Source organism: Macrobrachium nipponense, chromosome 24 (assembly GCF_015104395.2).
Source record: "Macrobrachium nipponense isolate FS-2020 chromosome 24, ASM1510439v2, whole genome shotgun sequence".
Lineage (NCBI taxonomy): Eukaryota > Metazoa > Arthropoda > Malacostraca > Decapoda > Palaemonidae > Macrobrachium > Macrobrachium nipponense.
In genome coordinates, this window is record NC_061091.1 from 4,532,136 (window position 1) to 4,595,190 (window position 63,055).

Genomic DNA, 63,055 nt, shown 5'->3' on the forward strand with positions numbered 1-63,055 from the left:
CATCTCTCAAGTTGTCCTTGAACTGGTAGGTTAATCACAAAATGAAAGGGTAAATGTAACAATAACCTCACCAGTATTAAATAGTATACAGGCAGTCCCTGGGTTACGATGGGGGTTCCGTTCTTGAGACGCGTTGTAAGCCGAAAATTGTCGTAAGCCACATCACAAATAATCCTAAGAAAACCTTACTTTTAATGCTTTGGGTGCATTAAAAACTATGTAAACTGCATTCTTATTGCATTTTTCATCCAAAGAACCTTCAAATATTGATTATTTTGCAATTTTGGTGTCATATTTCTTCTGCCAGATGAGCGTTGTAACCCTGGAAATAATTTCTGATAAATATAATTGAAAAGCGTTGTAACCTTGGAACATCGAAGCCAAACCCGTCATAAGCCGGGGAATGCCTGTATATTGTAATAACTATACTTCACTTTGCAGTTATTATTGATTCCAAGGTTCCTCTGTGTGTTGTCATCTTGGGTAGCTGTTCAAGAATGTTTAATCCCAAGTCATGCATAGGTGAAACCATCACGTGCTTCTAGATGTTCTTGCCTTGAAAGCGGCAAAGTTGTTATAAGCAAAGTGAGAAAAGCTTGTTAAATGTCTCTAAAGTTTAGGTATTACTGTTAATTGTATGTTAGTATAGTAATAGTAGTAGTAAGTTAACTGAATCATACGAGTATAATGTGCTAAAATATGCACTTTATGTAGAAAAACAGATCTGTTAGTTTCATAGTCAGCAAAAAGTGTAACAATTCCTGATATTTGTTGCTGTATACATAGATTTAGTACTTACAACTTTCTTCACATTGTGAGGAAGTTAATGCTTTCAACATGTGTAGTACTGTATACACCTTGTAAATGAACTGTGTAATAATGAAATGGTCAAGCTTTGCTAGATATATTTTGCTGTATAAATATATATTTTTCATTGTGGGACTTTTCATGCCAAATCTGGTTTATATTTTGGAGATAACTTCAAACCTAACATAATATCAAAAGTGATTCTAGTATGATACAGAACAGTATACATTTGACATTTGTCAGATAAATCTACTAATATATTTCTTAGTATCAGTGGTCCAATATTAATCTTTCAGGGATATTTTTCATGCTTATTTTCTTATGTTAATGTTTACACTAGGCTTTATGCAAATGTAAATTATATTTTCTGCAAAATAAATGGCTTTATTTTATATTTCTTTCATTAACTCACATTATGTTCATGGAATCACTGGTGAAAGAATGTTATGCCTTTCTTTTGAAAATCGAGACTCAGAGGTCTGGAAAAACTAACCCCTATTATTAATAATCTTTTGAAAATCATATCTTTATGCCTAGGTACCTACTAGAAGGGACGCTTTTCTGTCCAATTGGAGCTCATTTGACTACACATCCCTAGGTCCTAAGAAGGTATCCAAGGATTTGTGAGTAACATTTCTAAGGTAAACTGAGCTAAAGGGGGTCTACACCAAATTCCTGCCCTCATTAACTGTTGTACCAAGGAGTTCTGGAAAGCTGGGAAAGGGTCTATGCCTATGATTTCGTGTGCTCTCAAGCAGGAATCGAGACCAATCTCTCCTAAAAATGGTTCATAATCTTGTTTAATAACCTCAAGAAGCCAAAAGGTGAGGTATTCTTGAAAACCTTCTCATGCCTACCTGAATTAGCAAAATATTTCCTACATTCTAGCCTGAAAGAGTGGATCCTTTTCAGACAGTAATTTATGGTATGAAGTGGACAAGAAGTATCTCCAGAACTTGTAAAAACATCTCAAAGGCAGGGAACTAAGAAACTCAAATATCTTATCTGAAACCAACAGGCTCTTAATTTTTCATTAAAACCTTAAAAACAAAAGAAAATGAGAGGTCCCGACCCTCTTGAGTGATTGACAAGATATGACAATGTAATTCCCAACCATCTGCTGAGCCAAAGCCATGAGGAATACAGTCTTAAGAGTTAGGTCTCTGTCTGACACACCAAGCAGAGGCTTACAGGGAGCCTTGTGAGGCTTCCCAGGAATAATGAAATGTCCCAACCTAGGGACCGAAGCTTTTGAAGAGGGCAAGACTTTGAAACCTCTCAGTATCATAGATAACTCTGCCAAAGTGTTGAGGTCTTTCCCTTCATTTTGAAAACGTGGACAAGGCTGAACAATAATCTTTTACAGCAGAAACTGAGAGAAGCTAGTCACTGGCAAAGAGAGATAAGGAAATCTGATCTGCTGAACACACTGACCAGAGAGGTGCCCTACTATGACACCAATCAGAAGATAGACCACTTTCCTGCAACACATTTGTAGAGAATCAGTGGAGTATACTGACATCTCCCGCACGCCCAGCGCGAGAAAAGTCTCTTGCTGGATAATCTTCATGCATGAAGACAATTGTCTGGCAATACCTGTGAACGTGCATTGAGCAAAGGAGCATGGGCTACAATCACCTTCACCAAGGATGTATGCAGATCTGCATACCATCTTGCCCAGAATACACTTGGTTGATAGCTTGAAGGCATGAAGATCCACCCACCTGTGTTTGAAATGCCAACCATTGTATAGGCTGAAACAATTTCCCAGTTTGTTGACCTCTGCCATGAGAGTGATGTCCACACCACTGAGTGCTATTCTATTGCTCTTGGAATGACTTTAGCATCAGCCACAGAGCTAACATTAGAACACTAAAATGCAGAGAAAGTGCATCCTGCAGTCACACACCTAAGACAAACTACTCTCAGGTGGGTCCCACTCCTGGTTGTAGGCAGAACAGCACCATCCACTTTGGGACTGGAAATCATATTTCACACCCAGGAATATTTGTCTTCCCTTTTTTGGCCTAGTCAAACAGGAAGTAGCAAAGCCAAGTACTACCTCTAATCATACGTCATGCTGAGCACAAAATTATGGTGATAATAGTACTGGTTTGAGGACATCCTTTACCCTTTAATCAGCCATTCCAGGAGTTTGCTAGGAGACTTGTAAAATAGGCATACTGCCTCAAGTCCCAATTTGATTTGGACTATATAAAGCCATCAATTGCATACAGGTTGTGCCCACCTCCCATATAGTTATGTCAGTGTGTCATATCCATTCTGCCTAAAACATTGCAGAGGATAGTTCATTACCTACCAACTGGTCCAGGGCACATTCACAAATCCTTTTACCATCTGGACTCACTACTTCTTTCTACAAGACCCAAGAAGGTAATGGATCTGAGGAATTCAGTGAACAGCATCACAAACAGACACAGGAGCAGTTAAATGCCGAGGACTCAGATCTGTATATAAATGCACAAGGCTAACGCTGCTTTATTTATGTTAAAGAAACAACTGAAGTAACGAACATTTAAAGCCAGGAAATGAGGGCTAATTATAATTATTGGACTTCTGGTGAAAGGGATTGATATTATTATTATTATTATTAATAGGTGTTAGTTTTTCCAGACCACTGAGTCTCAAGTAGACTCTTCTCGGGCTGGTTCTCAGGGATCAATCCTAAAAAAAAAAAAAAAAAAAAAAAAAAAAAAATTAGACTTTATTTGAGAAACCCGTCTTATTTAAAAAATTTATGATTTTATTAATTGAAAAATCCCTGCTTTCCGCAAGAATATTTTTCATTTCTGAACTCCGCAGATAAATAGATCTTTGCTGGGTCCAATTTGGGCACTCAACAAGCAAATGCTGTACTGTCATGGGGTGTTTGACATCTGTTTACTTTCACTGGGTCAGCATGTGGTGTTGACATCAAGTGACCATGTGAGAATGTGTGTCCTATACGTAGCCTTGCTAGGATCACCTCTTTTGCTCTTTCCTCCTGTGAGGATGTCCTCCATGCATAGACTTCAGTTTTTATATTTTTAAGTTTGTTTGTTGGTTGGCACCGAGGCCCATTCTTCTTTCCAATCCTGGTAAATTAATGTTTTAACTGATTTTACCCAGTCTGACACTGGGGCATATGAAATTGTTGGAGGGATAGTGCAGGCTAATTTGGCAGCAGAGTCTGCATATTCATTTCCTTTTATTCCCACGTGTGCTGGGATCCAACATATTTCCATTGATATTCCTGATTGGAGGAGTTGATGAATTTTTATTTGAATTTCCTGTACTATTTGGTTTCCTGATTATACTGTCCTATTGCATCTATAGCGCTACGTGAGTCACTGAAAATTACAGAGACACTTGCTTTTGCCTCAGATATCATATCTAGACCATCTGTATGGCTGTGACTTCAGCAGTAAATATTGATGATATTGAACTGTAGGCTTTTTTTACTTAACATATTTTTCGAATATGCAGATGCTCCTACTCCAACATTATTTTTGGAGCCGTCTGTATATATCATAAATTTGTCGCCTTTTCCTTCTAATGTGCTCCAAAGCATGTTGGCGGTACATTTCCGTACTTGTCATTTGTTTTTTTGAGTAGGTAAGACAGGGAGGTACATATCTTTACTCTATTTAAAATCCATGGTGGTGGCAATTCCATTGGTGGGTGAAAAATTGGATTCATATTATGTATGTTCATTATGTATCTAGCTCTTTTTGGGAAAGAGCTGTACTATTAACTGCTGTTACTTGATTACAGTTTGGAAGCAGTAAGTTGCAGGAGACGATCCCACTTGCATGAAAGACCTCTTTGTATTGTTATTAAATTACGGTGATGTTTTAAGGGCAAAATACCTGCCTCCACCAAAAAGTGAGTTTGTTGGGGACGATCGGAAAGCTCCTGTGCACAATCGCACGCCTTCATGGTGCACTGCATCGAGAGATTTTAATGCAGATTCTGAGGCGGATGAATATATTGGACAGCAGTAATCTATTATGGATAAGACTGTTGCCTTATATATCATTAATAAAATGTCTCGCTTTGCTCCCCAATTAGTGTGTGATAACTTTTTTGTTTTTAATATGGCAAGGGCTTTGATGCCCTTGGCTTTAATGTATTTGATGTGCTCTTTCCAATTTAAATGTTGATCAAATATTACTCCTAGATACTTGATTTTTGTACAAAATTGTATTTCAGTGCTATAAAGATGCAGTTTGATTGTTGGTTCTTCATCCACCTTTTGTCTTTGTAGAAGACGATTGCTTTTGTTTTGTTATCAGTTGAAAATTTAAATCCAACTGAATTTGCCCAACTACATATATTTGAAATGGCAGTACTGAGAAACTCTCTGAGCATGTCTCAGATTACTACTCGTATAGTAAATGACAAAGTCATCAACATATAAACTGTTTTTTACACCACTTGGTAAATTTATAGTAATGTCATTGATTGCTAAAGCAAACAATGTACAGCTCAAGACACTACCTTGAGGGATTCCTTCTTCCAGTTTATAGGTTACTGAGTAGGAATTTTCTACTCTTACTTGAAAAGTTCTGTTTGTTAAGAAGTTCTTAATAAATATTGGTAAGTGGCCTCTTAGTCCCTTGGAGTGGAGTTTTTGCATGATGTTATGTTTCCATGTTGTATCGTATGCTTTTTCTATATCAAAAAATATAGCTACTGTTAATTTCTTTTGTTCAAAGCCTTTTTTGATATGATCTTCTAAATGTGTTGAGGGATCTAGGGTTGATCTGCCAGCTATTGAACCAGATTGTGTTGGTGTTAAAATGGATTCTTTGGTTATTACATACGTTAATCGTGCATTAACCATTTTTTCTAAGATTTTGCATAGGCAACTTGTTAGAGTATCGGTCTATAATTGGATGGATTACTTGCATCCTTTCCTGGTTTGTTTTTTATTGGAATAATTATGGCATGTTTCCATTTATCAGGAAAGACACGTTTTAGCCAGATACTATTGTAAAATTTTAATAAAATATGATTTAGCTATAGGAGCTAATTTTTCTATCATTTCAAATGATATTTTATCATATCCTGGTGCAGAGGGATGACAAGAGTTTGATGGCATTATCTAGTTCATCCATGTTAAAAATATAGTTATATTCCAGGTCTTCAAGAGTTTCAAAATTGAGTATTATATTTTCTTTTGTTTTGTTTTTGATACTTTGAAAATGTGTATCTAGGCTGGAGTAAGCACTGATGTTTCAAATGTTTCCCAATTATGTTTGATATTTCATAAGTATCATGGTTATATTTTTCCATTTAAATGTATTGCACTTCTTGGAGGTCTTATAATGTTTCCATTGATTTTCCTTATCTTTTGCCAGACATCCTTGTGGATGTGTTTGAAGATATGTTTGAGACATATTCCTTCCATGATGCGATTTTTTCAGCTTATTACCGTTTTTCTAAATTTGGCTGTATATTTGTTATATAGTGGTTTAATGTGGTTAATTGTTATGTTTGTTATAAACTATTTTTGTTTAATATGTTTATACTATAGGGCATTTTGTTGAGTGATTTAAGGCGAGTTTTGAGTCTGTTTAGATTGCGACTCAATATATGTTTTTTTTTATTTTACTTAATGTTGTTAATGTTTGGATTCCCCACCATGGGACAGGGGATTTTGTGGAATGTGTTTTGGTTTTTTGGAATACTTTTATCTGCAGCATTTATTATGAAGTTTGAGAAGGATTCACATGTAGTATTGTGATCTTCATTATGTGGGAATGGTGGTATGTTTCGTGTGTATAGGAAATATTTATCCCAGTTAGCTTTTTGGATATTATATCTTGTAGGTGGCAATATTTTGACATTACTTAAGTAGTTCAGAATGATGGGAAAAATGGTCACTTGTGTATGAATCGTCTAGGACGTTTTCCATTCAAATTTCTCCGCTACATCATTTGAACATAATGAAATGTCAATTGAAGAAAAGGTTAGGTGTGTATTTGAAAATATGTTGGAACTTCACTTTCATTGAGACAATACAGATTGTGTTTCATTATAGTATTCTCTATGTTGATTCCGGATGTGTCAGTGGGGTTATTAATATCCCATAATGGATTATGTGCATTAAAATCTCCTACTATAAGTAGTGGTTCCTGTATACTTTTGCTAATAAGTTCAGAAAAAATCACTGAAATTTGCATTGAAATTTGGTTGGTTATATAAATTACAAATAGTAACTTTTACTTTTATCAGGCATATACAGTTTAATTGATGTTATTTGATATGGCATAGATGGTATGTCAACAGGTTCATATGTAATGCTATTATGAACGTATATGGCTGTGCCTAATTTTCCACCGTCAGTTGGTGAATAACAGGCAATTTTATAGTGTTGGATATTTGTAGGGTTACTTCCTATATTTTGTAGACATATGCACATTGGGTTGTGGTCTCGTATGATTCTTTGTAATTCACCCAGACGTAGTCGGGTTAAGAGACCATTTATATTCCATTGAATGATTTTATATTCCATTATTGGGGAGGAATTGGTGTTAAATTCTGTAAATTGATTGCCTGATTTACTTTATCTCGTAGTTTATATGCATTTGGAATTTATTTGTGGTTTTTTAAATTAGTTCTGTATTTTGTATGTTGGTTATTAGAATTCCTAGCAAGTTGTTTGTTTTTCATAGTTGAATATTAATAAGTCTATTTTTGATTTTATAATTTCCTTTTTGTATTTTAAGGATTCAGAACATAATTCGTTCTCATGTTGGTGTGTTAAAGGGCACCTCCTTAATTTGGTAAAATTGTCAATACCAATTTCGTACTGTGTCCTTCTGTCTTGGTAGTTAGTTTGGTATATGTACTTACAAAGCAATTCATTACAACCACAAGGTGAAGCAAGTTTGGTAATGTTAATTATTGGTTCAGAAGTTTTTGGTCTAGCTTTAGAAATTTCTGGTTTTGTAATTCTATTGTTCCTTTTCTGTAGTGATAAGGACTGTTGGTTTGAGGGTTATTTGTTTTGTTGTTGTTAATGGGACTATTTCGGTCTTGTGGATGGTTGGGGGGGGGGGGTGATAGTTATATTTTGGTTTGGTTTAATGGTATGATTTTCATTAGTATTATTTGATGGGAAACTTGTAAAGAGTGATCTTTTACTGTCCAGATGTTGGCTGTTTGATTGAGATTGAGGGTAATTGTGTATTTCCACTTGTGATGAGGTTAGTTTAATATCTTTTTTAAAATGTTCTCCTGTGTAGTTGGAGTCTCTCTGGATTGATTGTAATTTTCAATATTTACCTTTTTTCCCTTAGGTGGGGTTCTTTCTAGAATTCTTTTCTTTTTGCCAGTTCGATTATCATCATTATTTAATTCTTCTTCTATTGGAAGTTCTTTTCCATGGATAACTGAATCATCTATGTTAGTGGTGGTATTGGTTGTTGTAATATCACTTTTATTTTGTGTTTCAGTATTATTGGTATGAAATCCAGTTTTCCCTGTTTATACTATCTTGTTTGTCATTGTGCTGTTTGATGTCTTGAGTTTTAGTCACATTTGAAAAGGTGGGGGTTTTGGCATGGATTGTAACGCCTCTTACTTTTAGCTCAAGTCTGGCTTCCATGACTGACATTCCTGTCCTATTTATTAACAACTGAAGTTCTGTGTTATATTGGTAAAATGAACACTCCTTAGGATTTTTGGCGTGATGGGCTAGTCCACAATTAATACATTTTGATTGATTACAGTTCCAATTAGTGGTATGGTCATCTGATGCACAGACTGCACATATAGCTTTATTTTGGCAATGTTGTTATTTTTACTTTTATCTTTCCTACTTGAAATAGAGTATATTTCTAAATCGTGGATATTGTTATATCTCAATTTTAGGGAGTCTAGCAATAGTGTTTTGAAGGAAGCTCCTGCTCGCTATTGGGTAGGATGACTGATACCCTGTACATAATTCAATGTTTCGTGGCTTGTAATTATTACCTTTATATTATTTATTTCTGTTATACTTAAAAAGGCAGTAGACTGCTTTTTATTGGTTACTTGGATAAGCCATTCATTGTCCTTGATGTGTCTGCATTCCATGTCTTGTGTTGGATATATGTTAAGTAATTTGTTTTCTAGCATCGCTGCTGAGATTTTGTTGTCAGCTTTGAGGACTAGAAATCTTGACCAATTATCTGGTCCAAAGAGGTCATCAAAATGTACCAATGTGGGATTAAGTCGGTAATTTTTGTTTCTTTTTGGTCCTTGTTTTATGTATGTTGCTTGTCTATTATGATTTTTATATTTTTCTGTATTGCTGGGAGGATTATTTGTCTCTAATTCAGAATTATTGTTCATCATATATGGTTCCATTGTTACGATATTGGAGTTTACCAATTTATTTTTGTTTCTTTCTTTTTTATTTATGCACTCTATTTGGTTTTCTGGCTTTGATATTACAAGTTACCATCAAACCATAAGGTACTTTCCTGAAGCTGCTGGAATTTAAAAACTCTCTCCAGAAAGAGAGCATAGACTACTGAAAATTAAGTATAAGCACCCAAGAAGAGGAGCATTGAGGACTGGAAATTAAGTATAAATGGTGTAAACCATTTATTTCCGGCCACTGCCATAAGCACAATAAATAAATAATGCAGATAGTCTTATAACCCTCAAATAGAATATCAGACCATTCAATCATGCTTTTCTTTCTGATCTCAAATCCAAAGTACTTTCAATCCTCCTAGAGAAAGATAAGAGTAATTAAGAAATTGTAGTAGGTAATGATTCGTTTCATGTTAACACATCTATTTTTAGAAAGTCCATACCTTAGGATTGTGCATTTGATCAAAACACTTTGATTTTGGTCTATCTACAGTATTTTCCTCTGGTATTTAAATCACATCCACCTCTAAATGGACTGACATAATTCCAAGATGATGTTATTAACTTTAGTATCTGTGTGGGCTGATGTTCTTCCCCTCACTCGCAATGTTCCTGCAATGGATCCAACCAAGATAAAAAGTGTACTAAATGGTAATCAGATATTTTTGAGGAAGAAAAAAATTATAATGGCATTCCAGCATCAAGGCTTGTCACAACTATTTTTTCCCCTCATTCAATTTCATGTCATGTATCAATTCAGACAAAGGGAAGGGTTTATCCAGTCACAGATCACATTATTCCTGTTAACAAATACCCGACAGATATTTCTTATGTATGTACTATGAAAATTTTCTAAAAAAAGGTCATATAATTTAAAACTATTCAAGTTGATCTGATTCAAATGCTTACCTGTGCTTACATGGGAGGGACAAAAATAAATAAATACGGTAAATGAATAAATATAAAATAGGAGCATTGATAATAAAGTAACCATAGTATGCATTTAACAGGTGATAACTAGAAAGCCAAAATCTGTGAAAATCTTCAACTGACACATGGTTATGTGGACCATACATTTTACCTGTTAATTCATATGGACTGCATGAAGTTTGGATTTAATTGAAATTGGTGAGGTCTAACCGCACGACTCACTTTGGTTTACCTAATTTGTCTGCAAAACTTTCATCATAAACAGGATGAACAAGCAAAACCAATATTTGACATATTTATTTACATTTTAATGTCAACAAAAGAAAGCCCTGCAAGTCTTAATTTATTAACCAGGGTTAAGAGGTAAACACTGCCTTTGTAAATCTAGCTTAAGAAAGGAATAACTGGTATGGTGAGTAATAACTATTGCTCTTTCCACCTTATAGACAAGATATTTACATAAACCAGTTTACAGTTAATACTACCTAACAGATAATTCTAAACTTGCATGATTTCGTCTTTGTTTACAGCTTAAATCATGGAATAATAGCTCAGACAAGGAACAAAATTGTCATTGGTGCTAAAAATTTAAGCAAGACAAATGCACCAGGCAGACCTACTCTTTTTCTTTTCTGGAACAAACTGCTGCTTTCTTTTTCCCAAAATCTGACAACTCTTATACCATCAACACATTTCCATAAAGAATCCCTTGAAAAAAATTGAGTATTTGTATTTGAATTTAGGCTCAGGAGTGAAACTTTTTATCTTATTAATGGAGCTGTGAGAACTAGAGTAAATTATGAAATGTTGTGCAAGTGACAAGATGAACAGTATGATTCTAGGCCCTACAAAATACTAAACAAGAATTTAATTATTTTTTATTCTACATTTCACAATTCACTTAGTTTTACCTTACTTTTACAATTTATGTCTTATAGGTAGAGAACTTCTAGAAATACATGAAAAATTATGAGCTCATAAAGTAATTCTTTCATACTGTGTTTCAAATCATTTTAAACCCTATGTGAATGAGAAAAAAAAAAAATAGAAGGTATCTTAATACCTGAACCAGACATCTGAAATGTTAATGGTCATTTTACCAAGATTACGTACTTGTAAAACCTGGATAGAATCTTTTGGACTCACCTATAGATGCTAAACTATCAAAATGTGTATCTCCCATACACAAACTATATATAAAGCTGCATTAACCTATGAACTGGACACTTTCTTCAGCTGATAAGATTTTTATAACTGTCTTGACTCCAAATAACATATCATTATGAATGGTCATAATATACCGAACTGAATGATGCAGGAATTCAAAACTGGCAGTCGGAACACTGTCACCCAGAAACCTAAACATGAATATAAATGATCTAGTGACCTATTCACAATATAATATATATATACAATTAGTAAAGAATGTTACAGTGCCTAAAATTATAGTGAGATAGTACTTCTAGAAATTAAATAATTTTGTTGTATTGCCACACTATAAAAGAATGGCTTTTCAGTGATTTAGTGCAGATGAAAAAGAACTTGCTATGCACAGTAAATAACGATATCTACAGACAAAAAATACAATCTATGAGGAAACATCAACAATGTATTTTTACTGCAGTAGAGTACTATCTTAAAACAAAGTGTACTTAAATACCTATAGTTATAGAATCTGTACCTTATTCTACATAATATAATTTACCATGTTTCTATTGTAATAAATGAACAAAACCAATCCTACATACTAATTTATACCAGGTACAGGCTGACTTTAAAATAATCCTAAGTAAACTATATCAGAGGACAAAATAGCATTTCTCACTACATGATAAATACATTGGCCAAACTTACCTTAAAGGTATAAATCTGAAGGAAAGCCTTCTATATACCCGCAATGACTTGAGACACAGCCAACCAAATGAAAACAGTCCACTAACTGCAAGGTTTTGTGAACACTAGTACAAGAAAACTGAAGTAGTAGTACTGTAAACCAATACACTGACTTAATGAACAGAACTATGGTGAATTTCAAAATTCTTCATAATTAACTTCAAGGGGTATTTGCAAATCTTATTTAATAAAAAATGATTCCCTTTCATCAACCTTAGCTTGCAAGTTATAAAGCTAATACTAACAATACAGGGGCCTTTTACTTCTATCTTGTTACAACAGCATTATGTGAAGACATCAAAATAAAATAACATCAGAGATTTAACAAACAAAAAAATTAACTCCTGACATATAATATATATAAAAATATATGTAAATAACAGTTACTGGACAATCACATTAGAAGCTGGACGGAGTGAAAATTTTACATTAAGATCAGTCTCTCTTCCCCCTAGGGCAGTGTCAGTGACAACTACTACAGTACTGTTTTTTTTACACAGAATTTACAAATTGAACTTTTTTCTTAAATGATGACACAAGATAAATCTGAAACATTGTAGCAAAAATATTCTTTAGTAAGAAGTACTACCACTCACAAATCAGAAAATGGGCAACGATGAAATTAAAGCTAAAAATGATGTACATCTTGTCCATAATCAAGAACCTGAGTCTCCAGGGTTAAGATGTATTGGCATAATATTGTGCTAATCCTCTGCTGACCAGCTCCTCTGCTACATCAATATCCTGAAATGGCAAAATAAACTTATGTCAACATTCTAAATATATACAATTAATCAATTATACTAATGACTATTCTGCAGAAATTACAGCTGACAAAGGGTACTTACAGATGGTTAAAATGACCTTACAATATATTTCCACTTCCTAAAATATGGCAACATGATTTAACAAAAAAACTTCATAAGTTTATATAATCATGGTAGATTCTATGCCTTGGCATATCAAGCTTACACATAAATAATTTGGTATTCTTGGCAATAATAATAATAACAACAACAATAATGGTGCCATGGCAGAGTGGTTTAGGTCATCAATGGACTGGTTCAACAACATTGGTGCTGGTCAGTCATTGGATGGGTAACCTCTCTCTTCGGCATTGATTCCCTGGGAAAGGATCTTATCTTAACCACAATTTCCTCAGTCTCCTCAGCTGTAAATGAGTACCTATCCCTGATGGGGTAGGGTCCAGCTATGGGTTAAATAGCAAAACTCAGCAATGGTGAAAAGAAATGAAAGATTAAACAACAATAATATAAATGGAAAATCTGGCAACAGAGAAGGTTTGTCCGGCAGCTACGTATACAGCCCAATTGAAGGGGAAGACGGTCAGGTACTTGGAGGTCATCATCCAGCAACTGACCACCACAACGACATTAACCAGCAACCAGAGACTGGGGCTACAGAGGCAAACCAGAAGAAGAAATGGATAAGAGAAGAAAATAAGGAAATAAGGAGATGCTACATCAGAAGCAACCCGACGGAAAGAGGATACAATACACAAAAAGATTGTCAAAATCTGGGGACATGATCCAACAGGTATCCATAATAGGAGGTCTCTCTTGAATGAAGTTTCTGTGATGAAAATACACAATACACAAGGATCAAGAAAACCCTCATAAACTTGGGACCACTTCTGTTGTTGGAAGAAGTTTACCTGTCGTTAATCCAGTATGTTAGTGAGATAGATTCAGCAAAGTAAAACTGAAGATTTAGAAATTCTAAAGTATCTTGAGCACTCTGTTGGTTTTTATTCATTGTACAATCCTTATTCATATAAATACATAAAAATTAAAAGAATATAGGGGCATTATAGACACTGATCCCAAAAGCTGACTGTCTTGGTTATTGAAAGCCCAAAGATATAACTAATGCTACTAATAAATCAAAAGTTTCATATCTCTAAATTTGCTAATAGTTCTCACTCTGACATAAGGAGGTCACACTTGTATTTAACAAGATCAAGCAGACAAGTAATACTGAAAGTCAATGAAAGAAATAACGATCAAAATGAAGACAAAGATGCCTTGAACATGTCTGTTGTACCAACCCAAGGAAAATAATGCCTGTTTGCTGGGCTCCTGTGGGTACCAGAAGAGGTGGAGGACCCAGGCCTACTTGAATGAGAATTTCAATGGTAAGCTAGAGATGAGTGAAACTGTGTGGATCAGACGAATTGGAGAATTTCGAAGAGGACCTTTGCACTGCATAAGGTGTAAGAAAAGAAAAATTCTAAAAAATTCTCCCTACCTTCCACGATAAGTTGAAAGGGACTATTTGCAACCCATTGTAGGACCTCTTTTACAAGAGAATCGTAAATTTTACCAAGTTAAACAGGTTTTTTCTTATAATTTTATATTATTTTGTAAAATCATAATTACAGCTCACACATCATAATATATAAGAACTAAATCAGTAACAAATTCTGAGTACGCATAATTGTTGTAAAATATTTACATAAATTTACGAAGATCGAAGAAGCAGTCATTTTTTTTAATTAAAAATGTTTTTTCTAAAATTTCTTTGCAAAATCATCACTGCTTCTCTAGTGGAGATACCAGAAAACACTACTTCCTTGACATAACGACCAAGAGACAATGTCAGCCTTGCCTTTTGAACCTTCTGAAAAAATGTTGAAATTTACTGTGCTAACACAGTGGGTTAATGTGTATTTAAGAAGACTCGTTGTTTGACTAAGCCCAGGTACAAGATAAGAGAATTCTGGGAAATGACTGATAAACCATACACTGCAGCATTCATCATTGTATTAGAAAACTTTTCCAGAGATATTTTGGTGAAATAAACAAAATTTTTGGTCCTTATTTGCTACGTAACAATTTTTGTCTTCGGTGACTTTCGAAATGTGTTTGTACTCGTGTTTGAAATATGGGTCTTAGGATTAAACTCAAATAAGTAACTACGCTTTTCGTTACTTCGGTTTCAAATCATTAGTTAATTTTACACGTGTTGTGTTGTTCTTTTTGCTGTGGCTTATACTTTTCGTAAAACGTGGTGTTTTTCCTTCCCGGGTGGCTCTACGGTTTTGTTCTGTTATAAAAATAAGTTTGTATTAAAGTTAATTTGCCTTTTAAACCAAACTGGGTTTGCTTCTCGTTTACCAAACCTGGTCCTGAAAAAATTTCTCCAAAAAATAATACATGAACTGAACATTCTTAGCCCTTTATAAGGTACTACTCACCGTTGGACCATTGGTGTCAATAACCTGGACACATGGAATAGTTTTGTCCTCCAGTTGTCTATATCCAAGAACCTTTACCATTACTATTTTCCACTGCGCTGCATATGTTAATTCTTCAAATCATCAGCTGCTTCATCTCCCTTTACACTCCTGAAGAGCAATAAACAAACACACATGATTGAGTCCATTCAGTTTTAAGTAAAATTCATAATATTTTTTCCCAACTTTTAAGTAATTCAAATTCCCTCCTTTTAGTAAATGTCAGATGAAATGAAAAAACAGTGGAATCTTTACAGCATTCATTAACCCTTAAAACGCCGAATGGACGTATTAAACGTCGAGTCAAAATCTCCCTCCGATTTCCGATTGGACGTACCATACGTCGGGTTTTTTCAAAAATTTTTTTTTTTTAAATTCGCGAAAAAATACTTATAGGCCTACCAGCCTAAAACTTTTGAATCACGCGCCTTGGGGATGCTGGGAGTTCACAGATCAAGGCGTTGTTTTTTGTTTACAATCGTTACGCATGCGCGCAAGCGCGAATTTCTTTCTTATCGCACTAAAAAGTATCAGTGACACATCTCAAAAATTATTTCGTCACTTTGACATAATTTTTGCACGTTTTAAATTATCCGTTACATGAAGTATTATATATGAAAATGTGTGCAATTTCCATTTGGAGAAACAACAAAAAAAAATACTCATGATTGTAACTTTTATCAGTTTTGAAATATTTTCCATATAAATAACGATAAGTGCCAAAATTTCAACCTCGGGTCAACTTTGACTACCGAAATGATCGAAAAACGCAATTGTAAGCTAAAACGCTTATATTGTAGTAATATTCAACTATTTACCTTAATTTTGCAACAAATTGGAAGCCTCTAGCACAATATTTCGATTTATGGTGAATTTATGAAAAAACTTTTTCCTTAAGTCCGCACCGTAACTCTTCCGAAAAAAATCATACATGCAATTGTGGTAACGTTTGCACCATTTTAAAATTAGCCGTTATATAAAGTTTTATATATGGAAATGTGCGAAATTTTATGTACAATACAACTAAAAACAACCCATGGTTGTAGCTTTTATCAGTTTTAAAATATTTTTATATAAAAAATGATGTGACAAATTTTCAACCTTCGGTCAATTTTGACTCTACCGAAATAGTCGAAAAACGCAATTGTAAGCTAAATCTCTTATATTTAAGTAATATTCAATCATTTACCTTCATTCTGTAACAAATTGGAAGTCTCTAGCACAATATTTCGATTTATGGTGAATTTATGAAAAAAATAACATTTTCCTTACGTCCCCGCGGTAACTCTCCGAAAAAATCATACGTTGCGATTGTGGTAATGTTTGCACCATTTTAAATTAGCTGTTACATAAAGTTTTACATATGAAAATGTGCGCAATTTCATGTAGAATACAACGAAAAATAATTGAAGATTGTAGCTTTTCTCATTTTCGAAATATTTGCATATAAATCACGATAAATAGAAAAAAAACCACGTTTGGTCAACTTTGACTCTGCCGAAATGGTCGAAAAACGCAATTGTAAGCTAAAACTCTTATATTTTAGTAATATTCAATCATTTACCTTCATTTTGCAACAAATTGGAAGTCTCTAGCACAATATTTCGAATTCTCGGAAAATTTGCTCCGTTTCATATTAGGCATTTCATAGAGTTTTATACATGAAAATGTGCGCAATTTCATGTAAAATAAAAGGAAAAATATTTGAAGGTTGTAGCTTTTCTCATTTTCAAAATATTTGCATATAAATCACGATAAATAGAAAAAATGACAATTTGTCCAAAATTGCATTTTTCCTAACTATACAAACCTGAGGTCCTTTTACAATACGAAGGTACTAGCGGCAGCTGGATAGGTCGTAAGCTTTCGAACAAGGGGTTCGGTAGTTAACTGCTTGTCCGACAGGCGCGCGCGCGCGCGACTGGGAGGTAAACAAATCACTTTTGCTTTTGGCCCAAGCAAAAACTGCAGAGTGAGGGGTGGCATGAGGTGGGGCTATGTGTAAAAGGACCTCAGGTTTGTATAGTTAGGAAAAATGACAATTTGTCGAAAATTGCATTTTTCCTAACTATACAAACCTGAGGTCCTTTAACAATAGGAAGGAAGGTAACTAGCGGCAGCTGGGACGGTCGTAAGAAGCTTCGAACAAGGGGAGAACGGTAGTTAACTGCTTGTCCGATCGTGCGCCCCCGAGAGGTGAAGAATCACTTTTGCTTTAGGCCATGCAAAAAGTTGCAGAGTGAGGGGTGGCATGAGGTGGGACTATATGTAAAGGGACCTCAGGTTTGTTATAGTTAGGAAAAATGCAATTTCGACAAATTGTCATTTGTTCCGATAGTAATACAAACCCTCGGTCCTTTAACAATAGGAAGACTCACTTCTGGTGGGAGGAATCTGAGTCTTTTTTGGTGAACAGACTGGTGTTCGTCCAACCCTGGAGTGCCTCCCTGGTCGTAGAGCAAGGGAGGGATCCAAACCTCTGTCCGATTGATCGTGTGCACCGCAGGATCAATGGTCAGACCTCTGGGCCAAGTACTAAGAGAGAGGCAAGCGTATCTCTTCGTACCAGCAAGCAAGAACTTGTTCCTGTTTGCAAGAGACAATCATAAAATGATGGGTTTGTCTCAATTTGGCATCCACTTCCTCCCCCTTGTTGGAGGAAGTGGTGGATATTTACTCCTATCCCTACTGAAAGGGATAGGATGGTGCTCTATTGAGTAGCTCACCTGCATCTCGTCCTTACCCAGCAGGGTGACGACCGTGTCCCTCTACCCAAACAAAGGTAGAGGGAAGAAAAGATGGGAAGAGGAGCGTCACTCTCTTCATTCCTCATCCATTCTTACGGTCACACCAGGACTCGATGCTGTTCAGCCTGCGAGGGTCTGGGTTAACTAACACACGTGTTGAGGCAACCACCACGGTTTCCCAAGGAAAAAGATCCAAGGAACTGTGGGCAATATCCTGAAGGTAGGAGGAGGTGCATGCGGTCCGGTTGGACCAGGCGCCTGCCTTCATTACCTGCGCCACGGAGAAGTTCTTGCGGAACGCGAGAGAATGATGAAAGAGGCGTCCGTACCTCATCCTGGGTGTCGAGTTTCTTCAGACAGCTCCGTCGCACCTTCACAGGACAAAGCAGCATAGCCTTCGTATCGGAGGCGGTGGACGTCCATTAGGGAGGGTATTGTGAAGGACTCGAACCAATCGTTCAGTTACCGAAGGGTTTCCGAGTCTTCGCTACGAAGATCGGTACGAAATCGAGCGTCAAAAATCCCCATCCCTTTGTGCTTGACTTCTCAAGAGAAGTCATGCAGTTACCTAAGACGAAAAGAAGGGAATAGTCGTTATGACCTATCCTCTTCTCGACTTTGGTTAGTACAGTACTCATACTGACAAGCTATTAAGACGAAGTAATGATTGCTCTGGAACAACCGAACTAAGTCCACAGCATAGTTCGTAACTGACTCGGGCGCTCTGACAGCTGCCGACTGACTGGTTCGGAATCAGTAGAGGCAAGTTGTCCAAGCATCCGGGTAAGTCACGTGACCTTCGCCCTTTAAGAGTTATGCTGAGAGACCAAACAAATAAAAAATATTTGTTAGTCACCGATGCCGGACGGCGCGGCGATGATTCTCTTAATGCATAAACTCAAAAGGCGAAAGTCAATTGCCTTCAAAAGACCGACGGTCCCTGATGGCAAGAAAAATCTCATAGACGTTGAATCTCAGCTTAAGGAGAAACAACACTATGTGCCGTTGAAGACGAAAGGTAGGCAATGAATGCAACCTACGTCTTCCAACTGAATCGAGAGAAGGAATCCTCAAGATTCTAAACCTGTGCTTACAAATGACTGAAACGCTAACCGCCATTTCATTGCTGTCCGTTGTGCAATGAAAGCGGGGCGTTCTTCAGTAATGAAACACAGGGGAGGGCCCGCTTGAAGAACTGCTTCTCATGGGGCTGAACGTTTGGAAGTAGAGCTGGGCAGGTGTGGGAGTAGGCGATGTCTTTCAATACATCTGCTAATCCGGGGTGAACAATGAACAATTGTACACCTCCGAGAAACAAGATATTTTGAGGACAAACTCAGATTCCGCAAAAATCATTCGCATTTATCGGGATACGATGCAGCAAGAGACTATTACAGAATTCTTTTACCGTGCGGTAAACAGAAAGATGAGAGTCGAATAGATATCTCTGTTTAAAATTCTCGCAATACCGAAGACGATGAATACTAGCGTCTCTCAGCAGTAGATGGTCATTCATGTATGCGAGAATCCCCACGTTAATCAGAGACTTAAGTCCGTGATTGTTGGGCAGAGATACGGTTGTTATTCAATCAAAGCAGGTGAGAAAACAAAAGGACATAAACAACCGTCTATATCAAAGCGGCAGCTGCTACTGAAATGCCTCGGGAGCAATTCAATACGCAGTAGCTGTCGCTGACTCGTCATCCTGAGTTGCCAAGTAATCCCTTTCCACCGAAGGAATGCGTCGGCTAGAACCAACGAGCATAAAAAGATATGCCTCGAGCAATTATATTTTAAGCGAAACGAATTTCGGTAAAATATAAAAGCTTAAATGGTGTTGTTGTGACAACACCATAAGTATATAAAATTGAAACTGGAAACTCCTGGGAGGTTGCAAGGCAACCCGGGTTGCAGTTCAATTAGAATACTTTTTCGTCTAAGTCGCAATCCAGTAGAATAACCAGGATATGCGCCTACCCCTCGGACCATTCAACTGCTTAGCAGAATCATGTCGCGAGGTTAATATACGTAGTATATTTGTAGGATTCTGAACAACGATCTCCATCCTAAATTCTTTCCTTCAAGAAAACAAATAAGGATTGGAGATCGACCACCTTCGTTCTCTATTAAAGAGAGTGAAGGAGAAGTCTTCCTCGAAGGAAAGCTTCAATGGTGAACAGAATACTAAGACGATAGTTCCAGCCAAACTGGATATTCCCGTCCGTGCTTCTTCTCTATTCCAGGTTGGTCGCCTATGTGAGATAGTCTTCTTTCAGCAGCAGTCTTCTTCCTAATGCTAGAAATTCCAGGAATTCGAGCATAGGCGAGGTTCCCGATTATCGTACATATCGGGGATTCTCGTCTCGCTCACTTTGGACCGTGGTCTGCGCCTAAGTGTTTGAGATCGTAAGAAACTCTAACACTCTGAATGCGCTAGAAATTCCGTAGAATTCTAAGCAGTCTGCGAAACCCCCACCGAATTCGTCAAACGATATCGGCTGGTGGTCCCTCGTCTCGATTCCCGTAGAAATCGAGAATGGGGCAGGATCCCTCCTCAACGACCGGGGCTTACGTCAGGTAGGAACCGAAGGTCCCCCCCCCTGGTAGCGCAGTCCCAACGTGGGATCCTACAGAGAAATCTCTGTAGGATCCTTCCCCTTTCCCTCGTAGCCGTAAGGAGAGAGGGAATGGGGGAGGAATGGATAACTCGCTCGCCTTCCCAGTGGAACTAGCAGTTGGAGAAGAGTTGGAGCAGCCATCGCCTTGCGGCGATGGCCTCTCAGAGTCTGGGAAAACGTATCGTCAGGAGAAAACGTTTTCCCCGAGGAGGGTTACGAACTCTCACTGTAGGTAAGGGTCGCCGCCACTGTGAACGTCGTCTTGGGTGGGGCTGATCGACACCTGACAGGAGAGAGCCGATACCGTCCTCCGACTCATTCCAGTCCTCGCGAGGTCGAAAACCTCTCAGGAGGACGAAGGAGTATTTAAATACGGTGTCCGAAGACACGTAGAAACGCCGCTGTCGCAGTAGAGGAGGTGGAAGTAGCTTGATCGACCGGCCAGAACTGAGAGAGCCTTCTTGTCCGGAGACGAGAGACTCTGGTTCAAGACAGAATCGGCAAGCTCCGATCGCGGCATACCCACCGTCGTTTGGGTTTCCCTCTCGGGCCCCAAAACGACTCGAGCAGAGACATGGGCTCTGCTGGTGGGAGCGGCGATCCTTCCCCCCGGTCGTTGTGCTGACGAATCAGTCCAATAACCTGGGTAAAGTTACTCTGAATCTCGGAAGTTACAGCGTCTTGAGGAGTAGGACCGTCCAGTCCCTCCAACAAGAGCAGCTCCCAGGACCCTCCTCCTTCAGAAGAAGGACCAGCAACAGATCCCTGACGGTTTGCTCCAATCACTTGCGCGTACGTCCTGGTTGGTCCTAAGACCAACCTGGCACGTGCGGCGTCGTGACGGGATCGTGAGCGGCGCATCTCTCACGATCACTCCTAATATACCTCGCTCTTCTCCGGCGTATGCCGAGGAAGTTGAAGTATCGGAGAGACAGAACTGACGCTACCCATCTCCCCCTGACGGCGTCGCCTCCAATCACTTGCGCGTACGTCCTGGTTGGTCCTAAGACCATACGTTGGCACGTGCGGCGTCGTGACGGGATCGTGAGCGGCGCACCTTCTCACGATCACTCTAGCTACCTCGCTCTTCCCGGTGTAGCCCGAGGAAGTTGAAGGTAGTGGAGAGACAGACCTGACGCTCCCCCCCCAGCTCGCTGGCAGGACCAGCGTACGTGGGGGGCTGCAGCCGATCACCAAACCCGCGGTGGGGATCGATCTGCAGGCCTGGCCGTGCCGCTCACCTGTGGCGAGCGGCTCGACTGAGCACGTCGACCCCGGTCCCGTGCGTCAGACGAGCTGCTGCTGGTCACCGTATTCGCCCGGTCCCTGTGGGAGCGGCGGTCAGGTGACCTGCAGAGCTCGCTTTTGCCGTGAGGACCGGTGAGCGTCCTCGCGGCACGTCAAACCGCTGGTACCGTCGGGTCGAGGGGACCTGGGGGACCTCTTCCCAAGCCTTAAACCGTGGCCGGTCAGAGACCGTCACGTCCACCCGAGGTACCGGGCTGGTCGCTGCGAGAGCGGCCGCTGGCCTGGGCGAGAGTCACCTGAGCGGCTCTCGACAGTCTTCTGCTCCGTGCCTCGGTCATGACGCTGAGCGAACTCAGGCGTCTTAACTTTGGCTGCACGGTCACCCGAAGGAGATCGTACACTTCGGAACTTCTCGCGGCCACGAGAACCGAGCCCGTACCTGGCTTATTAGCAGCAGAGCTGCCAAGACCAGGCGAGGGTGTACCAGCGGTAGCCAGCACACCCTTGGTCCCCGTCTTCTTCTTCTTCTCAGAAGGGGAGACGGGCCCCGTTCCCGATTAGGAACGGAGGACCAGCAGAAGAACCCCCCCGTCACACCGGAATGTGACGAGCCCTTCGAAGTTCCCGAAGGAGTCTTCTTAGGGGGAATAAACAAAACCCGTTACCAGCTGGTCGCTGCGAGAGCGGCCGCTGGCCTGGCGAGAGTCACCTGAGCGGTTCTCGCCAAGCCTTCTGCTCCGTGCCGTGGTCTTGGCGCCGAGCGAACTCTGGCGCCGAAACTTTGGCTGCACGGTCTCCCGAGGGAGAGCGTACACTCGGGATCTCCCTGCGAACGAGAGACCGAGCCGGAACCTGGCGTAGCGGCATCGCCGAGCACCAGGCGAGGTAAGTACCAGAGCTAACCGATACTCCTCTGGTCCCCCGTCTATCTCTTCCTTACGGAAGGGGAGACGGGCCCCGCTCCCGAAGGAGCAGGAGGACCAGCAGAAGGACCCCCCGTCCCACCGAGGTGGACGGGCCCTTAGAAGTTCCCGAAGGAGACTTCTTAGGGGGGGAGGCAGCCTTCTTCTTCTTCGGCTTATGGGCCTTAGAAGTCGAAGGGGAAGAGGCAGCAACAGACGAAGATGACACCTTCTCTTCTTCGTCAGCTCACGCAGGACAGTCGTAAGGTGGCCTCCATCCAGGCCGGAGTCGGGCCTATTGCCGAAGCAACACGGCCCGACTGCACCTGTCCGGAAGGACCTGGACTGGGGGAAGACACACCATGGGCAGGACCAGCATGGACAGGCGCAGGAACCAGAAGCGACAGAACAGCAACCAGTCAGGAGCGGCAGGAACAGCGTGGTAGCGGTAAACACAGAAGGGACAGCCAAGCCAGTAGCGGGAACCACATCAGCGACAGGTACGGCAGGCCCAGCCATCGCCTCGTAGAATCATCGGCAGCCAGCGTGGTACTGGCGGCCGGTCCAGGGGAGGGGCGAGCTGCTGGAACAGCGGAAGTCTGGGGCAGGCAACACGAAGAAACACAGGCGGCGGCGGCATACCCCTCCTCGTACGGCGGCGACCAGGCCCTAGAAGCGGCAGACGGCGTCACCGACACAGCAGGGGAGTGTAGACCAGCGGGGGGAAGCAGCATAAGCGGCCGTGAAGGTTGTAGTGGAGACCACTCCAAGGTCACCGCCCCAGACCTCGCTAGACTCTGCAGCAGATCGTGGATTGCTAGGCACGCCCTGCAGCCGCAGTGGTCCATACCTGTCCAAGGTCGTCTCCCACGGCTGTAGCACCTGCGGTAGCACAGACAGATTAGTAAGAGGGGTTCCCTCACGCACGGGGGGGGAGACATGCCCCACCCCGAAACGGAAGAAGACCCCAAAAACAAAATACGAGGAAGCTGAGCGGGGGGGCAGGAAAAGAAGACGAAGAATCGGATACCAAGGGAGTCGCGGGAGAGCTTTCCGACGACTTCCTGGCAGACCTTCGCTTCCCCTACCCCCGCACAGCAGTGAAAAGTAATATGAAAATGAAACAGAATACTGCACTTGCGATTCACTTCATAGAACTTAAAAGAGGGAAAAATCAATTCCCAGGTAAGAGCGGAAACTTGATCCATAATAATATGATGCTATCATAAATATATATGAAAATGAACAATACTGCACTTGCTATTTTCACTTTCACAGCAATAAATCATAAGGATTAATTCCCGGGTAAGAGCGGAAATTGATCCAAAATTAAATTTGATGCAATTAATAAATGAAAATTAAAAGAAAACTGCATTGCGAATCCACTTTCATTGCATTCTATCATACAAAATAAGAGGCTCTTGCCGAGCGCAATCAAGCTCTCGGCAACGAACGCACAGGGCAAAAATATAATGAAAAAGAGTACTTACATCGTTTTCAATTACACACTTTCGCCCAAAATACCATGACTCGGGCGCGCGAGTGCGCCCCGCCCCTCCCTCCGGCAACCGAGACATAATTCAAGGGTTCAATTCATGAAAAGAGCGTGGAAATCGCCGTCTCTACGGCGATAGCTCCATGTTGATTCATAATTAAGTAATGAAAATGAAAACAGTGTACTTACAGTTTCATTTTCAAGTCAAACCAACCATTAGTAGAAAACACAATATAAACAAAGCATACGACGATGAAGCGGGCAGAGAGCGATGACGAACACGTCCTTCACACCCGCGGCCGAAAGCAAAAGTGATTCTTCACCTCTCGGGCGCGCGCACGATCGGACAAGCAGTTAACTACCGTTCTCCCCTTGTTCGAAGCTTACGACCGTCCCAGCTGCCGCTAGTTACCTTCCTTCCTATTGTTAAAGGACCGAGGGTTTGTATTACGTATCGGAACAAATGCAATTTTGGACAAATTGTCATTTGTTCCGACACGGCATACAAACCTTCGGTCCTTTTACAATAGGAAGACTCACTTCTTGGTGGGAGGAATCTGAGTCTTTTGTGAACAGACTGGTGTTCGCCCAACCTTGGAAGTCTCCCTGGTCGTAAGAGCGAGGGAGGGATCCAAGCCTCTGTCCGATTGATCGGGGTGTGCACCGCAGGATCAATGGTCAGACCTCTGGACCGAGTACTAAGAGAGAGGCAAGCGTATCTCTTCGTACCAGCAATGTAAGAACTTGTTCCTGTACAGGAGCAAATATAAAGTCATGGGTTTGACTCTTGTAGGCATCCACTTCCCCCCCCTTGTAGGAGGAAGTGGTGGATATTCTGCTCCTATCCCTAATGAAAGGGATAGGATGGGGCTCTGTCATATAGCTCACCTGCATCTCGTCCTCATCCAGCGTAGTGACGACCGTGGCCTCTGCCCACAGGTAGAGGAGGAGGAAAAGATGGGAAGAGGGAGCCAGTTCACTCACTCATTCACACATCCATCCACACAGTCACACCAGGACTCGATGCTGTTTCAGCCTGCGAGGGTCTGGGTTTGCTACACAACTTGTTGAGCAGCCACCACGGGTCCCAAGGAAAAGGTATCCAAGGACCTGTGGGCAATATCCCGAAGGTAGAAGGACGTAAAGGTGGTTGGTATTAGACCAGACCCCTGCCTTCAGGACCTGCGCCACGGAGAAGTTCTTACGAAACGCCAACGAGGGGCCAATACTTCTGACTTCGTGAGCTCTCGGACGGGACGTACGGATGTCGTCACTACCATCAGCCTCATACGCCCTCCTGATGACCTCACGCAGCCAGAATGAAAGAGTGTTCTTGGATACTTCTTTCTTGGTTACCCCGGTGCTAACGAAGAGGCGTCGACACTCAGGCCTGAGGCCTGTCGAGTTTTCTTCAGATAGCGCCGTAGCGCCCCTCACAGGACAAAGTAGCATCTCATCCGCATCATTATCGGTGAAGTCCATTAGGGAGGGAATCGTGAAGGACTCGAAACCTGTCGTCAGGGACCGACGGTTTCCGAGTCTTCGCAACGAAGTTCGAGTTCGGGACGAAATCGAGCGTCACAGATCCCCATCCCCTGGAGTGTCGTACATCATAGGAAAGACCATGAAGTTCCCCTACTCTCTTCGCCGATGCCAGGGCCAGCAAGAAGAGGGTCTGAGGGTCAGATCCCTGTCTGACGACTCTCGGAGTGGCTCGAACGGTGTTCGAGTCAAACTCCTAAGGACGAGAGTCAAATCCCACGCAGGGGGCCAGGGGGCCTGAGTTCCCTGGGTGGGCAAGACCTTTCGAAGCTCCTCATAAGCAAGGAGATCTCGAACGAGTTCGAGATGTCCAATCCCCTCAGTTTCAGGACGAGGGCCAGGGCGGCTCTGTATCCTTTGACTGTGGGGACTGAGAGGAGCTTCTCTCGGCGAAGAAAAACGAGGAAAGGGGGAAATCCGCTACCTGCTGAAGAGTGGCTCTGAGAGGAGATAGACCCCGTCTACGGACACCAACCACAGAAGACGGCCCACTTCCCCTGGTACACAGCTGCAGAGGACTGGACGGACGTTTCCAGCCATCTCTGTTGCTGCGCTACGAGAAAAAGCCTCTCGTTCGCAAGAGATGGATGGATAACAGCCAGCCGTGAAGACGTAGGGACTGGACTGCTCGGTGGTACGCTCGACGTGTGGCTGGGCGAGAAGGTTTGTGTTCCAAGGGGGAATCTCTCTCGGTTCTCCTGCGAGAAGAGCCAGCAGGTCCGGATACCAAATGGCATGTGGCCATTTTGGGAGCCACCAGGATCATCCTGAGATTCGGGGTGACAGTGCTCGACTGATCACCTTGCGAATCAGGCTGAACGGGGGAAAGGCATAGACGAAGAGGTTGTCCCACGGGTGTTGAAGAGCGTCCTCTGCAGCTGCCCATGGGTCCGGCACGGCCGAGAAAGAACACCTGGAGCTTCCTGTTGTGCCGGGTGGCGAACAGATCCACGACTGGTCGCCCCCACAGGTCGAAGAGCCTTTCCGCCACGTCCTGGTGTAGAGACCACTCGGGTCCCTCCATCACCTGATCCCGACGGCTGAGAGTGTCTGCTACTACATTCCTCTTCCCTGGAATGTAGCGTGCAGACAGCTCTATTGAGTGTGCCTCGGCCCACTCGTGCACCTGCCGAGTCAACTGGTACAACGGGAGAGACACTAGGCCCCCCTGTTTGTTGACGTAGGCCACTACCGTGGTGTTGTCGCACATCAACACTACTGAGTGTCCCATCAAGCGGTCCTGGAACTCTTGGAGAGCGAGGAACGCTGCCTTGAGTTCCAGTACATTGATGTGAAGGTGCTTGTCGTTCTCGTCCCACACTCCTGAAGTCAGCAACTCCTCCAGGTGTGCGCCCCATCCCTCGGTCGATGCGTCTGAGAACAGCTGCATGTCCGGGGGGGAGGGGGGGGGAGGTGCGCAGAGGCACCCTCTTAAGAGGTTCACCTGTCGTCCAGCCACCAGGCTAGGTCCTGCCTCACCTCCGGTGTCAGTGACACTGGAAAGCTTGGGGGATCTGTCGCCTGTGACCAACTCTCCTTTAGTCTCCACTGAAGAGACCGCAGGTGAAGACGCCGTGAGGGACTAATTCTCGAGTGACGACAGGTGTCCGATCACGACTTGCCATCGCTGAGCTACCTGTTCCTGTCGAGACAGGAACTGGCTTGGCTGCCTCCCTGAATCTGCTGATCCGCGAGTCTGCGGGGAAGACTCGCCCTGCTACCGTGTCGATCAGCATACCCAGGGTACTTCATCATCTGCTTGGGCTTCGCTCGAGATCGGACTTTTCGAAGTTCACAACGATCCCCAGATCGCGACAGAACTCGAGAGTCGATCCCTGTCCTGTAGCAACTGCGAGCGGGAGCTCGCCAGGACTAACCAATCGTCGAGATACCTCATCAGACGTATCCCGTGCGAATGGGCCCAAGCAGACACAGAGTGAACACTCGCGTGAACACCTGTGGGGTGGGGCGGTTGAGAGACCGAAGCAAAGTGCCCTGAACTGGTTACACCGTCCCGTCGAGGATGAAGCGGAGGTACTTTCTGGAGGACTGATGAATGGGTATTTGGAAATACGCATCCTTCAAGTCCACTGCAAGCATGAAATCGTTCTCCCTGCTGGAGTAGAGCACTGACCGTGCCGTCTCCATCGTGAACCGGGTCTGGCGAACAAACCGGTTCAGAGGAGAGAGATCTATCACCGGGCGCCAGCCTCCCGTAGACTTTTCCACCAGGAAGAGTCGACTGTAAAAGCCCGGTGACTGATCCGTGACGATTTCTACAGCTCTCTTGCTCAGCATGGTCTTGATCTCCTGTCTCAATGCTACGTCCTTCGATGACCCTGGAACGTACGACTGCTGTTGGACCGGGTTGGAGGTGAGGGGTGGCCGAGATTCGAAGGGTAATAGATATCCCTCCCGAAGGACATCTACAATCCAGGTCTCGGCGCCGTAGCGCTGCCAAGTTGCCCAATGGCTGGCCAGGCACCCCCCCACTTCCGGCAACAGGTGAGGGGGAACGCCGTCCCTAGCGTTTCCCCCCTTTCTTTGACTTCTTCCCAGAGCTTCCCAGAGCCTCCACGGGAGGAGGAGGGCTGGGAGGAGGGCTGGTTACGGCTCCCCTTTGTAGAAGTCGAAGAAGACAGAGTCTTTCCCCGGGCTTCGACGCAGCTACCGTTCTTAGCCACCGAGGAAGCGCTAGCCGAGCTCTTTGACTTGGCCCGCAGTCCGAGGCTGCCCAGAAGCCTTCGAGACTGCCTGGTGAACCAGACGGTCACTGTCGTCAGTGCGCCGTCTGTCCACCGCAGCGTCCACCATCTCTCCTGGGAAGAGAGACGTGGAACTCCGTAAAGGTCCGTTGCGAAGTCCCAACGCCGCTTCACGCCCAGCCGCCCTGGAAACCCGAGTAAGGACAGCGTCCCTACGTCGGAGAACCAGGTTGGCCACAGGTTCACCGTCTGGTGGGCAAGGAAGGAGATGGCTCTTCCCCCAGACTGGCAAGTCTCCTAAAGGCCGAGTCATCTTCGGGAGAAAATTCCCCCGGAGTTGGCTGCGACCTTAGATACTGTGAGGGACCACAGATCTAACCAGGAGACGGCCTGGAAAGCTGCCATGGCAGTAGATTCCAGGCCGAGTGCCTCTTGCTGCGAGAACCATAGGTTCTCGGACAGGAGCTGCTGCAGAGACACACCCGGAGTCAGCCTGGCTAACTCCGGGTTTACCTGTTTGGGCGGCATCGGGTCCTCAGATGGCACGTAAAAAAAAACGCCGCTGTCGCAGCAGAGGAGGTGGAAGCAGCTTGCTCGACCTGCCAGACTGAGAGAACCGTCTTGCCCGGAGACAAACGATTCTACCTGGTCCAGCACTGAGTCGGCAAGCTCGGAACGCGGCAAACCCACCGTCGGTCTGGGTTTCCCTCTTCGGGCCCCAGAACGACTCGAGCCGGGACGTGGGCTCGGATGGTGGGAGCGGCGATCCTTCCGCGAGGTCGTTGTGCTGACGAATCAGCGCAATAACCTCGGCAAAGTTCCTCTGGATCTCAGGAGTGACTGCGTCCTGCGGAGTCGGACCATCCAGTCCCTCAAACAGGAGCATCTCCCGAGACCCTCCTCCCTCGAGGGGAGGAACAGCGACAGACCCCTCTCGGTCTCCTCCAGCCACTTGTGCATACGACCTGGCTGGTCCGAGAACCGTGCCTGGTACGTAAGACGACGTGGTGGGATCCTGAGGGGCGCACCCCTCACGATCACTCCTCAATACCTCGCCCCTCCCGGTGTAACCCGAGGAGGTTGAAGGTATGGAGAGGCAGACCTGACGCTCCTCCTCGCTCGCTGGCAGAAACCAGTGGGCTTGGAAGACTGCAGGCGATCGTCAACCCGCTTTTTGGTGGCGATCGAGCTGCAGGCCTAGTCGAGCCGTCTCGCTGTGGAGAACGGCTGGACCGAGAAACAGCGGCCCCGGTCTCGTGTGTCAGAGGAGCTGGTGCTGGTTGCCGTACCCGATCGCTCTCTGTGAGAGTGACGGTCAGGGCGACGGCGAGCTCCACTGTCACGGTGAGACCGGTGCGTATACCTCACGGCGCGTCACGTCGCTGGTACCAGCCGTGGCTGGCGCCGGCGAACGGGGGGACCTCTTCCCAGCTCAGCCCGTGGCCGGTCATGGACCGTCACGTCCGCCCGGGTAGCCAGCTGCTCGCCGCAGAGACGAGAGCTGGTCTGGTGAGAGTCGCGTGAGCGGCTGTCACCAGCTTCCGCTCCGTGCCGTGAACCTGACGCTGAGCTGGCTCAGAGGTCTGGTTCCTAGCTGCACGGTCGCTGGTAGGCGACCGTACACTCGGTACCTCTCGCGAACGAGAGGCCGAGACGGATCCTGCTGCCGTGGTCGAACCACTAACAGCAGGTGAGGAAGTGCCGGTATTAGCCGGCACTCCTCTGGTCCCCGTAGTCTTCTTCCTTGCGGAAAGAAGAGACGGGTCCTGCCCCCGAAGGAGCAGGGTGACCAGCGGAAGAACCCCCCGTCTCACCAGAGCGAGACGGGCCCTTAGAAGTTCCCGAAGGAGACTTCTTAGGGGGGGGGGGGGGGGGGGGAGGAGCGACCTTCTTCTTCTTAGGCGGGGGGAGCCTTAGAAGAAGAAGGGGAAGAGGCGGCAGACGACGACGACGACGAAGAAGACGATGAAGACGACGACGACACCTTCCTCCTCTTCTTCTTCTTCTCGTCCACCTCCTCAGGACCGATGTCAGATCTGTCATCCAGAGCGGAAGCCGGGGCTGCTGTTGCCGAAGCAACAGGGCGACGCACCTGTCCGAACAGATCAGATCGGGAGCAGCGGTGCCAGGAACAGGAACAACGTCAGCAGGTGCAGGCATCACAGGAACAGCAGTGGAGACGGCAGGAGCAGGTACAGGAACGGCAGCAGTGGTCGGTAACGTCACGTCCGTGAACAGCGGCTGGGCAGGTACGGCAGGTACGGCAGGCTGTACAGGCGGTCCAGGTGGACGGACCAGCGGCACAGACATCCTTGGTACTGGTGGGAGGTCCAGGGGCGAGCTCTTCGGCACACGAAAGTCCGGTCGCGGCAGCACGGCAAACCCAGGCGGCGGCATCAAACTCCCCCGTGGTACGGCGACTGGCCCCTGCACCGATGTAGTGGTGTGTACAGAGACCGCGTGCGGGGTGTACACCAGGTGAGGAGGTGAAGCATAGCCAGGCGTTGTAAGGGTCGTGGTGGTGGTCGTAACCGTAGCATGCGTGACCGCCACAGAGCCAGCGAGATGGTAGAGCAGCCCCTGGGACACTCGGCACGCCCTGCAGACCCAACGATGCCCACACCTGTCCGAGGTCGTCCTTCGCGGCAACCGCACCTGAGGAAGCAAAAAGTCGGGTGATTAGCAGGATCCTCTACCCGCTCGCGCGAAGACGAACGGATAGAGACCCAGAGTACAAACTCGACATCGGGGGTATCTAGCGCCCTCCTCCACATCGGACAGGTCGGGTGAGGAGAAGGACCTAGAAAACCCACCCTGAAGGGGAAGGCGCCAAACGTGGGAGCTGAGCGGGCGGCGGAGGAAAGAAGACGAAGTGTCCGTAACCAAAGGAGTCGCGGGAGAGCTTTCCGACAACTCCTTTGCCGGCCTTCGCTTCTTCCTGCCTTCGTACAAAGCCCACTGCGCCTCCGACCAATTAGAACATACTTCACAGGGCTCGGCTCGGGTGCATTCGCGCCCCCGACACCGAGCGCACAAAATATGTGGATCAATTTTCCGGGAATGAGCGGAACTTTCCGCATTTACGCCCTTCGGTACCCGGGCATTGATCTCCGGGGGGTAGCGAGGCGTGGAGATTCCATTATTGATCAATTCAAAATTGAAGAAATAAGAGAGGAAAAAATGATTGTACTTACAATGATTCACACACAAACCCAACCAAACCTACTCATGAAAGCAAACGACGAGAAGCGGGCAGGAGAGCATCGAACACACACGTCCACTCGCTGTGAGGCCGAAAGCAAAAGTGATTTGTTTACCTCCCAGTCGCGCGCGCGCGCGCCTGTCGGACAAGCAGTTAACTACCGAACCCTTGTTCGAAAGCTTACGACCTATCCAGCTGCCGCTAGTACCTTCCTATTGTAAAAGGACCGAAGGTTTGTATGCCGTGTCGGAACAAAAACCACGTTCGGTCAACTTTGACTCTACCGAAATGGTCGAAAAACGCAATTGTAAGCTAAAACTCTTACAGTATCATAATATTCAATCATTTGTATTCATTTTGAAACAAATTGGAAGTCTCTAGAACAATATTTAGAATTACGGTGAATTTTTTAAAAAAACATTTTTTTGCGTCCGCGCATTACGAATTCGTGCATCATTTTGTGATAATATTTTTCCGGTGTTGCTTTTATTGTTTTACAATGTATTATATATCAAAATGATTGCAATTTAGTGTACAATACAACGGAAAAAAAAGAAACTCGTTAGCATTAACCGTTTTTTGCACAGCGTGATTTTAATACAATTATGTATGAATCTTTTTTTTTTCGCTACCATATATCGCATTATTTATATATGATAATGATATTTTTCATTTCTGATGATTGCATACTAAACTTCAGGCAATGACAAAAAAAGGAGCCAAAAATGAACTCTTAATCTTCAAAAATAAGTGCGCTGTGATTTTTTGGATAAATTATTTTTTCCGCTTCCGCGCTCCCTCAAAACCGGCTCCGGCATTCGGGGGAGTTTTTGATTTTTACCGCTTCGGCGTTTAAGGGTTAATTAACATTTCACTTGCAAAACATTCATCAACATTATTAGCTATATAGCATAGGATGGATAAACTGTTTGGCTCAAGGTATACCAGTGAGCTTTGCTTTGATTTAATAATCTATACTAACTACTGTTGTAATCATTTTAAAAATTAAATATTAGAAATCGAAACCTAAGTCTTTGGTTATGGTTACTAAGAGAGAGAGAGAGAGAGAGAGAGAGAGAGAGAGAGAGAGATGAGAGAGAGAGATAATGAATTATGTGAAGTGGGACCACATACTATATAACCTATATAACAATCATTAAACTTTCAAAAACTATCTTTAATGTGGCTGATTTTAAAAATACAAGTGTAATTTATGATAGTAAATTGGACATACTACTGTATAAATTTCAAAGCAAGTCATGATTGAAGTCCACATCAAATGGTACATCATCAAAAAATCAATTGAGCTGACAAAGTTTGCGAAAAAATACACAATCAATGGTAAGTAATCTGAGTTAAACAATAATGTCAGAAATTAGAAAATATAAAGTTTAATATTCACATGTTAATCTTTACTATACTTACTCAGGATCTATATTTGCTAAATAACATTCAACTGCTTGAAAGTTTAATTTGAGGTAGTCTGTTCTTAATTCACAGACATTTGCCATAGAAATGGGTTCAGTGTCTCCAAAGTCAACATAATAAATTGTGGCTAAGCTATTTGATGGGTCAAGGTCATTGTGTTCGTAACTGCAAACTCGACCTCTGTACCAAGAGTAGTCATGGAAACCTGGCAGCAACGATGTCCCTTCTTTAACCTGAAAAGAAATAAATTCCTCTTAAGAAAAAAAATATAAATTATTTCTTCATGCAGACTCATCACTCATACAGCCACATTCATGGACTTGGAATATCCCAGACACTTTAGTCTCTTGTCTAGCAGACAAAACAAAAGCAGTAGTAATGCATAAGTGCCACCTGAATCCTTAGAATCATTTCAGGTAAGTTCCTCAATTTTAGTGTAGTCTGTATTAATAGCTGTCAGATCAGTGAGGTTCAGAGGAAGACCTTAGTGACATATTAAACAATGGATTTACATAAAATTATTTCATTTTTGAAAATCTGATGGTTTAACAAAAACCTGTAACTTACACTTCATTACAGAGTGGATACTATTTAGGGTTAAGACCATCCTACTAAAACCTGGATAAAATGACATACAATGGTACATGTTGAAATATTTATCATGACAATGGTACAATAAGCAAATAAAAACAATACAGTTAATAATTAAATCAGACCAGTAAGCTGATAATCTCATATCTCACAAGGGTGGCCTGAAGGGTTTGTTCTGATAAAGGGCATGAAATTATTTAGATTTTACTCCTCTTGCAAAACTTCAAAGATTTCCCATCTAATATAACAATTTGTCGGAAATTGTATTTTTCCTAATGATACAAACCTGAGGTCCTTTAACAATAGGAAGGTACTTAGTGGCAGCTGAACCGGTCGTAAGCTTCGAACAAGGGGGTTCGGTAGTTAACTACTTGTCCGGCAGTTGGCAGTCAGCTCGACTGCGAGTGAGGGGTGGCATGAGGTGGGACTATATGTAAAGGACCTCAGGTTTGTATAGTTAGGAAAAATACAATTTCCGACAAATTGTTATTTGTATTCAGATACGTATACAAACCCTCGGTCCTTTAAAAATAGGAAGACTCACTTCTTGGTGGGTGGAATCTGAGTCTTATGAACAGACTGGTGTTCGTCCTACCTTGGTTCCCTCCCTGGTCGTAAGAGCAGAGGGAGGGATCCTAGCCTCTGCCCAGCTGATCGGGGTGAGCACCACAGGATCAGCAAAAGGTAAGAACTAGTTCCTACTTCAAGAACCAAAATGAAGTCATGGGTTTGTCTCTTGTTGGCTTCCACTCCCCCCCCCCTTGTTGGGGAGTGGCAGATAAACACTTCTATCCCACCCTACTGAAAGGGATAGGATGGAGCTCAGTTTGTAGCTTACCTGCATCGGCCTCCTGTTCAGCGTAATGACAACTGCGGCCCTCTGCCCACAGGTAGAGGAGAAGAATGAAGGAGAACGAGAAGCCAGTCACACACTCTTCCACTCATCCATTAATGCAGTCACACAAGGATGCGATGCTGTTCTGTCCGCTCGGGTGCTGGGTAGACTACACATCTTGTTGAGCAGCCACCACAGGTCCCAAGGAAAAAGTGTCCTAGGACCTGTGGTCTGGTTGGCCCAAACCCCTGCCTTCAGAACCTGTGCCAGGGAGAAGTTCTTGCGGAACGCAATGGTTGGACCAATACCTCTGACTTCGTGGGCTCTCGGACGAAGGGTACGGGTGTCATACTACCATCTGTGTCGTACGCCCTCCTGATCACCTCATGCAGCAGAAAGAAAGTGTTCTTGGAAACTTCTTCTTGGTAACCATGGCGCTAACGAAGAGGCGTTGACACTCAGGCCTGAGGTGCCGAGTTCTCTTCAGATAGCGCCGTAGCACCTCACAGGACAAAGCATCATCTCATCTGCATCATTATCGGTGAAATCCTTCAGGGAGGGGATCATAAAAGACTTGAACCGGTCGTCAGGGACCGAAGGATTCCGAGTCTTCGCTACGAAGTTCGGGACGAAATCGAGCGTCATGGATCCCCATCCCTGGAATACTTGACATTGAAGGAAAGACCATGAAGTTCCCCTACTCTCTTCGCCGATGCCAGGGCCAGCAGGAAGAGGGTCTTGAGGGTCTGATCCCTGTCTGACGACTCTCTGAGTGGCTCGAAGGGTCTGCGAGTCAGACTCCTAAGGACGAGAGTCACATCCCACCCCGGGGGCCTGAGTTCCCTGGGTGGGCAAGACCTCTTGAAGCTCTTCATCAGGAGGGAGATCTTGAAAGAAGAGGAGATATCCACACCTCGCAGTTTAAGGACTAGGGCCAGGGCGGCTCTGTATCCTTTAACTGCGGAGACGGAGAGGAGCTTCTCTTGACGAAGGAAGACGAGGAAATCCGCTACCTGCTGAAATGTGGCTCTGAGAGGAGAGAGACCCCGTCCACGACACCAACCACAGAAGACGGACCACTTCCCCTGGTAGACAGCTGCAGAGGACTGTCTGAGGTATCCAGCCATCTCTGTTGCTGCGCTGAGAGAAAAGCCTCTCGCTCGCAAGAGATGGTGGATAACAGCCAACTGTGAAGAGACAGGGACTCAACGGACCGGTGGTACCGTTCCTCGTGTGGCTGGCACAGGAGGTTGTCCCAGGGGGGAATCTCTCTCGGCGCTTCGGCAAGCAGAGCCAGCAGGTCCGGGTACCAAACGGGTGCCACCAGGATCATCTGAAGGTTCACAGTGATCAGCGCCCTGCTGATCACTATGCGAATCAGACAGTACCGGGGAAAGGGTCGTAAACGAAGAGGTGTCCCACGGATCTTGAAGAGCGTCCTCTGCAGCTGCCCATGGGTTTGGCACAACCGAGTAGAAAACATGAAGTTTTCTGTTGTGCCGGGTGACGAACAGATCCATGACTGGATGCCCCCACAGGCGAAAGAGCCTTTCTGCCACGTCTGGATGAAGGGACCATTCGGTTCCTATCACCTGATCCCGATGGCTGAGCTTGTCGGCTACCACATTCCTCTTGCCTGGAATGTAGCGGGCTGACAGCTCTACTGAGTGTGCCACGGCCCACTCGTGCACCTGCAACGTCAACTGGTGCAGCGGGAGGGACACTAGGCCCCCCTGCTTGTTGACGTACGCCACTACCGTGGTGTTGTTGCTCATCAACACCACCGAGTGTCACACCAGATGGTCCCGGAACTCTTGGAGAGCAAGGAACGCTGCCTTGAGCTCCAGGACGTTGATGTGAAGGTGCTTATTGCGATGCTCCCACACGCCTGCAGTCCAGCAACTCCTCCAGGTGTGCGCCCCATCCCTCGGTCGATGCGTCTGAGAACAGCAACATCTCCCGGGGGGGAGGGGGGGAAAATGTGAAGAGGCACTCCTCTTATGAGGTTCCCGTCGTCCAGCCACCAGGCTAGGTCCTGCCTCACCTCCTCCGTGAGAGACACAGGGAAGAAGGGAGGGTCTCTTGCCTGTGACCAACACTCCTTTAGTCTCCACTGAAGAGACCGCAGGTGAAGACGCCCAAGAGGGACTAGCTTCTCGAGAGACGACAGGGTGACCGATCACGACCTGCCCACTGCTGAGCTGGTTGCTCCTGTAGAGACAGGAACAGTCTTGCTGCCTCCCTGAACCTGCTGATCCGCAAATCTGCAGGGAAGACTCACTCTGTACCGTGTCGATCAGCATGCCCATGTACTTCATCCTCTGCTTGGGCTCGAGGTCTGACTTCTCGTAATTCACTACGATCCCCAGATCGCGGCAGAATTCAAGTCATCGATCTCTGTCCTGCAGCAACTGCAAGCGGGAGCTCGCCAGGACTAACCAATCGTCGAGATACCTCAGAAGACTTATCCCTACCGAGTGGGCCCAAGTCGACACCAGCGTGAACACCTGTGGGGCGATTGAGAGACCGAAACAAAGTGCCCTGAATTGGTACAACATCCCGTCGAGGATGAAGTGGAAGTACTTCCTGGAGGATTGACGGGTGGGTATCTGGGGAAAATACGTGTCCTTCAGATCCACCGAAAGCAAGAAGTCGTTCTCCCCAGAGTCTGGCGAACGAATCGGTTCAAGGGAGAGAGATCTATCACCAGGCGCCAGGCCCCCGAGGACTTCTCCACCAGGAAAAGTCGACTGTAGAAGCCCGGCGACTGATCCCATAAGATCTCCACAGCACGTTTGCTCAGCAATAGCTTCTACTTCCTGCCGAACCGTCACGTCTTGGTCGAACCAGGAACGTACATTTGCAGATGGACCGCGTTGGAGGTGAGGGGTGGCCGAGACTCGAAGGGTAGTAAATATCCCTCCCGAAGGACGTTCACTATCCAGGTCTCTGCCACGTAGCACTCCCATGTTGCCCAATGGTCTCGCCCGGCACCCACCCACTTCTGGCAGCAGGTGAGGGGGAACACCGTCCTTAGCGTTTCCCTCCTCTTCGACTTCTTCCCAGATCCTCCTCGAGAGAAGGAGGAGGGCCGGTTGCGATCACTCCTTACAGCAGAAGTCGAAGGCAGAGTCTTTCCTCTCGGCTTCGACGAGGCGATCGTCTTGGCCGCAGAGGAAGCGCTAGCTAAACTCTTGGGCTTAGCCGCAGTCCTCCGAGATTGCCCAGCCACCTTGGAGACTGCCTGGTGGACGAGATGGTCACTGTCGTCAGTGCGCCGCTGTTCCACTGCAGCGTCCACCATCTTTCTGGGGAAGAGAGAGGAGGAACTCTGCACCGGTCCGTTGCGAAGACCTAGAGCCGCCTCATGCCCAGCTGCCTGGTCACTTGGGTGAAAACAGCGTCTCTACGCTGGAGAACCAGGTTGGCCCACAGGTTAGCTGTCTGGTGGGCCAGGTAGGAGATGGCCCTACCTCCAGACTGGCACAGTCTTACAAATGCCGGGTCCCATTCAGGAGTGATGTTCCCCAAGGTTTTCGGCACTGTGAGGGACCACAGGTCGATCCAGGAGACTGCTTGGAATGCTGCAATTGCGGTAGATTCCAAGGCAAGTGCCTCTTGCTGCGAGAACCAGAGGTTCTCCGACAGGAGCTGCTGCAGAGACACCCCTGGAGTTAACCTGGCTAGCTCCAGGTTAACCTGTTTGGGCGGGAGAGGGTCCTCTGAAGGCACGTAGAAGCGCATCTGTCGCGGTAGAGGTGGAGGAAGGAGCTTGGAAGACCTACCGGACCGAAGCGAACCCTCCTGTCCGGAGACGAGAGCGTCCACTTGGCTCAGTACGCTGTCAGCCAAGGCCGATCGCGGCAGACCCACCGTCGTCCTGGGTTCCTTCTCAGGTCCCCAAAACGACTCCAAGCCGATGTGGGCGCTGAAGGTGAAGCGGCGATCCTTCCCCGAGGGTCGTTGTGCTGACGAATCAGAGCAATAACCTCCGTGAACCAACCTCTGGATCTCAAGAGTGACTGCATCCTGCGGAAATGGACCGTCAAGCCCGTCCAGTGAGAATGCCTCCCGAGACCCTCTTCCTTCCACGGAAGGAACCACAACAGACCCCTCCTGGTCTCCTCCTGCCACTTGCGCATACGATCTGGTCGGTCTAGGACCATGCCAGGTTCCGTAGTGTGTCGTGGCGCGACACTCCTGATCGCCTCTCTCTTCCCAGTGAAGCCCAAGGAAGTGAAGGGATCGGAGAGGAAGACCTGACGCTCTGCCCGTGCCCACCGGCAGAACCGGTGTGCTGAGGGGGCTGCAGGCTATCACCAACCCGCTGTGGCAATCGAGCAGCAGGCCTGGTCAAGTGGCTCTCCTGGGGAGAGCAGCTGGACCGAGAACAGCGGCGACGGTCCCGAGCGCCAGAAGAGCTGCAGCTGGTCCCCCTCTCCGCCCGGTCCCAGTAAGAGCGGCGGTCAGGGGACCTGCAGAGTCCGCTATCACGGTGGGAGCAAGGCCTGTCCTCATGGCGCGTCACACCACTTGGACCAGCCGAGGCTGGTTCAGGCGACTGATGGGACCGCTTCCTCGCTTCAGCCCGCGAACCGGTCTGGGACCGTCGAGTCAACCCTAGGTACCAGCGTAAACGCCGCGAGAGCGATCGCTGGTCTGGTGGGAGTCGCCTGAGCGACCCCAGCCAGGTCTTTTCCGCTCCATGCGTGGATCCTGGCGCTGAGTGGACTAGGTTGCCTGGGTCTTGGCTGTACGGTCACCCGCAGGTGACCATACACTCGGTAACTCTCTCAAACGAGAGGCCGAGACGGTACCTGGCACCGAGGCAGAACCCCTGGCGCCAGGCGCGGAGGAGGTGGACCCGGTGTTAGCCGGCGCTCCTCCGGTCCCTGTCTTCTTCTTCCTTGCGGAAGGAGAGACGGGCCCCGTTCCCAAAGGAACAGGAAGACCGGCGGAAGTCCCGACCGTCCTACCAGAGTGGGACGGACCCTTAGAAGTCTCAGGACAAGCCTTCTTGGGGGGGAGGAGGCAACCTTCTTCTTCCTTGGCTGTGGGGCCTTAGAAGTTGAAGGGGAAGCGGTGGCAGACGACAACGACGAAGAAGACGATGAAGACGACGACGACACCTTCCTCTTCTTCTTCTTCTTCTTCTTCGTCAACTTCCTCAGCACCACTGTCAGGTCTTCCACCCAGGACGGAGCTGGGGCAGTTGCCGAAGCAACAGGGCCCAACTGCACCTGTCCGGAATGACCTGGGGTGGGAGCAGCAACACCACGGGCAGGAACGATGGCGGCAGGAACTGGTACCGGAACTGGAGCGGCAGCATATTCAGGAAACAGGAGGGGCGGGGGCAGGAACCAGCGGCATCCTCTGCACAGGAGGCAGGTCCAGGGGAGAGCTCTTGGGACACCGGAAGTCCGGGGCTGCAGCAAGAATGGCAAAACCAGGTGGCGGCGTCACAGCGGGCAACATAACCTCCGGCAGCGGCGCCTGCACAGCAGCTGTAGGGGTCACTGTGGTAAGGTGCTGGGTGTACACCAGGTGCAGCGGAGCAGCGTAGCCAGGCGTGGACACCGTCGTGGTAGTTGTGGTGGTCGGGCCGTGCGTTACCGGCATGGCCCCTCTCGCCAGGTGACTCAGCAGCCCCTGGACCGTCGGTGTCCCTCGCAGCCCCAGCGAGTACCAGGCCTGTCCGAGATCGTCCCCCATGGCAAGCAGATCTGAGGAAGGAAAAGTCGGGTGAGTTAGTGGGGGGGTCTCCCCTTGCCTGGGGAGGAGGACAGTTCCCACCCCGACGATGAGAGAGAAGGAAGGAGCCATACGAGGGAGCTGAGATGGAGGGAGAAAAGAAGAAGGTGTCCGTAACCAAGGAGAACCCTCTGACGACTCCTTGGCCGGCTTACACGACTTCTTCCTCCCCCCCACAGCGCTCCCACTGCTCCTCCGACCAAACACACAAACATCATGTCTCGGTGCGAGAGCATTCCCGCCCTCTATACCGAGTACAAAAACTCATGAGGGTCAATCTCAATAGATGATCGAAAGGCCCCACACTTACGGCCCTCCACACCAGGGGCACAATTCGCGGCTGATGGCGAGGGGGTCTCTCCGGCTCTTGGGATTCCATTTTGAATCTCAAAAATCACACAATTCACTGTATTGTATACAACAACACACACGTACTTACATATCCTTGGACAAATACACACAGTAAAAGGGAAAGAAAAAAGCCTTCATGCAGTGAAGCAAACAAAAACATACGACAAGAAGCGGGCAGAGAGGCGAAGAGCAACACGTCCATCCACCAAACGCGACCGAAAGCAAAGCGACTCCACTCCTCGCAGTCGAACTGACCGCCAACTGCCGGACAAGTAGTTAACTACCGAACCCCTTTGTTCGAAGCTTACGACCGGTTCAGCTGCCGCTAAGTACCTTCCTTTTGTTAAAGGACCAAGGGTTTTTTTACGTATTGGAACAAAATAATTTTCAATTGAATCTTGACATTAATGTTAATGTAAATATGTTACATTATACTGACAGGACATTGGCAATGAAAGCTGGTCACATGTTATGTGGATGATTCCGATTACCAGACAGGTTAAACACTACTCATCACGCATTTCTTTATATTTGCATTGACGGCTGCCATAACACCCAAATAAACTAGTGTAACCAATAGGGAAATGATATATCATTAACATAGAAATAAAAGTAATAATTCACATGAAATAAAATGATGGTATAATACACTTGTTAATAGATATATCCAGCAATTGAGTAGGTTTTGCTCAAGTGGAAACCATATGAAAATGCCTCAATTGGACAACTGTAAGTAGTAGTAGTCTCAAAGACCAGCTATAGAACCAGTCTATGCCACTGACCAAGTAATTTACATCTGAAAATAATTTGCTCACTTCAACTTACAAATTCAGGCATTTAACAAAACAATTGTTTACATCACTTATGAATTATGTATAGTATAGGGAAAGTACTTGTTCTATATGAAGAACATCCTAGCATTCTAGAGAGTAAATTTAATACACTCATGAGCTAATAAGTGTACTGTAATAATGATCTTACCTTTCTAATTCATGCAATTCTCGATTTCAGAAGAATCATAGTACTCGTCATGTCAATTACTAATTTGTCTAGTTGAATGGAACGAGAACCAACAACCTGTTTAAATAAAACCAATTATTTCAATGAACAGCAAGGAATGTTATAAGTCTTCAGAGGCAATTCTGCAAGATTAAAAATATGCAGCCAAATATGAGGGTTCTGTGAAGGTGAATAGGAGAATACAAAGTATGAAGATAATAACTGCTAATAAAAAATGACAAAATATAAAATACCAAATTTGTAACTAATTTGTATTTTTCATAACTAACAAAAACCTGAGGTCTTAACATTAGGATTTACTAGCGCCAAGCTGGAAACCGGTAGACTTAAAATTACACTTGTGAGATCCAGGGACTAATGGCATCTATACCAGGTCACGGGGCATGTATACCCAGAATGCCCACGGCTACCTGTGACCCACCAGTTATATTTCTAACCCAGTTTAGACTGCTAGAGGGGTGGTTCGAGGTGGGCCTTTAACTGTTAAGACCTCAGGTTTGTTAGTTATGAAAAATACAAATTAGTTACAAATTTGGTATTTGTTCATACACGAAACAAACCTTCGGTCTTAACATTAGGATAGACTTACTATTGGAGGGAGGTAAGTCTCTACAACTGACTGGAGTTTGCCACCTTATCCATTTCCGAAATATATAGGGAAATTCTAAGAGAATGGACAATGAACTAGGACCAAAGATATAAGCGGATCTATTGGTTTTTCTCCCACTGGGTGTAGATACCATTCTATGTTTACTCTTGTCCCTTGCAACTGGATCCACCTTCACCCCTCTTTTCCCTATTATCCAGAGGGGGTGTGTTGCTATGAAAAGTATATCATCACCTAAGATAGCTTCACAGTATGGCTGACCACCTCACCTGCATCTAGTCCGTTTCCAGCACATGACGGTACTCTCCTTCATATTGCCCGTAGTTAAAGGAGTAGAAAGAAAGTAGTAAAGAAAAAAGACCAGTCATCCCATTCATTCTACTTTCATACCTTCATCTTAGACTAGACGCAAAAACTGACCCGCCAGGGGCACTGGATGAACTATATCACTTGTTGGGCCGCCACCACTGGATCCACCTTCACCCCTCTTTTCCCTATTATCCAGAGGGGTGTGTGTTGCTACTGAAAGTATATCAATCACCTAAGATAGCTTCACAGTATGGCTGACCACCTCACCTGCATCTAGTCCGTTCCAGCACATGACGGTACTCTCCTTCATATTGCCCGTAGTTAAAGGAGTAGGAAGAAAGTAGTAAAGAAAAAAGACCAGTCATCCCATTCATTCTACTTTCATACCTTCATCTTAGACTAGACACAAACTGACCCGCCAGGGGCACTGGATGAACTATATCACTTGTTGGGCCGCCACCACTGGACCCAAGGAAAGGCCGGAAGGGTGTCCAAGGATCTATGGGCAACATCTTTCAAATAAAATGAGGTGAAAGTTGTTTGGCGTTTCCAACACCACCAGCTTTCAGAATTTTATCCACAGACATGTTCTTCTTAAATGCCAGGGAAGCACTCACGCCCTGATGTCATGAGCCTCTAGCTCCCACCTGGCTATCTGACCCTCTGTCTTCTGCCGTATAAGCATCTCTGATCGTCTCCCTTAGCCAAAACGATATTGTATTCTTGGACACTTCCTTCTTGTTCCGTCCTGTACTTACGAACAACCTCCGGCACCCCGGCCTTGAGGTGCCTTGTTCTCTTTAAGTACTCCCTTAGTGCCCTGACGGGGCACAGGAGCATCTCAGCTTTGTCGTTGTCTACAAAGTCTGCCAAGGAAGGTATGGTAAAGGAGTCGAATCTGCCGTCTACTATTGTTGGATTTGGGTCTTGGCCACGAATTCTGGGACAAACTCAAATACCATTGATCTCCAACCTCTCGAGTGCTTTATGAGATATGACGAGGCCATGTAGCTCCCCCACCCTTTTGGTTTGAAGCCAGGGCCAATAAGAAGACTGTCTTCAGGGTCAGGCTCAGGCTCCTATCCGTGGACTGCCTTAGTGGTTCGTAGGGGGTTTTGTCAGGACTACTCAGTACTTGGTCAGATCCCAATCTGGGGCTTTTAGCTCCTTTGGTGGGCATGACTGTTCAAAGCTCCTCATCAGCATGGCCAACTCCCATGAAGACGATATGTCCACTCCTTTCATTCGTAAGACTGAGGCTAGAGCCGCCCTGTACCCCTTCACTGCAGATACAGACATATGTTTTTCTGTTCTGAGATATATCAGAAAGTCTGCTAACTGCTGAATAGTGGTACCGAGTGGAGACACGTTCCCTCTACGACACCAATCACAGTATGCTGACCACTTTCCTTGGTATACTGTCGCAGATGATTTTCTGATATTACCTGCCATCTGAGTTGCTGCTTTCTGCGAAAACCCTCGCGCTCGGAGGAGATACTCGACAGTCTCCATCCGTGAAGCGATAGGGGACTTCACCGACTGGTGGACCTCTCCACGTGTGGCTGACACAGAAGGTTGCTCCATGGAGGTAACTCTCTTGGCACATCTACTAGGAGTTCCAGTAGGTCTGGAAACCACTCTGCTTCAGCCATAACGGGGCTACCAGGGTCATCTTGAGGTTCTGAGGACCGCATTACCCTGTTCAGAACCTGACGGATTAGACAAAATGGAGGAAATGCGTACACGTCCAGATTGTCCCAGGGGTGTTGTAGCGCATCTTCTGCTACTGCCTCTGCGTCTGGGACTACCGAACAATACCCTTCCAACTTTTTGTTGTACCTGGTTGCGAATAGGTCTATGATCGGTCCTTCCCACAACATGAGCATCCTGTCCACCACCTGTTGGTGTAGGGACCACTCCGTTCCCAGAATCTGATCCCTGCGGCTCAACTTGTCGGCCACTATGTTTCTTTTTCCCGGAATATACCTGGCCTTGATGTCTACCAGGTTCTCTATAGCCCACTGGTGAAGTTGAAACTGTCATCACATGTAACTGCCGAGAAACTAGGCCTCCTTGCTTGTTTGTTTATATAAGCTACTACTGTGGTGTTGTCTGACATCAATACCACTGAGTGTCCCTTTACTCTCTCCCTGAATTCCTGTAGAGCCAGAAAAGCTGCTTTCAACTCCAGCACGTTTATATGGAGTTCTCTGTCCTTGCAACTCCATTTTGCTGACACCATCAACTCCTCCATATGGGCTCCCCAGCCTTCTAGTGACGCATCCGAGAACAGCAAGAGGTCTGGGGAGGATTGTTGAAGGGGGGACACCCACTGTCAGATTGTCGTCGTTCACCCACCACAGCAAGTCTTTCCTCACTTCTGCCGACAAGGGAATTTGCTCGTAGGGTGTGATCTACTGTTGGTGACCAAAACTCCTTCATCCTCCATGCAGGGACCGAAGGTGTAGCCTTCCTTGTGGTACTAGCTTCTCAAGGGAGGTTAGGATTCCCAGCACACCTGCCACTGTCTTGCTGGCTGTGTCTGCTTTCCCAGAAAGGCATTCACCACTTGTTTGCATTCTCTACTCTTTGGTCTGTCGGGAATACTTTGGCTTGTGTTGTGTCTATCACCATTCCCAGATATTCCAAACGTTGACTTGGATCCAACTGCGACTTCTCCTGATCACCACAATACTAGGCTGTGACAAAGCTGCAGGAGGGCCCGCCCTGTCCCTGAGTAAATTTCTCCCTGGACTTTGCTATCATCAGCCAATCGTCCAGATATCTTATTAGCCTGATCCCCTGAGCATGCGCCCACGCCGACACGAGGGTGAACACTTGTAAAAACTTGAGGAGACGTTGTCAATCCGAAGCACAGGACCTTGAATTCGAAAGCTTTCCCTGCAAGACTGAAGCGGAGAAATTTCCTTGAAGACTGATGGACTGGTATCTGAAAGTATGCGTCCTTTAGATCGACTGTCAGCATAAAGTCTCCGATTCTGACTGCTTGTAGAACCGTTTTTCGGAGTTTCCATCTTGAAACTGGTTTTCCTTATAAACAGATTCAGCGTTTGACAGGTCTATTACTGTCCTCCACTCCCCGTTGGCTTTGGGTACCAGGAAAATCCTGCAGTAGAAGCCTTTTGTCGGACTGCATCTTGTTGCACAGCTCCTTTTTCCATCATCTTCTTCACTTCGTCCTGCAGAATAGTGGCCTTCTGAGATTTGTGGGCATAAGTGACGTGGGGTAATGGTTGATCTGTCAGGGGCGGGGTTACCTCGAACGGGATCAAATACCCTATCCTGAGAACATCCACCACCCACTGCTCTGCCCCTAGTTTCTGCCACACCTTCCAGTGATTTGCCAGGCAACCCCCCACTGGTGTGGCCGAGTGATGGGAGGCGCCCATCCTATCTTCTTGAGCCTCTCCCTCTTCCCCTATTGCCCCTTCCTCTGTTGTTTCTATTGTGAAAGGGCCGATGAGTTATCCTCTTTGGGGAAGAGGGTCTTGTGACTATTAGGGATGCTATGTCTCACTGTCTTCTTTCGAGACATCTGCTGTTGTCTTCCTCCAAAGGAGTAGTTTGACTGTTAGACGTTTTCCCTAACTGCCTGTTGCACCAACCTATCGTTAGTGTCCATCCTTCTTCTATCTATCGCCTCTTCCAGTATGACCTCTGGCAACAGCAGTTGCGATTCCAAGATATCCCCATTCCTCATTGCTAACAGGGAATCCAAATCCATATTGCGGCTTAGTCTAGCCAACGCTGCATCTCTCATTAGCAGGATATTTGCCAAACATTGGCACTTACGTTTGTCAGGTACGCAATCGCCTTGGAACCTGACTGTAGTAATCTAATGAACAATGGTTCATCCACTACTTTCCTTCTTGCTTCCGAGGATGCAATCTTCGCCACTGCTGTTGACCAAAGGTCTAAACCAAGAAGCAGCCTGAAAGACAGAAGAAGCTGTTGCTTCTAACGTAGCAGCCTCTTGGTACGTCATCGAAGGGCACTCCATTTTAACCTGATCCAAGGTTAATCCAGGCCTTAACCTTACAACATTAGGGTTCATTTGTCTAGACAGCAAAGGGACCTTCGGTGTCGTATAATATTTCCTTTGCTTTATCATTGGAGGGGGAATAAATTTAAATGATCTATTAGATCTTAAGGACTTATCCCTCCCTGCAATCTTTTGCGTTTACGTGTTGCAAGACCGATTCCGCATGACTCGAACAAGGCAATTCATAAAGACACCTTGGTATCCCTCTTTAGTCCAAATGCCATGTCAATTCCAGGAGGAAGCATACTGGCCGGTGTTTCTGTCTTCTCCGAAAGGTTATTGAATTGACGAATCAAATCAATCACCTCTGCATACGAGGCCAGAAACTCTTGGTTTTCTCCTTCCTCCGGCTCTAGTGTACCATTCTCCGTCACAAGGGATGTTGTCTCGCCTCTATCTTCTGACAGACGGCCCGGAATTCCACGGCCGCCTGCCCCTACGGCCGCCGTCTCTTTGATCTTTGCTGGCCGCTGTTGGCTCGATCCCGGATAGTCAGCAGGGGAACAAGAACGTCTCACTCTTTCTCTGCTCACGGATCTAGAGCGAGAATCTCGTCTAGATCTCCAAGATGAAGGCTCCCTTAAGACAGAGATAAGTTCGTCTCTATTAGTATTGGCATCGTTTTCGAGCGTCGGCGAGCCCGGCCTCGACCTTCTATCCAGACGGACACTGCCTTCCACGAACGTATCCGCCGAGGTTGCCAACTCTCTATTTTTCGTACTTTTAATAGGAGCGTTATCGTCCTTCATACGTATTTTGAACGGCCTTACGGGCGAACTGGGACCTGCATCATCCTCTGCTGCACCTTTCGCCGCCAACGTCGATTTTACCAGAGGTATCGCAGTTTTTGCGATCCGAACTGGCAACTCCGCCTCGGCCGCTAGCCCGCCGCCGTCACCTCTCTCGCTTGTTCGGATCTTGCGAACGGCTTCGTCTGCCAACCTTGTGCTTAATAGCCACTGACTTTCCGACCTTCTTGCTGACTTGGAAATGACAGTCTTGGTCCGAAGATGAGGAAGAATTGATTCTTCTCTCTTAGCCCGAGGATCCGCTAGGAACTCCCGAATCCTTCCTCCAACGCTTGACTGGCGCTTGCCGTGACGTTATCGGACTCAGCGATGACGCCGAACTAGAGGAAGAAGACGAAGAAGGCGAATCACACTTTTTCTTTTTGTCTCTCTTATTCATTATCTTCTCTATATCCTGTAATTTCTGCATTACAGTTTGCATTGACGGGTCACAAGGCATATTAGCGTCTGGGTGCAGCGAAAAGGCCCGAGAATCGGTCTGTGACGTCATCACGCCTGCCATATCGGAGTGTGACGTATGTGTGACGTCATCCCTCTCGTAGGGAGAGACTGAGAGGTTTCTGCTGGCAACCGCACGTTTGCTGCCAAACTACCTCCACGTTCTGCATCGCTGTAAACACTGAGTGGGATGTGAAGCCGCGGCATAATTCCATAAATTGCAAGCCCGGGGGATGAGGAACATTCAGCGCTGCCGGACCCTGCTGGAACAGTGACGTCATATAATGCGCAAGCAGACCATCCAAGGTTGGTACGCCTGGTAGGCCTAGCGCTGACCACGTACCATCTAACCTATGCGCTTGAGTAACAGGAGCCTGGAACAAAGATGGCGGATCTCCCCCTCTACTTGCTGGGAACAAAGGTGTGTGCAAATTATTCATAAAATTACCCAAGGCCCCTCCTGACGTTTCGATACAGAAACCGCTAGGAGAAACCGAAGGGGTATGAGACAAATCAAAAGCAGGTGGAGAAACATATGGAGCAGCCTGGTTTATTGCCGATACAAAAGAAGCCAGTAAGGTTTGGTCATCCAAAGATGGCGTCATCCCCTTCCTTTTGTATTGGCTTTTCCCATAGAACTTCTTCCACTGTTCCACCGACCAACCGCGACAAACAGAACACGGATTAGTAAACCGTACATATGTTTTCCCTGCACCTACTACACGTTGGATGAGGATCCGTCGACACCGAAGTTAGGAACCTAGAACATGGAAAGCCATGACTCCTGGGCATTTCCTTTGTCTCCTCTTCGAAACGGTAGACGATCCCGATGTTGAGGGCAAATTCTCATCATACCAGTATACACTCTTACCAAACACTGATCACACTTGGAGAAAGAAAAGGAATGAAAAAAAAAAAAAAAAAAAAAAAAAAAAAAAAAAAAAAAAAAAAAAAAAAAATGAAATGGATAAAGAACGGGCAAAACTGAAAAACCGGCTTTAAATCAGATAGACAGTAACACGTCTTATCTTAAAGGCGGTAGGAAAATAACTGGTGGGTCACAGGTAGCCGTGGGCATTCTGGGTATACATGCCCCGTGACCTGGTATAGATGCCATTAGTCCCTGGATCTCACAAGTGTAATTTTAAGTCTACCGGTTTCCAGCTTGGCGCTAGTAAATCCTAATGTTAAGACCGAAGGTTTGTTTCGTGTATGAACAAATGGTCAGTACAGATAAGCATAATGCTGATTACAAATAGTGAAAATCTTCAAGAAAAGATTTTGATACTATGCAATGTTCAGGATTCGTTTATATCTATTAAAGCACTCTTGTAACTTTGACACACTTTTACAAGTGATAGAAAACTTAAAAGTACAATGACCTAGATTTATATACTAATTTAAAGTTGGTATAGCAATGAACTGTGCTTAAAACTTAAAATGAATTAGCTTTGATTGCAATTTGGTACACTGTAATTATGCCCAATACTTGCTAAACATACAATAATCAATAATTTGACAAAGTCAATGAAAAATTTAGGTAAAATATATACAGGATAGAAGTGTTGAGCACCAACTTCACAACCAACCCATAAATACCATCACAGATGCTAGATAACTGTATACAGGAAGTTAATATAAGTTTAAGAATAATGTACAATACAATATATATCTCAAATACTACTAGCATTGCTCAATTCTTGAAAGAAGGGTATCACATATGGCATGCCTTGCTTGCACATTGCACTGTATATGGTAATATATTGGATCTTTGCAGCATCACTTTTGGTCACAGTTGCATGGCATCCTGTCTTTTATTTATCATCTTTACTTGACTTGCTCCAACTGTCATCTCATTTATTTAAAAATATATTCTCTGAGTGAGCTACATGAATCTGGAGTGAGACTTAAAATAAAGTTCATTTTTATATATGGACATTGCCATTGTAAGCTAATGTGACAGTTACAATGAAATTACAACAGTATATTAGATAAATTATTTTCTTAAATTTTCACTTGGTCACAGGAATACATACAATCAGTCAGTACAATGCTGCAAAATTCTGCCACGAGGGGGGGGGGGGGGGGGGGGTATAAGTATAAAACAAAAAATGAATGACTGATAAGTAAAAGGTCTGAGCAAATCTTACTCCTCCTTTGAGTTTATGTTTCTAGTAATTTCCTGAGAAAAAGCTAATGATGATGCAAGTCAGTGACTGCAGTTGCCATGTACACCATACAGAATATAAAAGTAAATCTTGAAGTGTTTATATCTATTACATTAAGAGATTTCAAAGCACAAGTGTAAAACCATCATGAAACTACAACCTGGAGCCAAAAGTGGGCAGCTGAATCCACTGCAGACACATAAGGCCTCAATGAAACGGTCACTGGTTGTTGCGGCTAGAGATTCTTGGTGTAAATGAGCTACTCATTGATGGAGGCTATAACAGAAAAGTTACAGTACATATTACCATTACAGTTTTATAATAGGAGCTGCAAATTGATAACCATTAGTAAGTTAGCTTGATAATAACAAAATTTAACAAATGTGTGAAGTACCATATCTTACTAATGTCAATTTTGGCAACAGAAGGGAAAGAATCTTGAGAACATATGGACCAAATCAAATGACAGAAATAAACTGAAATGACTAAAACTATTTCAGTTCTTCATTAGGCAACTGTGAACTGATGGATAAAACTATTTCAGTTCTTCATTAGGCAACTGTGGAAGTAAGTTACATACATACTTTGTAAGGTGAACTTACAAAAGTATGGTATGGTGGTTACATAGAGTACAAAACCTCAAAGTAACTTAATCTGTTGAAGGGCTAGTTTACATGAATAACTACTCTGGTGGTATACTAAAAATTAAACCTACAAGGCATACATAAGTTCACTTATCAAAATTCTTATACAAACAGAAAACTGAAATATTTATCTATGATTATGTTTCCTTATGAAAACTACACACAATGTCCCATCACTTCCAACAAACCATCTGCTATGTTTTACAAATCTGTCAATATATTTTCTTTGATTCTTTATATAAAAAAAAAGAATGTTAAAATTTAAAAAATCCTATATCAATATTTTACTTTAATGGTACTGCAAATCTCTCTCATTAAAATTCAAAACCACTTCACAGTACATAGTAAAATTTCCACTTCAACCCACTTTGCCCACAAGGCTGATAAAATTGGCATTTGTCTTAGTGGAAGATAACAACCACGAATATGCTTACCTGGCTATCATCACTATCATGAGCACTCTGCCTCCCTCTTGCCCTTAAAGACATATTCATGGCAGACTTCTGAATCTGTTGGCGCATTTCTTCTTCCTCAGCCACCTGTGAAACATAACTTTATCATAAGTTCTGTTTATTCATAGTCTTACTACAACAACATTTGAATGATAAAAACATTAATGAACATTCTCTCTTCACTGACAAACCTCTCCCTTATGTCTAAATCTCCAATTAATGGTGGACATAATAAATGTACAGAAAAATTGCTTACTGACCAAACATCCTGATAATCTGTTAAATACTACCATTCTCTGTCTATGCCAAAATATATACGGCAGTCAGAAAGGTTACAAGCAAACTTCTTAGAACAGTTTCATGTCCATCTTATAAATTACACACCTCTTAATTTCATCTAACCCAAATGAACACAGAGAAGGCACTGACTTTCAGGCTCTTCAGCTAGAAACATTTCATCCCAATAGCAACCATCATCGCAAAAATATGTGTACCTATTCATATTAATGGTCTCCATTTGTGTTAATATCATGCAATTCTCATATGCATGTGATTTGATTATTTATTTCAATAGTAATAATTTTTCAGGTAACAGGTACACATTGAAAGATGTGCACATGCCCGATATTGATGAGCTTAAAATTTGGGAAGTAAAAGATGCCGATACTGTTTAATTGATCTACCACTTATCCACAACTAATGGTTGTACTAAGAATTAACTTAATTAATACCTCTTCAAAAATCTGCTGGCTCACTGCATACAGGAGATAAGACTAAAAAACTGCAAAATGGCTTTTGAAAATCTATTTCCTAGTAAATAAAGAGCTCTTACTGAAAAAAAATAGAAGGAAATTCTCTTCTCCTTTATCTACTAAGTCACCAGAACAGGAATAACAAAGTACTACTAGTGTCCTTCCTACAACAGGCCAGGACTCCGTCGTCAACTCAACTGTTGTTAAATTGTGGAGGGTGAGGGAGTAGGAGGATCTTCCACTTAGCTGCTTTCAACAAGCTTTTTTTTTCCCTCAGTATCAGGGTTTAAGCAATGTGATTGGGGTAGGATTATGATAAAAAGCTCTGGTTTGTATACATAGGACTAATACAAATTACAATACTTTAAAAATCTGTGACTACTTCTGACAGAAATAAACTAACACCAAGGGCATAAAGTGGCCAAAGACCCACTGACGTCCTTCACGCCTTTCCTTGTTCACTTTTCCTGTTTGAAACCATGTTGAACAAACACAAGTATTATAACATACAATGAAAAAAAATGAGAATACAGTACTAGTTTCAATCTGCTCAGTCAGAATGCAGCTTAATGACAGCAGGTTCCTGACTCGACCACCTACCACCACCTAACTACCTTGTTGACAAGTTTCAATAACTTAATCAAGTGTGTGCTGAGAAATACTTTTACATAAAAGGTGCTTGTTTGGAAACCCCACCCATAGTACAAAAAATGTTTCACATTTGGATTAGGTGGAAAACAAAATACGTAATAAGTAAAATATTTTTTGAAGGTTAAAATTGTTGGAAGGATGTAAGTTGAAATGTTCTGAGTTTTGCTGACACTGCTAATTTCAAATATTACCTTTTACCATAATAACAGTATCATTTAGGTATATATACCCATAATGACAATTTTTGCAAGTCGTTAAATACAGTAACAGATTCAACAATACAAACGTTTATAAATAATATAAAAGTACAAAATGCACAGCAGGTGAGCATGCATTCATTTGTTTGCTGATTTTGTATAGAGTATATACCCATTTTATCATGATTACAAGAAATAGTAGACATGTCACAAGGCCTTGGTGAGTTTGTGTACATGTGCAAGGTTTATAAAAAAAATATATTATAGATATTTGTACTGTTATATACTACGATGGCATACAAAATTTACAAAATCCTTACACCATACAAAACACATCATAACTTGAGCTTAGGCTATTGTATACCACTGGTTGAAACCTTGTGTATGCAATATGCATTGTGCTACATTTACTAATACATTAAATGTAATTATTATTTATATAAGTAATTGTACTGCATTACATATTTAACCCAAGTTTCAACCAAAGATGTACAATACTCCAACATGTTTTGAACTGCACAAGTATTTTGTACATGTGTATGCAACACCAAATAAATAACAATACAATATTGCTATTAATACAACTCTTAAAAAAAAACACTGCACCCACAAGAAAATTTAGATTGATTATCAGATTTTTAATGTCAATACATATACCAAAATAAAGTACAAGGTGCACATATACACTCAAATGCACTGCATATGGTACTTTTTTTATACTTTATCATTCCTACTTGTATGGTTGAATTCATTAATGAATTTAACTGCTTACAAGATTATCCTCAAATCTTATTATGAAATAAATGCTACATAAAAAGGCAGAAAAAACAAGACAGATTTCTACATGATGGCTTTAGGGCATAATGTAGCCTTTATTACTGGGTCTTGAGTATTCATTACTTATTAGATTTTAATGCTTTTAAGTATTTCATTAAACTAGATCCTTTAAATCTAAACTGAACATAGAAGTACAACATAAGTCTTATTTCTGTCAGAGTACAAACTTACTAAAAGTAAATAAACACAAGCATGCTACAGTTCATTTATTCAAATCATACAAGACAAAACTAAGCTATGTTAATCACAAACAATGTGATTAAAATACATCATAAGGGGATAATAATAGGAGTAAGCTAAGACAAAACAGACTGCTGGTAAGTCACTCTTTGACACAGAAACCTTGTTGGAAGTTTAGGACAAAAGACAATACAGACTGCATAAGGGGTGACAAAATGAGATGACTTCTCATAACACAACACACACACTGTTAGTATACAATATCACAAAATAATTAGAATAAAAGAAATATAAAGCATTAGTATGCACAACGATATAAAAACCATTAAAACTTCAAAAAGTACAGACCCTAGAGTTTCTAAAGTGGATATACAGTTCCTCAAGAAACAATAAAGAAGAGGTAGCTATACAAGAAGGCATTACAGAAATGGAAGGAGGAGTGGTCGAATGCATGGCGAGACAAAGCAACATTACAGTATATATTACTTTAGTTTACCTTCATCAAAAGCTGTGTCTTTGCTGCTTCAATCTGCTCTTTGCTTCCCTTAGAATAATTCTCCTATATCATCTGCATATCATCCATACAACAATAAGATATAAATCATGCAAAAGATATACACACTACAAAAATGTTCTCAATTTGTGTACCTTATGTGCAGGCTGCATGCTAAATGAAACAAAAAAAAAATTAATAATGTAAAATGCTGAGTATAAAGTGTTTACTAAACACTTTAATAAAGACATAAAATATGTAATTAATGATGGAGAAGTGTAATGTATAACTAAAATAATTGTGTAGTGATGACATTGTGAATAAATCTTCAATAATATATGGTAACCAACATGAGTAAGCTTATGTTATCGCTGATCTGTCTTGAAAATTTCTAAGCTGACTGTAATACAATAATGGTTACAAAAACTAAATTAGTACAAATGAAACTGGTTAACTATAAAAATGTATCAAAATGCACGTATACATTAAATCATTTCTGTGCATACAGTTTTGACAATGCCATAATGAAGTATTCAACAAAAAAAAGCCTGTACATTTACATTAGAACTGTAATGCACTAACAACACAACAATCCCTACAATCAAAATCAATCAAATGTAACCAAAAAAATAAGTAATGTGGGGATCCCAGTTACCACACCATAACCCTGATCGAAGCCCTAACAACAATAAAAATGAACTATTTAACAATGCTTTAATTCATGCAAATCCATAAGTGTGTTAGAAATGGGTTGTTTTAATGAGCTATATACAGAAACATAAAGCATTATGAAGAAATTTACTGAGGCCACAGAGTTAAATTTCTAGGCTTTTATAGTGTTCATTGAAAGGATTATTTAGTAAGACTGAAACCTGAGGCAAAACAGAAAATCAGTTACCAGAAAGGAGGATATAAAAAAAAGGTGAAAGGCAGAAAGCAATGCCGACTGAGCTAAAGGGACAGTACAAAGAATCCTTAATACCATCTATTGGTGTACATCACATAGCAAACTGCAAGTGGCAACCCACAGGCTGATTTTTATGCCAAGGCTGATGGAACAGTCAACCTAATGCCCTTAGCTAGATAAGCATGAAGAACACAAGAAGAGGTAGACTTATTTCCTAACAGTCAGGGAGAACTAATTTAGGAAAAGCAATCCAAGCTTTGCAGCAAAGGTATGGAAACACCCAAAAAATTATATAATAGTTTTACCAGACAACCAAATCATTTTCAGACTCTTGAGGAATCGTCACAGATTTCCCAAAGAATGGTCAAAATTATTACAAAGAGAAAGTTGGGAAGAGAAAGGGAACAAACCGAAACTAAAAATGAAAAGTAAAGCATTGCTGTTCGGGGTTAAATGGCAACCTAAAATACATTTTGTATTGCCTCTAGCTGTACTATTTTTTTTTCCCAAGGGAGAAGCATTCAAAATATAAGAGTAGTACATATCATTGCTGAACATCCTGCTGCATGATTATTGTACCGATGAAGCATACCAATTGGACAACAGAATAAGAAGGCATTCTGTATGTCAAAATGTAAATGAATAAATTTTACTTAAAAAATAAAATTAAATGTGACTCATACATTTCACAGCTATAAAAAATTATTACTCAAAGAGCTGCAAGATGTACAGTATTGAAGCATTTGGATATTATGCTGTATGTATATCATACAACATAACCTTTCAAAAATGCAGAATAATTTGCAACCATTGAAAGACGCTGCTGATACATATGCAAGCCTAGGCTACAGTGTAGCTAGTAATGATGCACATCATATACTTCATATATACACAGTGTGACATAGTATGGTGTGAACTCTACTACGCAGGCCTGTTCTGTATAGTACTACGTATAATATCTGCCTAACATCCTACTAGCTTGAACAAATCCATGTTAAGCAACATACACCTGTTTTCCAAATAGGGATAAATAAGTATGCAGCGTATCAGATACTGTAAATACTGGAATGACGAACTGATATCACCAACTCAATAAACAGTTATGAAAGCCCCTCTTTTCATCTATTGATCTTTTTATTAACTTTTAGAAGATTTAGCTATTTGAACTAAAGCATGTGGTCTCCTAAACAAGCCTGAAGAAACCTAAATACTGAAATCAAAATGTTGACTGAAGCGTCCATAGTTAGAAGCCTTCCAACACATATTTTGCATTAAACAACTCAAGCTGAGATAAACTTTCAGCTTCTTCTTTAATACTGTTTTGAGATATTAGAAAGCTTACACATAAAAGCTAAAAGGAAACTATTTCAAAAAAATATATATATTTTCTAAAGTTTAAGGGGGCGTTAAATACCATACTCTGTTAAGGAGTACTATAACTTTTCTAATTTTGTGCCCTAGTCGTCATGTTTAAAAGCTCAAATTATATAAAGTACCTCTGCAGTTGTATCAAATTTGGCTGACAAAAATTGATCATTTAAGGCTTAGAATCATAAAGCCTTACGAGACTGCTACTTTCACCACTGCATTTTAAACTGGCTACTCAAGTGTTTCAAGTGTAAGCAGTGTAAGAGTTAACACTCGTTAACATGAAGACTTTTACCGAAATCCAGCAGCAGCTAAAACCCTGTCATAACAAACAATCTAGCACTAAGTCTAATTCTTACATGCACAATGAATAAAGGAGCAACAATGTGATTTAACAAGCACCAGTTACATTTTCCTTTTATATCCTGTATAATTAATTTAAAAAACAAAATGTCAGCAACCTTATTTTACATAACTTTGTCTCCCAGGAAAAAAATTTGGAATATATTCATGCATATCAATAATGACACCTGCTTATCAAGAAATGATATTGTTATGATACAATAAAGTTTTATGCATACTACCTGGCAGGTATATATATAGCTGTATTTTCTGAAGTCCGACAGAATTTAAAAAAACTTCCGACACACGCAGTGGTCGGCCAGGTGGTTAGTACCCATTCCCGCCGCTGGGAGGCGGGTATCAGGAACCATTCCCATTTTCTATTCATAATTTTTATTTCCACTGTCCCCTGAGGGGAGGTGGGTGGGTACTTGAATATATATATATCTGCCAGTTAAGTATGAACAAACTTTATGTATCATAACAATATCATTTTGCTCATGAACTTACCTCTGTCATATAGTATATATAGTTGAACCCCACCGTTGGAGGTGGGATTAAGGGACAGAATAGAAGATTTTAGGAAACAAATGCATGCAGATGATGTACATCTTGGTTCCACCTGTTAGCATAGCCGACTTCGTGATTACTGTCACCCAGTCTGCTTCTGCTTTACTAGAGTTGCCAGCGAGGTAGAGACCTATAAAGCTGGTGCACTCCAGATGATCTGTCAACAGGGGCGTGACCACAATGTGACTAGACCATATTGACCATACCATGAGGGCTAAGAAGTAAAATAAATATATATATATATTAATATATCACCACCTGACCAACCTAGCCAAAGTTAATGTGTGTTAACTAAGGCTTCAGAGTTTAAGAAGTCGCCGTTGTCAGCGACTCCACAACTAAATTAAGAGCTCTTCCTAACCATTTTCTACAGGATAGGATGAGTAGTACTACTTCTTGCCCCCAAGTTGTGTCTGCAGACACGTATGGCCCCATAGCGAGCAGCAGATCTCATATGCCATCTTCACATCTCGCAGGGAGTGTGAAGTGAACCCAGAGTTGCTTCGCTAAAATATGGTACTCAGGATGTTGCTGTGGCATGCTCTGTTGAATGCTTCCGAGGCCGCGCCCTCACCTCGTGAGCATTCAGATAAAAAGATTTCAAATTTTTTTTTTTTTTTTTTTTTTTTTTTTTTTTTTTTTTTGAAAGAACCTCCTTAACCCTAAAACCAGGGTGTACTTCGATATGGGCAAGTCTGGTCTTTTTCGGACACTGCAGATTGCTCGACTGACTTCGACTTTCTTGATTTTAAGTAGATAAAACTTGAGAGACCTGACAGGGCACAGGACTCTCTCTGGCTCCTCCCCACTAACTTGTGCCATCCTTGCTTCCAAGATCCTGGCCCAAGGACAAAAAGGGTTTCCATTCTTAGGCCATAACGAAAAGGCTTAGAGAGCACACCTCCTTGTGTTCTCTAAAGCCAAACTTGTGACGATGGCTTAAAATCTCACTAACCCTCTTTGTCGTATCTAGGGTGGTTAGAAGAAGGCCTTCCTGATCACATACAAGAAGTTAACAGGCAGGAGAGGTTCGAATGCTTTGACATCAAGAACTTCAGACTACGTCTGTACTAAAGTCAGGTGAACGACCAGTTGACCAGTCAGACGAATCAAGGACAGCAAGGCTGTACCCTGAAGACCAAAAGGCACTATTCTTAGCTGAAGGATGAGTGTCTGGACTGCCCTGGGCGATTCAATCTAAGCAAACCTTGGGGGTGTGTATCAACGCAACCCACCGTCGTCCGCAATCAACTTCGTCAATAAGAAACTCAGGGCTACTATATGTCGCCTGATCTCGCACGAGTGTCTGACTCCGAGAAACAGGCGAGACAAAAAGTAGATGGTGAGCTAGAATCGAGATTCCACAGACCTCAATGATCGTGAAGGTCTTTGTTGTTTGACAGATGCAAATCTTGTCAAACAACATTCTCTGTTGTCTGTTCGCACTGGCAGAATTTTCAAAAACTCTCGGCAACCGCTAGACCACTGGTAGTTCAGGTGATCTCCCCCACGTTCCCGTTGGCGTTGGTACTTGGAACTAGTATTTCCCTATATTCCCGTTTTCCTCAGATTTTCTCTGAACCCTGTCTCCTAGGGGAGGAGGGTGGGAATTTAATTATATATACCGCCAGGTAAGTATGCATAAACTTATTGTATCATAACAATATCATTTTTATGCATGACACTTACCTGGCAGGATATATATAGCTGATTGACACATTTGGAGGTGGGTCACAGACAGCAAATATCGTCATAATTCAAAAATTAACTAATTTTTTAAATTATTTATTAAGTTCCTTACCTGCTAAGGTAGCTGACTTCGTAGGTCCTGCCTCTTAGCCTGCTAAACCTTAGTAGCTCTCAACTAGGATGTGACCTGTTTGTTGAGAAAGCTAACAACAAGGGTCTGACAACTGGACGTGACCAATTTGTTGACAGGAAACCCTAGCCCTCTCTTACCAGGGGCATTCATGGCTAGGATAAGTTAGACCACCTGAACCACACACAAAGCTAACGTAACACATTACACTTCACATACTGAAGAGGAAATAACCCTCTCAGACAACCATAAAAAGAACACCACTTAATTAAAATACTTAGCATGTTAGTAATCTATCGAGACGATTCGTACGGACTTTTGCAATCCTGTAACGAACCTCTAGATGATCGTTACATTCTACGCCTGTTTGTTAAATAAGGCTCTTTCTCGTAAACTCGAGCAGGGACCGAGAGAAGATACTTCTTAAGATATGAGAGAGCTGTGGAATATCGAGTTGATGTGGACCACTGGTTCCAAAAACTCGTTTCGAGACTGAGGGACGACCGAATTGCATTTACTTCTTTCAGATTAAGATCCAGGAACATCTGAAACACTATCCAGATGTCCGGCACCTCCTTTCTATCATGACGCACTGAGAGATGTTCAGAATAATTCCTAGATCTTGAATAATATTTCAGTTTCCCGGTAGTAAAAAACTGTGGTCTGAATTGCAGTCTATTCGGGGAAACAAACTTCTTCAGGAAGGAAATGGTCCCCCAGCAAGCTCATCCATTCCCTCCCCGAGTATGCTTACTTCCCTATAAGGCTGCGCTTTGCCTAAGCAGGAGAGCATATAAAAGTGCAAGTTGCGGTAGACTCGTAGTTCTATACCGGTGCGGTAACGAGCACCGAAAGGATTAAGAGATAACTCTGTTGAACATAGTAAGGCAAAACTAATGCAACGTTTATTCATTCACGTAAGAAATCCCCTCAATCTTAGGTCAAAGTCCGTGATTGTAGGACAGAGATACAGTTAGTCAGTCAATCCCGCAGGAGAGACGTAACCGCCAGCACGAGATACGGTTAGTCAGTCAACCCCGCAGGAGAGAGAGACGTAACCTACCGCGGATGACCAGCACGATCGTTACTGCTCGGTTGGAAGTTTGGAACTTGGACAGTCAGACACAGCAGCAGCCAGCAGCTTACGAACGTCGTCTCTTAACTTTATGTCTGGGTTGCCAGCTACCCTATTCTACGAAGAAACAGGTCCGTTATTTTTTGAACAAAAGAGACTCTCAAGCTGGTATATTTAAGCGAAACAGAAAACGCTAAATATATAGATGCGTTTGTGTCGTCAGAACACTACCATACAACGGTAAAAGATAAATCGGAAACTCCTGGAAGGCTGCAGGGAGTGACGATTAAATGTCCTTAAAATAGTAGACAATAGACCTCTCGGTGCCATCCGAAGAGGTAACTACAGCAAGCGTGTATGACTTGAACCAACCAGTAGTAAAATAACGCAAGGCAAAAAAATGTTATTATATCACAATAAAGTTTGTTCATACTTACCTGGCAGACATATATATAAGCTGAATTCGGAAATACAGCTACATACATATCTGACAGGCAAGTTTCATGAACAAAACTTAGAGAATCGAAGCAGACAGCTCAAGCTTCTTAAGATACTGGACTAAGCGTTCATTGACATAGTCTACCAGTCTATTCTTGTACGAGTCTGCGAAGAGGAAGGAGGAGCTCTTCCGAACCTTGTCCTTATTCGCTTACGCAATATCAAGTTAATGAGATGTTTGTCAATGAGAACTAACCCATTAACGGTACAGAGAGATATTTTGTCAGAGGGGAGACCCACTTACTTGACAAAACGAGTATTGTCAATGGGGGAAAGAGTTCACTGAATTGACAAAACGTAATCCAAATAAGAAGTCGAGCCTTTTATTTTTCGATTCCCGTCTCCAAACAAGGAAGGGACAAGAATCCTGTTAAGAGACTGGGCTTACGGTAGGTAGAACGACGATGCTCAATCGCATGGAAGTCTCGACTAGAAACTAACAAAATCTATCATCTGAAAAACCCTTTCAGATGGTCTAAAAAGCTTTAAATTTATTGGCAGTATGGCAAAGGAAGTCCTGTCTTGCGCTTTCCTGAAGAGCGTCCTTTTGATGAGTGCCTTTGCAAGAATCCTACTGAACGTTGCCGAAAATCCTGACGTTCAGGACGTCGAGCCTTTACATAACTAAGAACTGTCTTATCTCAAAGTCTTGACTGAGGTAGAGAAAACGAGATCTTCCCTTAAGCTTTCCTTAACTCCATCCACCTTTGCGAAAAGCAATATAATATTGACAGAGACTCTTGAATTCACGAAACCCGAGGTCTTGCTGGGTTTCGAAGACGAAGTTCTGTTCACTTTCTTGAGGCTCAAATCTTAAACAAGAGCTTGAAGAGTTCAACAGAAACATTGTCTGGTGCGCGCTCGGCGTCCACTGGCGAGGACGCTCGGCGTCCTGGGTGCGCGCTCGGCGTCCACTGGCGAGGACTCGTCGGCGTCCTGGTGCGCGCTCGGCGGCCACTGGCGAGGACGCTCGGCGTCCACTGGTGAGTGCGTCCATCCGAGCGTCTGTTCAAGCCGATCGTCCAAATAAGCGTGCAGAAAAGCTTCACGCTCCTGACAGGCGTCAAACAAGCGAGAGAAACTGCCTTCTTTTTTTCCCTATTTCTTGGTGGAAAGAAGTACACGTGATCAGGCAACTTTCGCCTTCTTCTCACTGAAACACATAACGAGGGAGAAGGGACGTGAAGCGTCCTCTTCTATAAAGCTTCTTAGAGGGCGCGAGTCCTTCCGAGAGCTCCAACCCTTGTGCGGGGAGGACGCCTCGGAGGACGAGAAGCAATCCTTCAGGATTCGTGCATGTGCACGCACTTTGGCATCTGGGGATTTTTCATCAGAAACTGCCGAAGGCACGCCAGATCGGTGGGGTTCCCTGTACCCTCCTTCGGCTTTCGACATGCCCTCTCCCTTGTTGTCTGGGAGTTCGACAGAGGTCTAGACTAGAGGCGTTATAAGGCCGATCTGACGCAACCCTCCACTACACAAGGGGCACTGTCATACACTTAGCCACTTCACTATTGCTCTCTAAAGCAAGCACTTTCGATTCTAAGTTACGATCGAAATAGTATAAGAGAAAGGGCAATAACCTCTACAGACACTGTTTTTAGGCCCGAAGCAACATTACAGGGTTAGGCGTAACAAAACAGAAGTAGAACTCTTCACAACAATGAAGAGAGCGATCACCTCTCGCAGACATAGTCATAACCCGTAGGCCATACTACAGCGTTAGGCAAAATAAAGTCTACCGGAAGGTTAGCAGTATCACTACCCTGACTTTCGTAATTGATTAATTGTGTCGTACTACTAAACAAAACTTTTTCCTTACGGAATTAGACACGTTTACTGTTTAATTGCGTACATACGAATCATACTTTTTCCTTACGGAAATAGACATATTTACTGATTAATTGCGCCCCCCAAGTGCGGAACTACCGAAGCTTTCTTTCGGTAGCCACACCCTATCTTTGCAGACAACACCCTCTGAAACTAGCCTAACTAGATTCAGATATCTTATCAAAAATGAATCAATTCAATACAATTTAAGATAGCGTATGCCTAGCCACAAATCCAAGTAAATAAATTAAAAGACAATTAGGATACTTAGCGGCAAATGAAGTTTCCAAAATCCTAAGCCGGAGGTACTGAAAACAGGTGTTTTCAGTACCGGCGACAGAATAAATTTGGAATA

The 63,055-nt window shown here is 43.8% G+C and overlaps 1 pseudogene; it reads right to left on the reverse strand.

Annotated features, from left to right (window-relative positions):
- Positions 1–11,601: 11,601 nt before the first annotated feature.
- LOC135205762 (tudor and KH domain-containing protein homolog) lies at positions 11,602–55,817 on the reverse strand (annotated as a pseudogene).
- Positions 55,818–63,055: the final 7,238 nt, after the last annotated feature.